Raw genomic sequence first — 53,567 nt, forward strand, 5'->3', positions numbered from 1 at the left:
ATGAGTGAAATTCCAACAACAGTTTTGGGATCCACTTGAATTTGCAGCCAGCACCAATCTATCCTCATAAAACAGAACCCCTAGGAGATACTCAAAACCGGGCCTAGTCGATTCTCTTTTTTGCAGGCACAGGGCTATGTCAAATTGTTAACCTAACAGTTTCACTGCCCAGTTCTATTGGTACATAGTAGTAATTGGCTGCTGCAATAGTTGCCTTAAACTTTTCTGATTAGTACAAACAGTAACTTTTCACCCTGTGAAATATGGACGCCAATGTTGGATGATAAAGCTACTGCGGTTAACTTTTTCTCATAAGCCGCTTTTGTTAAATTTCTGTCCCCGAGTGCTTTGCTGAAATATGCAATTGGCCGCCCTTTCTGCAAAAGAATTGCCCCCAGATCGTTCCCGGATGCATCACTCTCAATGCAGAACTCTTAGCTAAAATAAGAAAGAGCTAAAACAGGTGATGTTGTCCCCTTGTGCTTCAGAACCTCAAATGCTACTTGCTCTTGAGCTCCCCACTTAAATCGTTCCGTTTTTGTGAGGTCTGTTAAAGGCTTGGCTAACTTACCATAGTCTTTCATAAACTTCCTATAATAGCCGGTAAGGCCGAGAAAACCCCTTACTCCCTTTACGTTCTTTGGTACCGGCCATTGTAGAACACATTTGATTGTAGCCGGATCCATAGCCACTCCATGAGAAATGATGTGTCCCAAATATTCCACCAATCGGGCCAAATAGCATTTCTTTCGGTTTGCAACCAACTTGTTATTCAATAGGATTTGAATGACTTGACTCAAGTGCTTCAAAGAAGTAGTAAAACAGAGAAGTTGCTTTACTACTTCTCTATCATTGCATATCTATCATAATGGCCACAAGACAAGACTAAGTATGACTTGTTACTACTTTGGATTAACAAAAAAAATATAATACTCTGTTGGTCCACAAGACAAGGCTAAGTATGACATGTTTTTCACAGCTTTTATTGATTGCTCTTGTTGATCTTTAAAAAAAAACAGAATGCTCTATTTTACTCATTTTGCAATTTTGGTCTATCCAGGTTTTGTTAAGGTAAAAGGCAAAATTGTGAGGGAAGAAAGGTTAGCTAGCTAGATAAGCTTTAAAAATTAGTAATAACTTGACCCCTTAAGTTTGTGATTTAGCTTTACTTGCCATTGCATTGCTCCAAACCCCTTTTTTTTTCCCCAATTGTTACCATATTTACAATGAAACCATATGGTTAGAATGGGTATTCAATCCCTGCTACGCTTACACCATAAGACATACGACACTGTCTGGTATTAGCTTGTTGTTAACGTACATATTTCGAGAAATCCTGTCATAAATATTTCAAGAACACTTCCAACTACCACTTCCAACTAAGGCTCAAACTCTATCTCCACATACTGACATACTTATCAAACTATATAAAGAAAAAAAAAAACATTTTTTGCAGGTGTTCAGACAAAATCTAAAATTGTCACATATATTATCCTTAATCAAAAGAAATGATTTTTCTGCTGCTAAGTTATCGCACATTCACACAGTATGTGAACTTACACAATTAGATTTCACACAAATCACTGATTTCAAGAGAAAGGTGTAACTAAAGGATTAATCTGAAAGTGTAAATTAACTAAATGTGTGGTCTCGTGACTGCTCAGAATCCAAAACTGATATGAGAAAGTGATTAAATGCATTGAGATCTAATTTTCAAAGGTCCTTTTGTTTTAAGGTTATTGAATATGAATTTTCCCTTGTACAATAGCTGACCAACCTAACATTTTGGTTTTGGGCTTCGAGAAAATGGAATAGAAAATTTATAATTAATACTGTCCACAACTTCTTACTGAAGAAACATCGAAAACAATCAAAAGACAATCTCAAAAGCAATATAATTAGGTAATGTAATTGGAGGAGAACAATATATTTTGTTTGGTTTGTTTTCAAGGAAACAAAGTTTATGTATGCAACCATTGATTTCCTTTGGGTCAGTGGGTCTCCATAACAAGTAAAACAGTGTAACAAACAACCTCAAGATCTTCGGTGTTCTCAAAAAACAACACTCTGATCCCAGAGTATAGCTATAACTAAAAACCAACAATGTAACAAGAATTAAAGACATAAATTATATTCAATTCACAACAGTATAAAAAGGGAAGTTTCTTAGTATCTCAGATTGAACAAAACTAAAGCCAGGCTAAGAAATTCCTGATTTTGGTAGTCATATAAGAACATATCAAAAATATGAAATATATAAAATTTGATTCCTTACAATATTCTAGAAATTGCTATTAAGGAAGTTAAAAATCAGGAGAAAAAGAATAGAGGTTGATGATTGTGCGTTTTATATCAAAAAATAAATAAATAAAGTTGGTTCTCAAGAGTTGATATGCCCATGGATACTCAGAAAAAAGTGTTATATAGCAAGAATGCAAAACCCTTGCTGCCACAAAGGGCTACAATAACTATGACACCAGAATCTTATCCAAGTAACACAATTCAAGACAAAGCTAAGAAAACAATACAATTTAACACTGCATATACCATCCAACTGCTTTCATTACATTGTGCGTTATATACAAATTCAAATCTTACATCTATACTTAGCCAATTACCATGAACAGAAGCGAATACACCTGTAAGTTGAAATTTTTCTTAAATGAGAATAATTTACTAGGAGAACATCTAAAAATGAAAAACATCTTACATTTCAGAGCTCAAACTTCAGCGGAAGACTTCAACAATGCTAGCGAACAAGGCATCCAAGACGTAAGAAGTATTTCGTCTTTCTCGCACTAAAGGCACCCGTACGAGATGGAGGAGCTGTTATCTGTCTCAACGACGGCCTTGAAGATACCATCGAAGAAACAACATTAGCATGTACTTTATGACAACCATCCAAACTAATCTTTCTCAGTTGAGTGCAGTTTTCTACCACATGGATCACTCCCTTCTTTGTGACATCATTACAATTTTCAAGTGACAATTTCAAAAGCCCACGACAACTCTTTGAGATCATATAAAGTGCTTCGTCATCAACATTTGTATATGACAAGTTCAACACCTCCAATTTGGGAACTTCAAAGTTCATTTCTAGTTTCACCATTGAACACTGGGATAAGTTCAAATGTCTAATGTTACAGCATATCCCGAAAACTTGAACAATGCCTTCTTCAGATATACGATAACAATTGCTCAAATCAAGCAGCTGCAAATTGGGGAAAATGGAAGCAAACATTCTGATGTTTTCGTCAAATAACCATGGATTGTGAGCCAAATGAAGATACTTTAATTGAGGGTATGCAACAAAATCCATCAACGATCTAGAACTCTCTAGACTCTTTTTACCAATACATGTGGCTTCCATTTTGATATCCCTAAGTGAAGGACAATTCCTAAGAAGCGCAAAGAAGGCTGATTCTGTGAGCATCGAGCAACGAGCCAAGTTTATAGACACCAAATCACGAAGAAACAAAGACATCTCCACAACATGTTCATCTTTGAGAAAAACAGCATTTTCAAGATCCAAATGCTGGAAATGTTGACACTTGGATAGCAAAGAAATGATTCCGGAATAACTATAGCCGATACAATTTTGGAGAACAAGCCTCGTCAAAGGTAGACGTTCGATGGCAATAGAGGAGAGCAACTCATCAGAGATATTCGAAGACAATAAATCAAGAGAAGCTAAGCATTTCAAACTCACCAAGGAGGAAATGAAAAGTGAAGTAACGTAAGTTGACTCATACCTCACCTTTACTGGGCCATTAGTTTTGGAAAATGATAAAGACCTCAAGGTTGGTCGCTCGCGGAGAGCTTTAGCAATTCCATCAAAGGTTATGTCAAAACATTGCAACATGATGGCCTCTTCGAGAACCTTACAACTTTTGAACAAATGGAGAAGCAATTTGTCATTGATGTCGGAATGACCAGAGAAATTAACCTTGCGGAGTTTTTTGAAATGTGAAAGCTCTACCGCACCGTGGTAGCATTGTAAAGGGTAACTGAGGTCGAGGACTTCCAACAAAGGGAAATAATGAGAGATAAGTATGAGGTCGCTGCTACTGACATAATGCAATTTGGAACAAATGAGAGAGGTTAAAGTTGTAATCTTTTTGGAAAAAGCTTGCAACCCAATTATGGGAATGATGTCTTTGTTTGAGAGATTGAGTGATGTGAGTTTCAATGGAAAATTAGAGATTTTAATTAGAAGTTCGGTGAGGTTACCTGGGAAGCGCGAGAGATCGAGGGAGGTTAGGTTGGTGAATCTATGGAAGAGACGTGGAAGAGAAGGTAGGGTTGGATCATAGATTGTGAGAGAGAGTCGAAGACTGTTAGCGATGGAGAGGAACTGTTTCGATACGACAGAGAGAGATTTCAAGCAGCGATTATCGTCATTGAGGAATTTGAAAACACATTCCCAACACTCATCTGGTAAATATGAACCAGCAGCCATTGATTTTCTTCTTCTTCTTTTTGTTTGTGTAGACTTCATAGTTGTTTCTATGGAAGCAACTGATCGTCTGAGAGAGGTTCTCTCCCTTTTCATGGGTGGCTGCCGGTGTTCGTACGGCGATTTGTGAAGCTATTTGAGGGGGTTAGGTTGTTTGATTGTTTCGTTCCATTTGAGGGTTTAGGCACTCAGCTTTTCCCTTTTTAAGAAAAATTAATTTAATTAAATTTTGTTTCAGCATCACACAGGTCCGGTTTGTTAAAACTGTCGGTTCACTGGTTTTCACCGATTTAGACCGAATCGCATCGGTTCACATCCGTTAAGTAACTCGGCCGGTCACCACTTCGGTTCTCGGTCGAATTGGTTCAACCGGTCGGTCCGATCCGATTTTTAAAACTATGGTCTTGGAACAACAGTCGGTACTCTTTAAACAGTTTAAATTAAGCCATTATTCTTTAAAAAGTTAAATATTTTGATTTTCAAGATATTAATTATATGCAATTTTATAAATACTTATTACTTATGGTTAAGAATGTTCGGGGCACTCGTTAACATTTTTATTTTATTTTTACAAATAGTCATTTTCTTTCTAAACTACCGAGAAACGTATTACTTATATAGATATGGAGGAGAACATATTTTAATATGCACGGGATGGGTTCAAACCTTGAACATCTCATTAGGTAAATTTAGGATGCACATTCAGTGCTGTAGAAAACAACACAGTTTTTATTTCAGCCATTGGATGAGTTTGACAAAATTACAATAGTACCATCCAATTAAGATCTAATGGCTATAAATCAAAACTGTGTGTGAAGGTGAGAAAAACACAAGAAGGGGGGTTGAATTGTGTTTTGAAAAATTCTTCTTTTCTCCTAAAAACTGAACACACTGATCAGAAGCTAGGTGAGACAGCTTCTGAAGTGATAATCAGAATCTAAATGCAGCGGAATAAAACAGAGAGAGAAGAAGAACGACACAAAGCAATTATACTGGTTCCTTCCACAATCCGGAAGTAGTCCAGTCCCCCTTGCACTTCCAAGGAGATTTCACTATGAGTAATATCTGATTACAAATGCTCAAGCACACAAGCAAGAGACTTCCAATGCTCAAGCACACAAGCAAGAGACTTCCTTTGCTCAAGAACACAATCAAGAGACTTCCTGCTCAAGCACAACTGCTAGAGACTTCCTAACTAAACAAAATTACACAGAAAATTGTTTAAGGTTGAACACTTGATATACAATCAGAGGTGCTCACAATACAAATCAGATACAGACTCAATGGACTTAAGAATTTCTAAGATATGACTTTGAGACACAGAAATTCTAAGTGAATGCAGAACAATTTCAGCAGAGGTTTGGTACTTGTGAAAATCTTGTGAGTCTTTCGTTTAGCGTTCTTGCATTGCCAAAACTCTAATTCTTCACTCCTTTATATAGAGGTGTGAAAGAGACGTTGTGAAATTGCCAGCACACCAAAGAGTCGTTAGTGAAGCTTGATCTTTCACCAATGATCTTTTGCCTGATTTGGTTGTTGTCCTATGAAGAACCAATTTGAAATCCATTCCTTATCCAAAGGAACATATATGCAGGCGAGACCGTATTCTGGAGCTGTTTTCTTGTCTTGAAGCGTGGACACAAAACAAAGTAGTGGAGAACGTGGTTGTACAATTCGTACAAAGTACAATGTCAACGCTTTCGTCCAAAATGCAAGCACAAGCCTTCAAACACCTTTGAAATGACCGTTGCAAAATTCCACTAATCCTTTGTTTGTGTTTTCGAATCCAATGGACAGCTTTTGCATTGATAATTCTTCAATTCTTGAATCTTTTGCAAATCCAGTTGAGATTCAGCTTCTGGTGAAATAGCTTCTGATGAGGCAGCTTCTGATGATGCAGCTTCTGATGATATGACTTCTGCAGCTTCTGATGACGCAGCTTCTGATGATGTGGCTTCTGGACCTCTTGTCTTCAGAAGCACTATTCTTCAGGAGCAGCTTACTTCAGGAGCGCTATTTCTTCAGGAGCAGCTTGACTTCAGGAGCGCTTTGCCTTCAGAATCATCTAAGCTTCATTTCCTTTGCTCTTTATTTGCTCATTCAGAACCAATGATGATGTAACTTTATAATTATGGTCCTGTACACTTGAACAAATATTAGCTAGTCCAATTTACAATTTTTAATACCTTGTTATCATCAAAACTTTTTAAGGTTCATTGTTAAACACATTTTGTTCCAACAATCTCCCCCTTTTTGATGATGACAAACAAAAGTATTTAAAATTGATCAATTGTTGTTAATCTAATTAACAAGTTGACTTTGGGGTTCTGAGGTTTGTAAGCTCAGAATCTGAGGTTTGTAAGCTCAAACTCCCCCTGAGTCTGATAGTCTTTAAGGTGAGGTTTGTAAGCTCCCCCTAAGTTCTATCCAGGTTAATTAAATTCATTTTTCGCACAATAAAAAATATCAGAGCTTAAAAACAAAATTGAATCATTGAAAGAATTAACTTATAGATAAGAAGAATGGTTCAATTAATTTTACTTGAATTTTGATACTTCTTCGTTCGTTCATAGCTTATACCAATAAGGTAAAAAAAATGATAGAAGTTTTTCAAAAATTTCAAATGCCATTAATGGGGCTCAAGACCAGAGAAGAAATGGGTCTTGAGCCATTTACAGGTATTGAAATCAGGTCAAGTATTTGTGGTATTCCAGTAAGAATTGCGGAATGGCAGATAGAAGCTGTACTCTGTAGAGAGGCCTCTGGAAAATACTCTGGAATTGATCTCTCAAATACAGCTGAAGAACGCCTCTGGAAAGAGAAAGTAAACTTGGCCCTGTACAACTCAACACAAGCAGGAAAGTATGCTGATCTAAGCATGGATAAGAAGCTGCTTCTGAAGATTCAGAATGAGGACTTACTTCCATGTGGTGGAAGTGAGAAACCCAATTTGGCACAAAAGGTCTTTCTTCAACACTTCATTAAGAAGGAGAAAGTGAACGTGCCAAAATATATGTTCAAATACTTGATAGAGTGTCTGAAACAGAGTCAGCTGCAGAATAGAACCTGGGTACCTTATGGAAGACTCTTGTCAGAAATATTCTATCAAGGAGGAGTCTTGGACAAGCTAAGCAGTGCTGAAGCCTTCACAGACGAGTTGCTTGATACTAAAACTGGAAAGTTCATTAATGCACAAACCCTCAAGAATATGAAGTTGATCCCTGCTGTCACCAAGCTTCATACAGAATTGAGTGAATCACTTGTTAAGTCTGATCTTATGAAGGACTTTCCACCCATCTGCAAGAAGGATCCCATTGAAGTGCAGATGTACTATATAAAGGAACATTTTGAGGCAACCAATGAGAGAATCAGATTGGAAGATATTCCAGAGGAAATGTATGGTGGTGCTCTGCCACGAGCCAGAGGCAGAAAGTCAAAAAGAAAAATGACTGCAGAGCAATATCTAGAGGTTGAACAATCTGCTAAAAAGGCGAAAGTTGCTGTTGACAAGCTCAAGATTGGTGGTTCATCAGTACCTTCAATCGAAGAAGCTATTGAAAACATGGATTCCAGGATGATCATGGATGTTGGCATTACTCTTGATCAACCTGCAATACCAAAGAAGAAAAGGAAGCAAGCAGTAAGGAGAACCAAGAACTTCCCTCATGTGTCTAAGAAGACTGAAGCTGCTACTAGTGTGTCAGAAGCTATTGGAAAAGCTATGTAGATTGCTGCTGAGCTACAAGAGTCTGTAGTTTCAGAAGCCAAGCAACTGTTGCTGATGACCAGTGAGTCTGTTAAAGAGGATTCTGATCCTGAACCAGAGAAGGTAATTAATATATCATCAGATTCCGCATCCACACCATTATCAGATTCTGATGATTCTGATGATGATATACCCTTAGCCCAACTCTTTCAAAAACCAGTAAAAAGCAAGTCAACACCAACCAAAACCAACAAAAAGTCCTCTCAGTCAACTACTTATGAACCAGTTGGTCACATAATTAATGAGAAGTTGGCTGAAATGGCTGTGCAGAGAGAAAAAGTCATTGAGACTATCTTTCGCCTTAACCCTCAACCTCTTAACATTCAACCTCTCAACATGATTCCTCCAGAAAATGTTGAGTCTACTTCAGAAAAGGCCTCTGAAGCAACTCCAGAAGCAGCTGCTTCTGAAAATGTTGTTTCAGAAAACCCCCATCAACACACACCTGAACCACATAAACCCACATCACCCCCACAATCACCAACAGCTACCATTAACCCCCAACTCAACACTCAAACATCAACTTCACCACAACAACCACCAACTGAAACTGAATTTCAACCTTTACCTGAACACTCCCCAGAACCAACTCCCATGGATGTTGACATCTCTCTAGTCAATGTTCAAGCCTCAACCACTACCACTCACATTGCCTCTGACCAGCCTTCATCTTCAAACACACAAACACACTTTACCATTCCAGTTCCTAACCCTGTTCAAGATTTGGAAATCAGTGATTCTGATCTTGAAATCCTTGAACAACCACCCTCAAACATCCTGGAATCTGGATATATTACTTCTGAGCTTCTGACAATCCTTAGTCAATTGCATAATCTTGTGGATCAACGAAGGACAATTGATCTCACAAGTGCATATGAAGACTCCTGGGCATCACTTCAGAACCGGGCAACTGAGCTAATTGAAAGCTTAAGGGCTAAGTGCATCAGAAGCAAGGAAGCTTCTGTCAGGAAGTTAATGGAGCATCTGTATCAGAGTCTCAGAGTAAGAAGTTCTACACTGCTCCTGGCAAACCAGCCTTTCTTCTTAGAAACGGATTACTTGACCAGAGAAGCAAGGTTGTGTAAGCTTCTGAAGAAACAGATGGCACAGCAGCAGCAAGAAGCTAAGGAAAGGGAACAGGCTCTTCTCCAGAGGCAACAACAGCTTGAAGAACTGTTGCAGAAGAAGATTGAAGAAATGGAGGAGATGAAGAAACAACAACAAACCAACCCTTAGTTGCACACCCTTGTGTTTTTCTTTTTGTTTGTTGTTTGTTTTAAATTCCTAGTCCTTGCTTCTGAAACCATCGTGTTTTATTTCTCTATGCTTCTGAATGCTTACTGATTCTGACTGTTTAGCTGCTTCTGATTTTTTTTAGATATTCATGTTCTTATATTTTTGATCTGATTTATTTAATTAATTTCTTGTATACTCTCTTTTGTTTGAGTTTTTCTCAAATCTTTTTGTCTTTTATGCTTATTTTTATCTTTTTTGATAATGACAAAAGGGGGAGTATATGTGACAAGTATTTAAAGGCTCTGAGCCCCATTAATGGCATTTGAAATTTTTGAAAAACTTCTATCATTTTTGATTAAGAAATTACTTAGTCTATCATACCAAGCTCTGGGAGCTTGTTTCAAGCCATATAGTGATTTCTTCAGTTTAAAAACATGGTCAGGATATTTAATATCCTCAATTCCAGGAGGTTGCTTGACATACACTTCTTCTTCTATGACACCATTTAGAAAAGCACTCTTGACATCCATTTGATATAATATTATGCCATGATTAACTGCATAGGAAAGAAGTAACCTGATTGCTTCCAATCTTGCAACTGGAGCAAACGTTTCAGTGTAATCAATGCCTTCTTGTTGACTATACCCTTGTGCAACAAGCCTGGCTTTGTTTCTTGTTACTTCACCTTGCTCATTCAGCTTGTTTCTGAATACCCATTTTGTTCCAATAATGTTCTTGTGCTGAGGTTTGGGTACCAGATCCCACACATCATTTCTTTGAAATTGATTCAACTCTTCTTGCATAGCTAGGATCCATCCATCATCTGAAAGTGCTTCATCAACTGTTGTAGGTTCAATCATTGAGATTAGTCCAATCATTGACTCCTCTTGTCTGAAATGTGATCTTGTTCTTCTTGGACTATCTTTGTTTCCAATGATTAGCTCCTCAGGATGTGAAGACTTGTGTTTGAATGTGTTTCTGGGTGGATCTGCTTGATGTGAGCCATCTTGTGCTTCATCAGAAGCAGCTTCATCTTGCGCTTCTGATGTGGGTTCAGCTTCTGGACTATCTTCAGATTCAGCTATCTGATCAGGTTCTGGAGTAGCTTCAGGAACCTGTATCTCTGCAAAACTTTCACCTTGCTTTGAAGTTTTATCTTCAAGCTCCTTGTCATCAAATTTAACGTGCATAGATTCTTCAACACAAAGTGTTTCTGAATTATACACTCTGTATGCCTTTGACCTTTCAGAGTAACCTAAAAAGATTCCTCTTTGGGCCTTGGCATCAAATTTCTTTAGGTAGAGCTTGTTGTTCAGAATGTAACATGTACATCCAAATTGATGAAAGTAAGAGATATTGGGTTTTCTTCCTTTAAAGAGTTCATATGCTGTTTTCTCCAAAATAGGTCTAATATAGATCCTGTTTTGAACATAGCATGTTGTATTCACTGCTTCTGCCCAAAAATGTTTTGGTAAATTGTTTTCATGAATCATGGTTCTGGCCATTTCTTGTAAAGTTCTATTCTTTCTCTCTACAACCCCATTTTGTTGTGGTGTTCTAGGAGAAGAGAATTCATGGAAAATTCCATGTTTTTCACAAAAAGCTTCAAATGGCTCATTTTCAAATTCTCCACCATGATCACTTCTGACTTTCAAAATTTTTGATTCTTTTTCAGATTGAATTTGAGTGCAGAAGCTACTGAATACATCACACGCAACATCTTTACTCTTTATGAATTTCACCCAAGTCCATCTGCTGTAATCATCAACAATGACTAATCCATATCTACTTCCATATAAGGATGCAGTACTCACTGGTCCAAATAAATCAATATGGAGTAATTCTAAAGGTCTTGAGGTTGAAACAATGTCTTTGGTTTTAAAAGATGATTTCACAATTTTCCCTCTCTGACATGCACCACAGAGTGCATCTGAATGATAGTCAATGTCTGGTAGCCTTTTCACAAGTTGTAACTTACTAAGCTTAGAGATTAACCTCCAGTTAGCATGTCCCAACCTTCTGTGCCACATCCATTTCTTATCATTCACTGATAGTAGGCAAACCACCTTCTGATCAGCCAGTTCAGAAAAATTGATTTTATAGACATTGTCAACTCTCTTTCCCTTGAACACAATGGATTTGTCTTCCTTGTTGATTACTGTACAGTTGGGTTTTTCAAAAAGCACATCATAACCATTATCACAGAATTGACTAATGCTCAAAAGGTTATGTTCAAGACCATCTACCAACCATACATTATTAATTGAGGTAGAGGAATTACCAATAGTTCCTGTACCTATGATCTTGCCTGACTGGTTGCCTCCAAATTTCACATTTCCTCCCTCTTTCATTGTTAGGCTGAGGAACATGGACTTGTCTCCTGTCATGTGTCTTGAGCAACCGCTGTCTAGGTACCATGATCTTTGCTTTGGCACTGCTCTTAGACATACCTGCATCATTGACATTTTTAGATTTAGGTACCCATTGTTCTATGGGTCCTGGAAGGTTAGTACTTAAGGCTTTACTCTTCACTTCTTGTATCTTGTGCTGTGAGTTGGGTTGCTTCTGATTAACCATCACCTTAGGTTTTGGTACTTCAGAAGCAGCAACTGTCTTCTTCTGAAACTTAGACTTCAGAACCCCAGATTTTGGTTTCACCAGACTCTGAGGAATAGGTTCTGATCTTTTCAGGATCCTGACCTTTGAAGTCTTGGAATCAGATTTGATCATAGCCTTTGACTTAGAGTTCTTTGGCTTTGAAGTAACCTTAGCCTTAGAACTAGAAGCTTCAGGTTCTGATTGAACAACAGTTTCCAACTCAGCCCCTTCTGGTACAAAGAATGTTTTCAGACCTTCCTTGATGCATTCACAACAAGATTTTAGATTGGTTTTCTCAAGTTTCACTTCTGGAAAACCAATTCCTCTGCCATTGTTCTTGTAAATGCTATAAATCATAGAAGCCACTCTGCTTCTGTCAATGCCAGATATAATAAAATCTTCAAGAGCAATTTCATGGTTACTTAAAGGTTTTTCATTACACTTTTCTTGTAGCTTCTGACATAAGAACCTGAGCTGATCTTCATATGTTTTACACATGAAGTCAAAGCCCCTAAGTCCTTGTTCAGAAGCTTTCAGATCCAATAAAGTTGATTTTTGCTGTTGTACCAAATCAGCATATTTTTCTTTTAAATCCTTCAACTCATTGGTTCTTACTTCAAAATGTGTAAGAAGTTCTTTAAGTGACTCAACAAGTTCATTTCTGGGAATTTTGGAATATACCTCGTTTTCATCTTCTGAGTCTGAATCTGATCCAGCTTCTGAAGTTGCTGTTGCTACCAACCCAACAGCTACCTTTGCATCTTCATCAGCTTCCTCTTTATCAGATCCAGATTCACTACCCAAATCATCCCAGGTTGCCATTAAACTCTGCTTGATCTGCTTCTTGAGTTTGCTTGGTTTGAATGTAGACCTCTTTGACTTGTCCTTTGACTTTTCTCTTTGAAGATCAAGGCATTCAGCAATGAAGTGTCTAGGCTTCTTACAGTTGAAGCATCCCTTCTGATCTTCTTTCTTTGAGCTTCTGGAGTTACCCCTTCTGGAGAGAAACTTTCTGTTCTTCTTGGCCAGATATTGAAGTCTGTTTGAGAGCATGGCCATTTCAGCAGCATCTGGTTCAGAATCTGAACTTGACTGTTCTTCCTCTTCAGATTCAACCACTTTGAGAGCTTTTGATGACTTGCCTTTGGATGGAAGAGCTATTGATTTACTCTTCTTAGTAGACTCATGTTCATTAAGACTTAACTCATGAACTTTGAGAGAACTAACAAGATCTTCGACACTTAAAGTGTTTAAATCTTTAGCTTCCTCAATGGTAGTCACCTTCGGTCTCCATCTGGCAGGTAAGCTTCTGAGAATCTTGCTTACATGATCAGAAGCAACATAGCTCTTCTTTAGAATCTGTAGCCCAGAAACTAAGGTTTGAAACCTTGAGTACATCTCCTCAATAGTTTCATCATCCTTCATCTTGAATAACTCATACTGATGTACAAGCAGAAGAGCCTTTGCTTCTTTGACCTTCTTGTTCCCTTCATAATTTGAACAGAGAGAAGCAAACATAGCTTTAGCAGTGGATTTGTCACTCATCTTCATGTATTCTGCTTTGGGTATGGCAGTGACAAGAGCTCCTCTGATAATATGATGCTTCTTGTAGAGTTTCCTCAGTTCTGGAGTATGTTTCTTTCTATCCACAGCAGCTCCTTCTTCATCAAGGACTAAATCACCAACACCATCTTCCAGAATATCCCATAATTCTTCATCCAGGCTCATGATGTAACTGTAAAAGTTGGTCTTCCACCAAGAGAACTCTTCAGCATCTCCATTGAACTTTGGAACTTTTCCAACACTGGTTTTCTTACTATCACTATAATCATGTGAGACATGTTTATAGCTAGTATCACTAGAACCAGTAGGAGGAGGAGTAGACGTGTTTTTCTCAGATCTTTGACTGTTGCACGGTTAAGTGTTACACAACAGACCAAGGCTCTAGATACCAATTGAAGGTGAGAAAAACACAAGAAGGGGGGTTGAATTGTGTTTTGAAAAATTCTTCTTTTCTCCTAAAAACTGAACACACTGATCAGAAGCTAGGTGAGACAGCTTCTGAAGTGATAATTAGAATCTAAATGCAGCGGAATAAAACAGAGAGAGAGAAGAAGAACGACACAAAGCAATTATACTGGTTCCTTCCACAATCCGGAAGTAGTCCAGTCCCCCTTGCACTTCCAAGGAGATTTCACTATGAGTAATATCTGATTACAAATGCTCAAGCACACAAGCAAGAGACTTCCAATGCTCAAGCACACAAGCAAGAGACTTCCTTTGCTCAAGAACACAATCAAGAGACTTCCTGCTCAAGCACAACTGCTAGAGACTTCCTAACTAAACAAAATTACACAGAAAATTGTTTAAGGTTGAACACTTGATATACAATCAGAGGTGCTCACAATACAAATCAGATACAGACTCAATGGACTTAAGAATTTCTAAGATATGACTTTGAGACACAGAAATTCTAAGTGAATGCAGAACAATTTCAGCAGAGGTTTGGTACTTGTGAAAATCTTGTGAGTCTTTCGTTTAGCGTTCTTGCATTGCCAAAACTCTAATTCTTCACTCCTTTATATAGAGGTGTGAAAGAGACGTTGTGAAATTGCCAGCACACCAAAGAGTCGTTAGTGAAGCTTGATCTTTCACCAATGATCTTTTGCCTGATTTGGTTGTTGTCCTATGAAGAACCAATTTGAAATCCATTCCTTATCCAAAGGAACATATATGCAGGCGAGACCGTATTCTGGAGCTGTTTTCTTGTCTTGAAGCGTGGACACAAAACAAAGTAGTGGAGAACGTGGTTGTACAATTCGTACAAAGTACAATGTCAACGCTTTCGTCCAAAATGCAAGCACAAGCCTTCAAACACCTTTGAAATGACCGTTGCAAAATTCCACTAATCCTTTGTTTGTGTTTTCGAATCCAATGGACAGCTTTTGCATTGATAATTCTTCAATTCTTGAATCTTTTGCAAATCCAGTTGAGATTCAGCTTCTGGTGAAATAGCTTCTGATGAGGCAGCTTCTGATGATGCAGCTTCTGATGATATGACTTCTGCAGCTTCTGATGACGCAGCTTCTGATGATGTGGCTTCTGGACCTCTTGTCTTCAGAAGCACTATTCTTCAGGAGCAGCTTACTTCAGGAGCGCTATTTCTTCAGGAGCAGCTTGACTTCAGGAGCGCTTTGCCTTCAGAATCATCTAAGCTTCATTTCCTTTGCTCTTTATTTGCTCATTCAGAACCAATGATGATGTAACTTTATAATTATGGTCCTGTACACTTGAACAAATATTAGCTAGTCCAATTTACAATTTTTAATACCTTGTTATCATCAAAACTTTTTAAGGTTCATTGTTAAACACATTTTGTTCCAACAGTGTGAAACCGTGTTGTTTCACTACAGCAGGGAATCCCACTTCGTAAATTTATAATAGTATCCAATACGTGTTGTTTCACTACAGCAGGGAATCCCACTTCGTAAATTTATAATAGTATCCAATAAATACTCATTCTCTCCAACCTTCCACAAATTTTTTACAAATTTCTTAAATGAGACCAATTATTATCTATCGATAACTGTATATCATTACATTTCAATATTTTAATCTTTTAAAGGAGTGGAACCATCGGAGAGAGGGTACCTATTTGAGATCTTGTGCTCATTAGGTACCAAAATTATTTTTCTCCTAATGGAGGTACCTAATAGGTACTGTCTTAAACATGAGAGACCTTTCCATTGTGGATGGTTTTAATCTTTAAATATAAAATAATTTGATGTACTAAAATTCATGCATGCAGAGCCTGAGAGGTGTCTCATCATTTTGTGTATTGCATGCACGCAACCCTAGAGCATCCACAATAGTGGCAAATGGTTTTTAAATCACATGTACACATCATTCATTTATATTTTTTTTAATAAAAGTATCTATCAATGACTCAATAACTTTAATGATAGTAGTAAACTAAAATAAGCCTTTAAATATGTTCACTAATACGTACTTTAATACATGGTCCAAACTCCAATTTAAATCTGGACTGCATGGATCATATGACATTCCATGAATGGAATAATAAAAATAAAATAAAATTCAATAGTAAAAATTATTTAAAAATACTCAAACCTAATGAAAGAGGCACAGTTTAGCATATATAAAATGACTAATATATTACATATTTTGTTAAGATAGAAATCAATAATAAAAGGATGTATGTTGGTTAAAGAATGACTATGTTGGTTCAAGCAATAACAAACGACAAGCATGTGTGGCCATATGGATATGGTAATTAATGGAATGCAAAAGTTTTGGGAACAAAAGTGGAGAGAAACATGAGATTTTGTTTTTGTTTTTGGATAATAAGAACCATGAAAAATTTGATATTAAGTTTTACCATAATAATTTATCAAAATCATCCTAAAGCTGATCTTGTCATCTCATATGCCAAGAAGCATGCTGCATTTGCAGGAACACTTCTGCCCATTGCAGGACCAAAACCCTTGTATAGGCCTTTGAATCCCTCAGTGGCTTTAATCTTTCTGAAAGCATCAAATGAACCAGAATACTTAGGGTTCTTATAATCATCTACTTGAAGCACACTTTTAATAACATCAGTTGGGTAAACGATGCCCCAGAAAGAAGCACCAGCCAAGCCTCCAGCAACAATCAGAGAACCTTGGCTTAGGCCAGAGGTATCGGTGCCGCCTGCAAACTGTTGTTTTATTGCTTCATATACACCAAACATTATCGCGTTTCCAGGTATCTCGCGTCCCATTGTGGGAAGTAAGCCTTTGAAAAGACCTCTCACGCCCCCCTCTGATCGGAGAACTTGTCGGGTCACATCCATTGGTCCTCCATATTTAACAGCCACAGCTGCTGTTCCAGTGCCAGCAAGCGCACTTTGTGCTTGCAACCTAATGTTATTCAAAATGAAACCAAAAATTAAGTACAAAGTCGATACATAGTTTGAGTATCAGAGTACCTGTGTTTAAATAATATATGAAAAATCATAAGCAATAGCTAATCATATGACTAATCTGCTGCTGGATTCATTCAGTTTATTCTTATGACCATGGTTATCAAATCAAGTTTTATGTTGTGAATTGGAAGAACTATTTTCTGAAACGTGAATCGAATCTTATTATGAATCATACGATACATTACTGATTAAAATAAGACATTTTACGTAAAAAAACAAGTGACGTAGCAAAATCATGAGCTGATATATCATGTATGAATTTCAAAATAATTCAAGAATTAAGTTTTGAATCAAATGACAAAAGAAAAGTGACTGACTATTCAAAATTAAAATAAAAAAGTGGACGAGTACACTAAGTTTAGGTAAGATTCATTAGGGATTCAAGACGAAATACATGTGCAAAATAGATAGACACTGAGGATTTGTATCGATTGGGGTTCAATTTTTAATCAAATCAAAATACGCCTCATATTTATCGGAAGATACTGATAACCAATCTTATGACAATCTGGTTTATGTCAACTATGAGAGGACGGTTTATAGAGAAACAAATAAAAACTAAAAAGTTCTATTCTTTCCTAAAGAGATCAAAATCAATGAAAATTTAATAAAGGGAGGAGAATAAAGAACGTTAAAAATCTATACAAATTGATTGAAAGAAAAGGAAGAAAATTAGAACAGCTGACCTACCTGCATTTGATTAATTCAGTTGGACAAGCAAGAAAGGAAACAGCGACACCAGCTCCAGCTCCACAAACAAACTGTTGATTCACTGTGAGGTGAGCACCAGGATGGGACCTCACTAATGATTCCATTTGTCCCCTAACTGTAAACAGGACAGCATTGAAGGCTGCAACCGTAGCAAGCGGGGCGCCCATACCTTTGTATAAACCCCTTGGACCTTCGGCCGCTAACGTCTGCCTGACGGCATCAAATGCACCAGAATACCTGGGAGGCTGACCAGGGAGTGGTGTAGGTTGGCTTTGGAGCTTGACCTTGATGGTGTCAAAGGGATGTCCAACTATCAATTGCGCAGCCCCTCCAATGGTACCGGCTGCTAGGTCCTTAGCCACGTCTCCCATCTATAAAATATAATTTCCAAAGAGGGAATCAAAGGATTAGGATAATCAAATATGTGAAGTCAAATCAGTATTGTCAATCGCAGATCGTGCAAAATAGCAGTTTGATTAAATTTTGCTACGTTACAATGCAATAACGTTGTAATAGCCACTATTTGACAACACTTTGTACTAAATCGCATGCGGAACAATACGGATTCGTTAAAATCCTGCCACGTTATACCATGGCTATTTGAAAACAATGAGTCAGATTACTATTACACGAAATGTATGAATTATGATCCTTGAGAAAACTTCCCTTTAAAAATTACACAAGATCAGAACAAACATCTTTAGACTAAGCTTTAGCTCTGACGGAATTCTTACTTTTTCCGAAACTTGGTGTCTTTGTTTTCTTATCGAAAATTTCATTTTTTTTTTTTTTATGTTCAAGACATATCTTTTCAGGGAACAAATAGTGCTAAAAAGAAAGCCAAACTTCACATGGTAAAGTATTGAAACTGAAATTATTAATAACTTAGCAGGGGGCATACTACTGCTTCAGTTTTTCCGTAGCAAAGCTCGATGAAGTTTTAATGACAAGCTAAAGTCTTTTGCTTTATCACATATCCAATTTTGTTGTCTAATACAAATTTAAGAGGGCTCAATCATATACAGTTGATGAAAAGATACAAGATAACAAGTGAAACCGATTAAATCAAAGTTTGTATTACCAGAACATATATTAAGAAGGATAAGATTCTCAGTTTATAGATATACAAGGTACATCATAGTCCATATACAAGTATCACATCGGAAAAGAATCGGCAACAAAAAAGAATTTGAAAGTTTGTTAAGTAATTTCTGGTTCAGATTTTGATACGTCAAACAAGAAAATACTCAACCTTCCACCCTCGTTTGTTTTTTGTAGATTACAAAAACAGTGACAGATTGTTTGACATACAATTGCTCAAGAAAAGCGGGATGTCTTATTTTAGGCACAATCAAAATCAATACCTCTATAACCTATTTACAAAGGAAAAAAACTGAAAAAATAATAGTTGACTTTTAGTTCAATCCAAGGTTTAAAAATGTGTATCCAAAGAAAAGAAAAAAAGAAGTTTAAAATTGTGGTTGCAATCCTTGATATTGCTAGAAATTGCACTCAAATGCAACTATACAGCCTCAACTAGAGTCACATTGCAATTACAGCGACATCAAAAACCTTCTTGTCACGGCCGAGATAGCGAGATAGCAATCATGATCTTTTTAATAACCCTGGATCACTCACAAAGCACCACGCATATACACAGACACGACAAAAGACAACGTCTTAAAAATAATTAAAATCCGTAGACAATGGCGGAGCCAGACCCTAGCTTAGGGGTTCAAACTTTTGAGTTCTTGAGCCTTTCGGATTAAGAAATATTCAGGAGGCTCAAAATGCAAAATATATAGGGGTATATCTGCATTTTTCTAAGTTAAAAGGGTTCTTAAACCCCCTGCCTCCACCATTGTTTACATAGCACCGACACTTCAGATCAAAGCGTTAGTGTCTGACACGTGTCAGAGTTTGATGTCAACACAATACTAACACATGTGATTACATTAATCTTTTTCATGTTTATAAATTACTACGAGTTTCTATGTGGCAGTGTCAGTATGGTGTCTGGCGTTCGTGTCTGCCACCGTGCATCGTACACTAAAACAGTTGCACTACAAAAGTGACACCGAGCAATGATACTGATATGATAGAATATAGCAGGCAATTCTGGTTAAGGGTCACAGTTCAAAATTCAAAACCATGAATGAAACATAAAAACACTAATTTTCAATTAAACAACAACAGAATCAAGAAGAATACACATTATTACATGCTAAGAAGTTATTCCTAATAACTTGGAGGTAAAGCTAGAATCTTACTGAGCTGTAGCAACTGAATCCAAAAGAATGAATCGATCAATGAAAGGTGAAAAATGAGCGAAATCCCAACACTTTGTAGCGTTAAAAGAATCTGAGAGATGGGTTATGGTGACGTGGTAGAATCTAAAGACAATGAAATGAAATGAAATGAAAGAAAAAGGGTAATTGAATATGAGAGAGAGCCACAAGATGATTGAGATGAGGACAAGGGAGAGATGTGGTTGAAATGTAGTAAGAAATGGATTGGTGGGATTGGAAAAGGGAAGATTGGGAATCAGAGGCACATAAGGCAGCTTTAAGCCACGCTCTCTTTTCAGCATGGATCCAAAAGTCACTACTTTTTTTTTTTGTTTGGGTTTGGTTAAGTAATTTGGTGAATTTTTTCTTAGTAATTTACACTCTGTTTGGTACAAGAGAAACAGGTGAGAGAGAAACACAGGCGAGAGAAAGAGGGAAGAAGTGTGGTCTTTCTCCTGTTTGGTGCACAAGAGAAGTAGGGGAGATTGATAAAAACAGCATGGGTCTCACATGTTTTTTCTTCTTCGCTGATATGCGAAGAAAGAAGGAAGAAAAACATTCTTTTTATGTTATTCCTATATTATCCTTGTTTCTATGCTATCTCAAAACTCAGTTGTGCCACATCTCAAAGGTGCAAAGCATTCTTATAAAATACAGTACACTTTTTATAAAAAGAACAAGGAAACTAAACCGTTACAATGGCGAAACTTGACTTTTTTCATTTAATTTTTGTGGATAAACATAGAGTGGAGAAGTGCACAAGCAGCAACACCGTTTGAATGAATACTTTGCTGTGTTTTGTTTTGTTTTGTTGCATAGAGTAGTTTTTGGGATTGATATGGTTGTGGGGTTGGGGTGTGATGAGTTAATTAATTAAATTTAAATGCAAAAGGTTTTTTAATATAAGGGTATTTTAGTATTTTTATACATAGCTAACACTTCTCTCCTTTCTATTTCTCTTCTCTTTTTCTTCTACCAAACAATCTATCAAATCTACTCTATTTCTCATCTCTTTCTCTCTTCCCACACTCTCTCTTACCTATTTCTCTCTTCACAACTTCTCTTCTCAACCAAACACACCCTTAGTGATTAGAAACTGCCTTAATGACCTACAGAAACAATCCGAGTTTGATTATTTTGTGGAATAATTATTGATCGGTTTTAACCGAACTCCGGATTATTAAGACATCTTTTTCCTAGGAACGGAAGGGTTAACAAAAAAAATCTTACGGTGAATAAGTGGAGAATTCATATTCAAATATGACTTTCTACATATTACAATTTCTCTCTCAACCTAACTCAAAAATTAGTGGATATGACCAAATCGGCTCAGTAGTATAACTGATGATTATTTTACTTCGCTCAATCCGAAGTACCTATATGATTCAAGTTTTGGTTTGACCTTTTACTTCGCTCAATCCGAAGTACCTATATGATTCAAGTTTTGGTTTGACCTAATTCAACTTAAACGACGTACACTCATATACTTTACTAAAGTTTGTGTACATTTACAATTTTGTAAAGTTCTGTAGTCTCTTGCCACCAATTTGTTCAATCCCAAATTTGTGACGTACATTATTGAAAGGCAGACTCAATGGTATAACTTGTACTTTTAATGTTTGTCCTTCGTTAAACCACATCACAATACCACGTCATAATTATTTTATCTCAAGTACAAGTTGTTTAAAATATCAAAGTAACCTTTTGTCTATCAAACATCATACAAGTCTTAAAATTGTTCTTTCTCAAAAACAAAAAAAAAGTCTTAAAATTGTTCAACATTTTAAAAATTTGTATGTGTTGTTCTATCATATTATGTCGTGTTGTTTTGTCTTGTGTTGTCCTAATATACTTTACCGGATTAAACCCACTATAGAGTACTCCCTCTGATCACATTTATAAGCAAAAACCAACTTTTTAGATACATTAAATAATCAATGTACCTAAAAAACTATTTTTTGCTTATAAATGTGAGTATTTCGTAGTGTGACCAGATTTTTAAGGGGTGGGTGTGAATAGAAAAAATCTTAAAACATTGTTTTTGAAAATGAGATAACCTAGTTCATTTCCCTGTCTCTCTCCCCTCTCCCTCGCGATACAACACTGTTCCACTCTGTCGTGCGACTCCTCCTGCCACCGCTTCCCCCTCCACCAACGCCCACGCCGTCACAGGTATTCTCTTCAACGCCACTTCTTCTTCTATGTACTCAGTTACTTCATTCTCCGCTCCGGTTTTTAAAACACTGAGCTCAATCAAGATAGTGAATGGTATTTGTACTTTGTAGTGTCTCTTCTCACATATAATAAGCTATTTTGTTATTAATACTTTTTCATATAAAATGCAGAATGGTAAGCATGGAAGAAGACAAGTCAATTTCTGACTTTCAGAAAGAAATTTTCAACAAATTCAAAGATTTCATGACAGGGTAATTGCTAAGTTTTTTTTTTTTAACTATTTCCTGAAATAATTGGTAATATACACTAGTTTTATTTGCTTTTAAGTAAATAAGTTTTATGCTTGTCTTTATTGTATCTTTATAATTGAAATTTCTTTGGAATATGTTGGTTGAAAACACTCACACTTCAGATTAAATGCAATTATATTGGTTATCTGACACTGACGGACTCCGACATGACATTGACACTTTTGATTACATACAATCACTTCTATTTTCTCACATTATTACCGATGTCAACATGTTGATGCTACTGTGTTTGTGTCCGTGTCAGTGCTTCAAGTCATAGTTTTTAGGAAGCTAAGTAGCTACTGACACTATATCCAATTCATCTCTATATGAATAATGAAACAAATTATTTGAAAGTACTATTTTTTGCAAGTACTAACATATTATGCATAGTTATAATTCTTTATATATGTCCCCGTGAGCTTAGCTCAATTGGTAAGGGCAATGCATAATATATGCAAGGTCCAGGGTTCGAACCACGGACACCACCAAAAAACAGAATTCTTGATATATGTTATATTTTTTTAGAAATACATAATAAAGAACTGATTTTTAAGACCTACAAACCATACAAACACTAACCAGTAACCCTCTCCTAGTGGCTTCAAGATAATTAGATCTTGATATTCATTAACTTAAGGCAATCCTTATATAAAATGTTTTATTTTTTCGGAATTATTGCTGCAAAGGCATAATTTTGTACTTGTGTTATCATAGAATATATCTGTATAATTTCATATTTCTGAACAGCTACTCTATGATAGGATTACAAAGATTGATGAATTAGGAACTGCTGGAAGTAAGCTGCTGTCTGGCTTTCAACAAGCATTAGGTATTTTTCAGAATTTTGTTAAACATATGTTAGGAGTTAGTGTAAAATCATAATAATGCTATCTTTTCAATGATGTTTTATCCTTTTGCTTTTGTCGTGCAGAGTTCATTCGCAAGCCTGCTATAGACAAAAATTCTAAATTAGTCAACAGTATCATTAAAGCTAACGAAACTGAAAGACTTAAAGCCTATATCAACTTTGATTGTAAGAATCGCAAAGATGTTGTCCAGAATGCAACCAATTGTAAGTGCAATTCTTATTTTTTGGTAGTTAAGAGGAAGGGGTTACATGTTTCATTACGAAACATGTTATTTCTTATATTGACGTTTAATTAATACTCCTTTTTAATCTTATTTAACTGTTTTGCTATTTCTTTTCCCTAACTATATGATTGTTACAATATGGCAAAAAATGCATATGAAAGTGGGCTCGTGTAAACAAGGACTTCTTCACCTAATAAGAGAAGGTATGACTTTTTTTATATGATTGATTACTTACTGCTATGGATACGTGTACACACACACACACAAACATATTTATGCTACCGGGGGTTGAATATTCATTTCTGTTGTAACCATTTGAACTGTTATGCCTTTATTTATGTTGTCTTAGATCGTTTTTATGGCTTATATTTAACATTTGTGCCTGGAATAAACAACCTGTCAGCTTAATTTCATTTTTCAATTTGCATTACTTTACCCTTAAAGGACATCCTTCCGACGCCTCCATACAATTTCTTTTTTTTACATACTTGAGTTGTGTTTGACAAACTGGCTATTGTTAATGTAAATATTCTTACTAACAAAATCAAGTCCCCTTTCTTACAGTGAGATAAGAGGAATAAGTTGTTTGTCCAGCTTTTTATTGAGTTTTGTGTTATATATATTGTTTGGGTGTAAATCTTATGTCATAACCATCTTGGTGATCTTGCCTTCTTTCTTGTAGTTTGACAATTAAATGGTCGGTTATGTCTTGCAGTGAAGGTAGTACTTGATGAACTTGATGATATAAAGGCCAATGTAACAAATGTTGCACAAAGAATGCATGCAAAGTTATCAGCCCTTTCAGATCCTGATATTGATGTTAAATTGAATGAGCTACGAATCGATAATGATGTGGTAATATTATTAATTCTTGAATTGAGAGTATTTCTTATGCAATTTCTTTCTTTTTTTACATGCACTGTCTGATTTAAAGCTTTATACTGATAGAGACATGTCAAGATTGTCAAAATGTTTTTGAATAAAAATGCATCAATAGATTAGCAATTGGTTGGGAAGTTATACACCTCTACTAGATTTGTGCATCATTTACATGCTTTTTGATATAAATGTAACAGTGGAAGTTATGGATTTCTAGCTCACTAGATTAGCAATTGCTTCTTACTCAGGACAAAAATGCTGCTTGCGGTCATTCTGGAAGTACTGATGTCACAGCTACAAATAGTAAGGAAAAAACTGATTATACAAATTTAGCTTTCCTTATGGTTGGCATATACGAAATGGTCCAACAAGATTATTTGATGCAGGTAAAACTAATGAAAAAATTTGTTTGTAACCTTACTGTCAGTCGAATGAAGAACTCTTAAAATATTCCATTTTGTTACAGGAAAGGATCGTCTCTGCTTTAGATCTTAACATGTCAACGGAAGAACTGGAAAACTACTGCCAAATGTGGTCTTTGCATCCCTTCATAAATGATGAAATCACTCATCAGGCTTGGAAATACATTCGCTGAACAGTCTTTTGTTTTTATTGTATAGAATCAGTTACCATCAGGCTAGATAAAGTTTTTGCCCTATTTAGAAAGAATTCTATTTAAAGGATGGCTCTAAGAGTTATGGTATTCAGATCCTAATGCAATGTTTGGTTCCGCGGTAGAATTGCAATTCTCACATTCCAAGGCTTCTTTTACCGTGATTTTGTGAAGCTGGAAATTCTAGCTTCTCTTTCACCGCACGGCTGCATCAACTCAACCGCTACACCAAACAAGCACAAATCTAATTGGAATATAACACTTCAATCTGAATATTTTTCTTTCTAATAGCAAGGATTGTAGAAGTATTTATATGCGTGAGGGGTATAATCTAAATGCAATTGTGGTCCTATAAAATTTGTTTACAATCAATAACAATATCTCAACATTCTCCTCAAGGTGGAGCATTTATATCATAAGTATCTATCATGTCAACCATATAAATTTTCTGAAGAGACCCTGTATAGATTTAGTAAAGATATCAAGTTTGTTCTTAGAATTGACATAGGAAGTTCTAATATAGTGATATGTTATAGAAGCTAATAAATTAGAGACAAGTGAAGGAACTGGATGAGAAACTCTAGAATCCTAGATCTCATTGAGTGAGATAGGCAAACACTATAATTACCAGAACGAGCCAGTGACTCAAGCACTTTGTAGCAAAGTTGGCAACCACAAAAATTAGGTCTAAGCAATCAGAAATACGCTTAAAAACACAATGAATAAAGTCTATTTTTCGTAATGACAAAACGAACTAACAGCAACTGCAAGTAACAACCAATAACTGGTTGAACATGCACCGACAGAAAGGTGTTTGGGCAAGTGGACGTAAGTTTGTGCTGAAAATGAAGCGGAGGCGACAATGAATATTTTGGAGTTAGAGTTTTCAGGAAAATAGGTATATGTAGTCTCAGGACTGGTTTGGGAACATGTTTTGAAGGTGTAATGCTGCAGGAGTGCTTTTTTTTTCTTCTTCCCATTGCTTTATGAGGTGTGTTGTCACACAAGGTAATCCTCATGTAGATTGAAGACTCGGGTGAGACTTTTTGACTAGTGAGACTAAGGATATAGGAATGGTGTATATGATATGCGTACGGCTGAGAGCATTCTTGTGTAACATAGTACAGCTGACAGGTGCTGATGACAGCACCAGTACATGCTAAATGCTGAAATACTAAACTAGAAGAATATTATGGAACTGGTATTGAGAGGTTGGTGGCTTGTGCTAAAAGAGTATAATACTAAACTATAATACTTGTGGTCGCATAATTCTTATATATGGGCAATTTCCACACACACAAAAATTCTTATATATGGACAAATCAATAGGATCTAAAGGATGCTGAGATCATGAAAGTTTTAATAATTGAGGTGATATTTGCAAGTGCTTGAGGTTATCATTCGGTAAGAGTTTTAGTTGCTAGGCGTGGTTGTAATCGTGTAATAAGCATATGTGCTGAAGTGTTGAAACTTGAAGAAGGTTGACTGTGTTTGATGTGAGGGTGTAAAATGTTGCTTTATCTCATTTGACGCATATAAAAGTTGTAAGATAGTGTCTATCAATCTGATGATCCCGCAACAGACCAACAAACTAGACCAGAATCAAAGAAATACTTGGGACACACCTTAAACTTGGGATCCACAAGTTGAAAGGGTTCCCAACATAATCGGGAAGGGAAAGTGAGTCAGAGGACAAACTTGGCAGCATGAGTAGACACCAAAATGGTGGCACGTGGTGCTTGGTCACCCAAAATCTCGAGGGGTGTTGCCGGCATGTGGAGACATTTCAAATGACAGGGTTCATCCTAATTGCAAGTCAGTGACTTTCGATTTAGATGGTAGGGTACGTGTCATTATCAATTTTGGTGACTAGCTGATGACTACTCTTGGATAAAACAATTGTTTTCTTTAGACAACAAGAAGCAAACTGAAAAAATAATGACTAGGGTTAGCCTTGGTGGCTGCTGAACCCTCATAAGTGAGAGGAAACTTTCGTAGGTTTAAGGTTTAGTGTTTAGCCTTGGTGGCAGCCGAACCCTCTACAATGAACCTGAAATAAACCGTAAAATACATAGAATATATAATTATTTTAAAAACTTATGCAGAAATAAAATCAGTTAGAAATAACAGTCTGAAAAGATAGATAGATAAATAAATATATATTGCTTCCAAACATATTTTATAGCAAGCCTTGACTTTTAATATCCCTCTCAACTTTTCTGCCAAACCAAAAACAAAAAGACAGCAGAAATTCATTTGCAATAGCAACAAAAAGACATAAACTTTCTTCTAAGTTTTCAGGCATGATCGCGATCTTGTACTTAAATATCGCCTTTTCTTCAAATTCAATCAATAAATCAATCAATCAACAAATGCAAAATCAAAAGACATTTGATGCAAGAGAGGAAGAGTGTGGTAGGAAGGAGTGACTCAGTTTCCTAAGCATCAAAAGATTGGACCAGCTGCAAGAATATCTTCTGTCAATTTGTTGTCACCTCCAATCGTATAGTCAGTGAAGGTTTCAAAGTTCTTCTTGAATAATCCAGCCAACTTCAACAGTGTCTCAAAGTATGCGTTTTTGTCTGACCACTGCAATAAAAAAAAATATCCAATGCTTAAAAGACTTTAAAAATGGATATGACTGAATATTGAATAGGTTTAGGGAGCAAGGTTTTAAATAAAGCCCCAAAATCGTGATCTGGTTGGTGACATAACAGTCTGTTATGTAACAGTTTTTGATGTTGTCAAAACCATAACATGAACGCAATTGAGGCAGCATTAGCCACATTTGACTATGATTTTAAATCACACTGGTTGCTATTTAAAACCCTGGTAGAGTTCAAGAGGAACTAACCGTGTTCTGGGGGTCAAGAATTTCTGAGGGGACTCCTTCCACTTCAGTAGGAATCTCAAGCCCGAAAATCTCAGTCTTCTTGTACTGTACATTCAAGAGGCTTCCTGAATGAATAGCATCAATAATTTTTCTTGTATAGGCAAGTTTAATGCGATTTCCGCTACCATAGCTGCAGTTTGACAAAAACATGAACCAAGTTAACTTCAGATTCTATAAGAGAGAGAAAAAAAAATCAACATTTTAATGATCACATTCATAACTAAAAACGCATACCTTCCACCAGACCAACCAGTGTTAACAAGCCATCCATTAGCACCATGATTTTGCATTTTTTCAGCAAGCATGGCTGCATACTTTGTAGGATGTAGCATTATGAATGCTGCACCAAAACAAGCCGAAAATGTTGCTTGTGGCTCCTTTATTCCCTCTTCTGTTCCAGCCACCTTCAGTTATGATCCATAAAAGAATTAATTAGAGACACATAAAGAATCAATATTACCTTATGTAGTGCCGACACTTTAGGTTGAAGACACGTCTGAGTGTCCAACATGTGTTAGTGTACAACACTTAACCTACTGAGCATATGATTATATGCAATCACATTTGTTTTTTCAAATTATAACCAAAGTGTCTACGACTACGTGTCAACGCAGGTGTTGTGACTTATGTTTATGTCGGTGTTTCATACATTATCAAGATAATGTATAGGAGAGGGGTAAGTTAGTATGTTAGACATTACCAAAGCTGTATATCCACTGATGAAATGATACATTGTCTGTGACAGGCTCAGCTTACTAACAGGTGGAAGCACACCAAATGCATCACATGCCAAAAGTATCACATTCTTTGGGTGAGGACCAACACATGGTAACTTCGCATTAGGAATGTACTCAATTGGATAAGCTGCACGAGTATTTTCTGCAATACAAAAATCAATTCAATCAAAATCAATTTTCGCCACCATAGAATCAAACACTCACTTAGACAATAAACAATAAAGTTGACTAAATTCATCATCATATACACATGGCTTACATTTTTATTTTGGTATAAACCACAGCTATTATTCATCTGATTGTAGTTAGTTTTAGGTGAAAAAAAATCATATTTAGATACATACATGTGAAAAGCGAGTTTAACAATAAAACTTAGGGCTTCTCTCAAAAAAAAAAAAAAAAAAAACTTAGGGCTGGAATGTTTTGAGGCAAAATCCGAACTTCAAATTAAAACCATTTTCGGAGGCAAAATCAATTCTAAATAGACCAAAATCAAATTTTTAAGTCTTCAGAAACACTTTTTACTGTCTCAAAAGTGAATCCAAACATGCACTAAGAATATATTTGAAAACACATTACAATAGTGTTTCTCACGTCCCTAGGCAACTTAACCGTGAATCCGTGACTTCTAAGTTGATCACAGTGGAAATTCACTGTGGATCAGAAGCTAGACATTAGAGCTTCTAAAAATCACGGTAGATCTCACACTTATTTATTGAATAACTAAAAATCAAAGTCATTACTTACCAGTAACCGATTTGTCTGTATAATCAACCTCTCGAAAATGCTCATCAAAAACAACATTCTCCACAACTGATAAAGCAAGTGATGAAAAACATCAAAATTCATATTTCTCATAAGAGGTAAATAAAGATGAAGATCGATATTAAAGTAGCCTTAGATTAATAGAGTAATACCTGTACCGAACTTGATTGCATTCCAGATATCAGGTTCTTTCTCCCTAGAGAGATCAATGCACTTTGCATAGCAACCACCTTCAATGTTTGAGACACCATTCTGACTCCAACAGTGCTCATCATCTCCAATCAAGTACCTATTATGATCCGTTGAAAGAGTAGTTTTTCCGGTACCTAACATACATGATTATAAAAGGAAAGGGTAAATAAGAGTCACATGACACTTCCATTTAACTATGATAACGCTTCTAATCGTTATCAACCTATATATCTAATAAAGATACTTATAGGTAACACTTTCAAAGTGTTATCTTAGTTGTATTTCAGATAATGCTCTTTCAAAACTAGTTTACACTGAATGTGCAAATCCATTAGATCCTAATTTAAATGCATGCTTTGGAACATTCAATAACATGCACTCAAATGAAAGGAGAGTATGATTAGTTAGAGGAAGATATAGATAGTATATACCTGAGAGTCCAAAGAAGAGAGCAACATCACCATCTTTGCCCATATTGCAGCCAGAATGTAAGGAGAGGATTTGACGCTTAGGCATGAGATAATGCATGACACTAAAAAGACCCTTTTTCATTTCACCAGCATATTGTGTTCCAAGAATGACCATTTCCTTCCTTGCGAGATTAAGATCAACGCTTGTTGAAGATGTCATGTAATGTGTATAACGATTACATGGAAACCTTCCTGCATTATAAATAGTGAAATCTGGTGTGCCGAAATTCTCAAGCTCTTTAGGAGTTGGTCGAATGCACCTGCGTTGTACATGAAAACTGGTCTGTATACGGATTTAACAATGGAACTAAAAATTGTAGTTTGTCTGAAGAAATTTTTTTTAGCTTAACCTATAATAGCTTACATGTTGTGCATAAAGAGTGAATGATAAGCCCTGGCAGAAACAATCCTGACTTTGATTCTGTTCTCTGGATCCCAGTTCAAGAATTGATCATTCACAAAAACCTGAAAATTCAATTATATAGTTTAAGAATTCTATCTATTTCAAATTCAGTCTCAATTACATTTTTAGTCTATTATGTAATATGATTGTTCAATGTTAGCCTACATGGCACCATAGGTCTTAATTGTTGCAAACTTTGGATCATTTTAGTAATGCTGACATATAACAAGAAATGCATTCTTAAGGTGCAATTCACCAGAGAGACTAATTAATTTTGTTTCCTTGTTTGTCTTAACTTTCTACTAAGAAAAAAATGACTATAATAATCTAGAGTTCGATCGGAAGATAAGTAAAACTTAATTGCACCAATATGAAAATTCATTTTACATAGAAAGGAGTATAGAGAAAGTGAGAAATGACCTTGTCCAAAGAGTTCAAGTAATCAACAGCTCTTTCCCTATTCACCATGAAACTGTGCTCGTCCATCTCAATGTTAGGGGAACCCCTTCAAAGTAAAATAACAATTTTAGCATCGAATAGGGGAAAAACGTAGAAAAATATATAACACGGACTTGTATTAATATTCGATAAAATTGTTTTCGGAGTCTCTTAACTAAATTTCAAGTTAGTCTTTAATATGAAAAAGAATATACATAACATAATTAATTATATATGGTGCACATTAAATAAAAGATACTTACTTTCCCCACCAAAGCTCCTTCTCAGTGAGATCATCCTTGACGACACGCTTATCTCTTGGACACCGTCCGGTCTTGGCTCCCGAAAGTGTAGCCAATGCTCCAGTCGAAGTTATGAACGATCCTTTCTCATACTTTATCGCTTGCTCATACAGTTCTGCAACATCCTTTCACAGTTACTAATAGTTTTGCTAATATACATCATCATTTTTTTCACTAGTTGATAAGTAGATTTTACGCTTAAGGCAAATTCTACGGTACACCATTTTGATAGGTGTCCGCCATAGACCAACACTTAAAATGTACTCAAGGTATATTTTCGAAGAAGAAGTTCACGATCAGCATCATTCTAACGAGTGACGTGGTAACATAATTGTTGTCAATTTAAAAAATAATGAGTGACTCAACTCAAAAAACTCTCATTTTCTTTTGATTTTGTCAAATATCAAGTCACACTGACTCACTTATATAAAGATAAGTATGATTGTGAGCTTCTACTTTTGAAAGATAGTATTATTCCTAGTTGATATTTTTAGTGATTTTCAAATGTCGACATGCATTGTGGACCATCTATCAAGGTGATTCACGGTATAATCCGTTGTTGACTATGCATATTGATCAATTGTTTTGGACATATATTTGTTAGAGAAAACATACTAACACAATAATTATGAAAACGTAGAATGATAAAGTACATATAAAAAATGAATGAAAAGAAAGAGTAAAAGAGAACCTGCAGGAGAGAGATTGTAGAGAACATGAGTAAACTTGAGGGAACTGTCACTAACAGCAATGGTGGGTGTGATACGTTGATGAGGAACATGAGCAACCCTTTGTGTTTCCAAACTGCTAGCTGGATCTCCCTTCACTACTTTTGGTCCAGTTTCTCTTGCAAATGATGCTAGAGATGCACTGTTTCAACAAATTCAATGATTCATTATTATAGACTCAAAATTTAGGGAGACAATATTTTTCCTATAATAACTTATATCATTGAATTTCAGTTTATTATTAACTATATGTTGTTTTTGTGGTCGCCACAGTTTTCAAACTCGCAAACAAACACATGCTATTACTTTTAACTATACTCTAATTAATTTGATATTTTACTATTTCTTTCATGAGAGAATTTTAGTTTTAACACATTATCAATATTTTGAAATACAAAATATAAGATTTTGAAATACCAATCATAAGATTTTTTTTTTATTATTAACCAATCATAAGATTTTTGTTCCTCTAAAAAAAGGCATAAGATTTTTTTATTTTTTTTTGAACGGAAAAGCATAAGATTTTTGTTACTTTGACGATAGGAAATATTAATTAATTCTTAATTGTGTGTACTAACCTTATTAAAAACTAATAGTTTGTTGTACCAAAAAAAAAAAAAACTAATAGTTTGTTTTTTTGACTGGTAATTAAACATTAGTAATACTTATGAAATGAAAGAAAGCTGTAAAATGATTAAATAATATATAGACATATTTACAACTGATGTAGTGAAAATAAATACCAAGAAATAATTATTTTTTAAAAAACTAATCGAATTATTTTTGTCATGAATATTAATTATTACTTTCACGTGTTTTTTCTTCCCATTATTTTGTTATTTTGGACCAAAGAAACATGACTATATTTTTTCCTAATACAGCAAGTAATAATACCTACCAAATATTCCTTCAAAAATAAATAAAATACCTACCAAATATTATAGAAAAATAAAAGACACTAAACTTGTTAAAACACGTTTTCTTTGTGAACAAAAATTACACCTCACATGACCAGATCCTAAAAGCTAGAGGGAAAGGACATGGAGGAAAAGAATAGGAGGAAATGGTTCTATTCATCACATTGTTTACATTTTTTAGGTGATTAATTAAGAAATAAAAAATTTATTGCATAATGTAAATGAAATCCAATCATGTCACCATACTTGTCGTAATTAAAGAAAATACAAATACATGAACATTTGTTAAACACATAAATGCAATGGTCACTTCTAATGTAACAACAATACATATATACTTGGATCCTTCGCAACAGCTGCACTGCATCGTGCAGCTATTACAAAGGATCCAAACAAATAATACCTGATAGATTGGAGCTGTTGTTTTTGACGGTTGTCCTCGGAATGAGTAGATAAATCTACCTGAGATCCAGAGGGAGTAGTATTTTTCTTCTTCTGCAGAGAGTGAAGCTCGTCAATGGTGTTAGCCTTTACTGTTTGAACACTTCCTTCATCATCAGAAAGCTGTTTGTTGTTCACATTATTATCATGTGTCTCATTTTCCATTGCAACGTTGTCACTTGCTGGCATCTAATTATAATTATCTGCCATTAACAAATACACACATCAACAAACAAATTTGTAACATTAACTCATAATATAGTAATATTTTCAAATTCTATCATTGCATGGTTAAAGATCATGACACTAGGACATGTGAGATTTATTATGATCCACAATTACATGAAATTGTGACAATACATGCATGTGTTACATAACTATATAACCTATAAAGCACCGACGCACACAATGATATCGGACATTGTGACACATTCATAGCTATGTTGACGGTAATAATTTAAAAAATGAATTAATTGATACATTTACTCATATACGTCTTTGATCAGAAGTGTCAGTGCTACAGAAACTATAACAATAACTTAGCATGCATATATGCATTTGTATATGTAGATGTATATACATAAATGCGTGTGAGAGAGATTGTTTAATGTAGAGAAATGAGAGAACCAGAATTTGGAGCTTGTTGAGAAATGAGAGAACCAGAAATGAGAGCTAGTTTAAAGAGAGAACGTAGGGAGTAATGAGATGCAAAGAAAGAAAACCGTTACAATGTTTTTATGATGTAGCTTCCAAGTGTGGCTTTTTAAAGGGTAAGAGAAAAAGTAAACATGATTAAACCATATTATCCCTAACCTTAGGGTCAAGGTCTTAAAATAGAATAGTTCCAATTTCCAAATCACATATACGAGAATCTGACTCAGATAAAATGTCTTTGCTTCCCTGCATTTAGTATGCCTCAATTTACTACCCTTTTTTACTCCATAGAAGTATGACATGTGGCAAAAATAAAATGGAGTGGACAGGGATAAATGGAATTATTTTACTTCCATAAACCTCATTTTTGCAAAATGCATTAACATCTGCACATTGTCCAAATTAAATTAGATGTATTTAAAAAAATTGCATATATTAGAGAGAATATTATATGTGTATTTGATTTTTTTTTAATAAAAATTGGCACCTCTTGCAAGTCCACTTATAATTTCGACCATTTGGACTGATTATCAAATTAATACTTACGGAGGCAATTGATTGATTGAACACGATTTTATCGACTCTCAACCTCGAAATTGGTAACTTCTAAGATTTGAACTCGAGTTTTGGGGTCCACTTTCTTATGAGACAATTTGCTTCCGCTTGATTATTGTTAAATTAGTTGTATTTAATTACTTCGATGCAAAACATTACAAGTTTTAAAATATGTATTTTGAATTTTCATTTTTTTTATATGTAGATAGATGAAATGACAATAGTCATTAAAAATTCACACACCTAAATGAATGGACAGGGTTTGAACCTCAAACACGACGTCTGACTTAACAATTTCAGCTCTGCTAGTTGAGCTAACGATTTCGGCATTTATATTTAATATCATAATATACGAAATACATTTATAAAATAAGTTTTTAATAATTTTCTTCATAATATATTTAGTTAATTAAAGTTTCTTAACCTCTGGTACAAAAAAAAATAGTTTCTTAATCTTAAGAATTATGTTTTGCACAACCCATTATATAAATGGAAGACAACAAATTGGTAATAGCGACCCAATAGTGATCGAAAAGACAAACTTATTAACTTGAAAGATTACAACATTAAGACAATTTTTTTAGAAATAGATACACACAGCATCTCAGGGTATAGACTTACAAAAAGTCTCCACATTTTTTTTATACTTAAAAAAAATGTCTCCGCAATTTAAATTTAAAAAACACAACTAAATAAATATGTTCTAAAATTCACATTCAAACATCGTATTATCCACATCCTCAAAAGAAGCTATCCACAAATATCCGCGTACTATTATTAAGGATCTATTGAGTATTGACCAAAGAATGTTGAACAAAATAACTGAAATAAACTATACCGACTAACAAATGAGATTTTCATAATTTAAAAATGGAGTTGAATAAGGAATTAGTCAATCGCAAAAAAAATTCATGTGACAATTTTCTACAAAAAATATTGCAATTCTGTAAAATAAAATAAAATTACAATTCATGAACAAGGCCTCTAACATTGTCTATGTTCATGCTTGCAGGTGTTGACTGATCAAGTTAGCTCCATCCATCACAAACATGTTGGTTGAGCTCAAATTCTATAATCTTTAAATAATTGTGTTGTGTATGATTTCTTGCAAATAATCCCAAACCAGGGTTGCCATGTCTTCACCATTAATTTTTGTGTTCCAAAACATTATCTATACTCTGTAGGAATTTGATTTTATTAATCGGTAGTATTCTTGCTCCCCGTAGAGTTCCCTGAAACATCAAAGAGTACATGTAATAAAGTTCAACATAATGTGAAGATGCTGATAAGCTTCAACGGTACTATTGACCTGTGTAGCATCGACACCGTAGGTCGATGGTGTCTTTGGTATCTGACATATATTGGTGTCAGACACCGATACATATTGCATTCTATTAATTGATTTTCTCAAATTATTACCGACTTCAATGTGTATAAGTATTATGTCCATGTCAAAGTAAGTATTCACTAACTTTTATTATTAAAAAAAAAAAAACTATAACGGAAGACACGAAAGCAAAATCATTAAACTTTAATTCATACAAGACAAAAAACCTTGAAGTTATTTTCACAAAAAGTGTTTTGTTTTAAAAAACATAAATGATTTGGAGTCCACTTGACATATTTTTCCTGTTTATGGGGAAAGTATTGCTTGTTGGAGGAAATCAAATTTATGGCAAGTCTTGGAAGCAATTATGCTTGATTGTGATGGTTTTGACGACTTTTTCAAACGTATCTAGAAAGTTTTGACTATGGACCAGCTACAATGTTTTTCAGTCAAGGCATGGAGCATTTGGAAGAGTGTAATATGGTTTTATGTGAAGACGCGTGTGATACAGCAGACCAAGGGGTGACTCAGGCACAGCAGTTGTTGGCCGAGTGGCAGATTGCTCATGCCCGAGACAGTCTAGGTCCTACAGAGCAGCGCATTGCATCTTAGTAGGCTCCTATGGGCTCCTATGTGAAGTGCAGCCTTCATGCAGCAACTTTCATTGATATTAGGTGCGTTGGAATTGGTTTCTGTTTGAACAATTCAGTCAAAACTGAATGGAAAAATGGAATATGAGCCTATTGAAGGAGAAGCTTGAAGCCTTTCCCAAGCAACTCGACAGATAGCCTCTTTTGGTCTCCCAAATGTCATATTTGAGATGGAATGTAAGCAAGTGATTGAAGATGTACTCAGTTAAATCTAATTATACCAAATATGGGTCTTTAGTGAATGCATGTAGATCCTTGTTGAACATGTACAACAACTATTAAGTTGTTTTTGCTGGACAATCAGCAAGTGATAGTGCTCGTTCTCTAACTAGAGTATCTATCTCATTCATTGCAACTTTTTTCATTACATTTATGATTGCATTTCCTCCATTATTAATGAAATGCCTTGACCTTGTCTGAGTCAAAAAAAAAAAAAAAACACGGGTGAAATACTTTTACATCCAGTTGACAAAGGGATTAACTAGAGTATCTATCTCCTGAAATGAATGTTATGTGTTGCTCCAATCTGGTAAGTCGGGAACCACAAATCATATGTTTCTACTATATCCTAAAGAGTGATGCAACAATTTAGTTCTTGAATTTGAAAATTTCCAATCATGTCATTTCCTGGTAAGCAATCTTAGGGACCAAATTGGGCGGTCCCAAAGAACAGATGTGAGTGAAGATTTTCAATTACAAAGACTATTTTGAAATATTCACAATTTTAGAGATTAAATTGACAGCACCCTACAATTTCGGGAATTAAATTGGTAATTCACTCTAATCCCAAAGTCAGCAGCTAGTTACATGAAGAATATGTGCATCTTGGCACAGCCTCAACAATTAAGAATGTTCTGAAAGGTTTTGACCAAGAACGATCCATTTTCATAGCAACGCCATTTGGTATCCTGAGTTGGAGAGAAATTCTTTTTTTCAAAAGAATTTTTTTTTCTCTAGGTTTACTATAGGTATAGGACAGGCCATATTTTCATGGCTCTTGTTAGTATTCAGACCAAGGATTATTTCAGATCCTCCTCACTTAGTAGACATGCAGTGGGATTGACAACAAATGTCAGATAATGTTATGCGCATCCTATTTTGGACACAAATTATACAGAGGTCTAAGACCTTGTGCGGGGAAGGAGAGGGTGGCTAAAGTAAAATCAAAACAGCCTGACTAGGATTCTACCCCATGATCAACTAGTCCCCCAAGGAACTTACTGATTTTAATTTTATTTTTTTAATCTGTTTACATATGACAGTTTAAAATCACAGAAAAGTGATTGGAAACAATAAGTCTGTGAATATCAAACAAACATTGTTCAAAGTCAACACAACATATATCGCAAGGATAAAGGTAAGCAATAAAGAAATAAACTTACGCTATCTCTGCTGTGGTCTCGGATTTGACCACGGCCCTCCATTCAGGGACTTCAAGAGAGGAATAATGTGACTTCATATCCCTTAATGTATGCTTGGTGCTTCTAATATCATTATCCCACAAGATGCACTGAAATCAAAATTATAAAACAGCAACATCTTTTAGTTAGGACCATGACACCCACAAGCCGATAGTGCATATGATAAAAGATAATATGTTGGAAATTGTGTTTTAGTTAATTTTGATCAAAGAAAAAATGTTACCTTCCTAATATATTCTTTTTGTGTAACCTCATAAGAAACTTCGCCTTCAGGTGAAAATATTGAAGGATTCCACAGTGCCCCTCTTGCAGCCATCACCGACGAAGCACCTTATGCCAAACCATGTCAATTAGAAAATAAATATGAAAAGTGAGTTTCCAGTCTCTATCATGATGAAAAATAAGCACATATATTGTTGTAAATATGCAGATTGCAGATATCTCTAAGGGTAGAATGGTGTCTTTAATTATTAGGAAAATAAAATTTGTAACTATTAGCGTATATTGTATTTCCTTATTTTCCGATTAGCATATCTTTGGCATAGCTCATATATCGTGATTCAAGCTTGTACTTCAGATTATCGAATAATTTTCAGAAGCTCAATTCTCATATGGTATAAACAACTCCTGATCTTGGGGTTTTGCTTCCGAACCCGCCTTCATTGTAGTTCTCTTATCGAATTGGGTCCAGAACTATTGAACTCCAATCTTCACTAAATTGAACCATGAGCTTGTTGTCCCTAGACTTTCTAATAACTCGATCTCTATCCATAAACATAGTAGAGACCAAAATCATCCAGTAGCATTTTTCCTTTTCCATGTGTATACTAGGATCTTGTGGGAGGACGATTGGAGTAGCTAAGGGACAAGAAGGGTTGTGCTACCTTATTAATGAAAGATGAGATGATTGTCCCCGCCAGAAACTATCTTCAGTTCCTTCTCGATACCAGCTACCAAATGTTTTGACAAGGGATTATCAACATAATGATTTAAACAACTACTTGCAAGTTGAGAATGATGGATGACTATTCACCAATTTAAGGGGGAGTGTTGTAAATACGTAGACATCTCCAATTTAAGGTATTTGATCTGTAATTAATAGGAGAATAATATATGATATTGTTAATTTATAAGCATATATTTCCTTATTGATCGATTAGCATTTATTACGAGTGGCCTATATATATCGGATCAGAACAACAAGTTCAATTCTCATTTCATACATATTTAATACAAAAGTAATTGTCCATGTCAAAATGAATTCTCATCAAATGCAATAAAAACTGATAATTTTCTTCACTTAAGGCTTTATGTGACATTCTTCAAATGTGTGCTTGCCTAACTTTCCTTTAAACTAACTTGTGACTTGTGAGTCTTGTAAGTTACCTTTATCGACTCACAAGGGACTTGCAGTAAGCAGCGTGATCAGCCTTGGTAAGCCACGTCATACATGCATAATATTGACAACCTCCTCATCACTGCCACTGTGTCCCCAAAAATACACACAATATCAGTTTAGTCCAATCTCTTTGGTGTTACTTTTGTAACCTTGGATATTCTAAATATTATAAGAACTGCCTTGGAGTTATTGTATTGTTTTTGTTTCCTACATTCAATGTATAGTTTACAAAAATAAGAATGTCTACACCTCCATATTATGAAATCTCTGTTGTCAATAGCGGCCGAACGCGGCGCGATCGCGGCGCGGCCAAAAACAGTAAAACGCGACGCAGCGCTCCAACGCGGAGCGTTTGGAGAAAGCGGCTGAAGCGGGCGCGATTGCAGGTATAAAGCGGGCGCGATGCGGGTCAACGCGGGCGCTTTTCACTTAAAACTGTTTTAAGGGTCATTTTTGTAATTTTCAAACCCTAACTATTACTCTTCTGCATTAGAACCATATACACATCCGCAAACACAACTTCTTCATCGTACAAACAAAAAAAAATCCATCTCCTCTTCTCATCTCATCATCTCTTGATCACAGAACCCATCTCTCCTCTTCTCATCTCATCATCTTTTGATCACAGAACCCATCTCTCCTCCTCATCTCATCATCTCTTGATTTCAGAATTTGTTAATTTGTTAGTTGTTAATTGTTAAATTTTTAATTGGGAGGATGAACTTGTTAATTGTTAATGTTTTTCACTTTTGTTACTTTAAGCTTTAGAGGCTTAAAGTGTTGGTTTCCTTGAATTTTATTAGTATTTTTTGCAAGTATGTTCTATGTTTTGCTTAAGACTTGTGACTTTTATTTCAAATTAGGAATACTTCATGAATTTTGAGTATTGTTTAAGGTATTTTAGTATTTTTTTTCAACAGTATAATATTTTAGTATTAAATATATTAGCATCCGCGTCACCGAAATAGCGCCCGCTACGCGCCCACACCCCGCGCCGCGTCAATTTTTGGGGTCCCGCGCCGCGCCGCATTTCCGCTTTAACAACAGAGTATGAAATCTCTCATCTATCTCTAGCATTGAATGTCAAGTGTTGTCATATGGAGGACGAAATATGACTAGCTTTCCCTGAAAGGGCTGAGTTGAAGTTACACAAATGGGAATGCAAAGATTACCAATAAGATGATGTGGCGGCTTGATCCAAAACGTTTGTTGGGAAGGCTAAGCCTAAGGGATTTGCCCAAACATTCCTGCAGAATTGAGGGGAATCTATCACGGCCTAAGAGGGCAAGGAATATGCAATATATAGATGTCATGGAACAAACAAATTTGTTAGCTTTGGTTCATGTCCTCACTTTCCAAGAGATTGAGTTATTTCTACTCAGATCGTTTATCGCAACTTGTGAAGAACTCATTAACAAGGACAGAGATTAGGTTGCAACAGAACATGAAGTAAGGAAAAGACAACTCATACTTCTGAAATTTTTGTTAAAAAAATGCTCATATAAGTTTGTTTCATGGAATAGTCTCTACAAATCTAATAAATAACTAAAAATCTGTTAAAATCTTGAAAAAAAATTCAGATACCTGTAGCAGATTTAATGCGTTGGAAATCGTCATACTCAAAGACATCACCATTTGCTATAACTGGAATAGATAGTGCTGACACAACATCGGCAATTCCACTCCACTTTGCCGGATCTCTGGGCCTATCTAAGACATATCTGTAAATAGATTAAAACAAAAACGTGAGGCATATTTTAAAGCAACAAAGATAAACGATTAATAAATTCATGATCTAACTTAGCGGTGTATTGTTTGTAAGTGCACATGGGTATGTGGCTGCTACACAGACCCGCCGCGGACTACCACGATTGTGGCCGCCACCACTGCAATTGACTACAGAGCCATTTTATACACCTTTCATTCTTATGCAACTTATTTTTATTTGCATACAGCTTTAATTTTTATATTTGGAAAAGATTTATTTTAACCACTATGCGACTTCTGCTTTTGCCCACAAACCTAACCGCCAAACGACATATTGGATTTTTTTTCTTTGTCATTTTCCACGACACTAACAGCCATATTGATAGTACAAGCTAAGCCAATGTTCTAAAAAGGTAACATAGTTATCCCAATTATGAATATAAATTATATGTGTGTGTGTATGCGCTAATTTATTATGCAGCGTTTTCTTCCCTAAGATTATATAGATATTCTAACAAAAATGTGCCAATAGTTTGGCATCTTGTAGTTATTTGGAATAACTTAGCTGTCCGAAAACAGTTAACATATCTGGAAATTAATAATCCTACTTTGACTGATTTGAGAACAGTTAACTCAGCCGATGTCATGTTCAATAAAATTTGGGTGAATATTTTAAAACATTGATCTACGTAAACCGACTAGTAGGATGATGCTTGTTCATTGGTTTTGTTAATTGATTTGAAAATGAGCTCTTATAAAGTTAAAACAACCATATGGTTGTTTCCCCTTTAATTTGGAAAGGTCCTGAAAAAAGAAACAAAATTTGGAGATTACCTTCCATGGACTGCAAGAGCATCAACACCAGTTTTCTCAATTCGCCTGGCAAGCTCCATTGTATCATGCGGTGATTTTAGAAGTCGAATCTTACATGTTACAGGTAGGCTCAAATTCCTCCGTAATGTTGTTAAGATCTGAATTTTAAAGAGGAAGGATTCAAACATGTTGCAAAATTACAATCTGATAGGAACCCAAGAACAAAATAGTATGAAAGTAAATGTATTACTTCCTTCTCTCCCACCTACTCTCCCTATAATTTCCCTCTTAACAAACAAACTATCCATATCAGCATTCCACTCTAACTTCATTGTTCAGCACAGACGTTGGGCTTAGGCCCAAATCCAGTATCCTATCACAACCAAAGCAACTATAAACTATTAGACTTACATCACTAATAAGCTCTGGTTTGGACAACAGAGCAGCACCCATCCCACCACTCAAAGAAAATGCCTTGGGGCATCCCATGTTAATATCTATTGCAGCAACATCATTACACCTGCAACGTCAATAAAGATAAATTAACATACAACAAAGTAACATAAAGAACACATTTAACACTTCATTACTAAGGAACTCAAAGAAAACAGCTTATACATATTTACTAAATTGCTATTTGCTAGTTTAGTGTTAGAAAAGCCATATGAATCACTCATGTATAGGATCCTCGGTGCATGTGTGGAAACCTGATGGGAACTGGCTATCTTGTTGCAAAGAGTAGAGAAACCCCCTTGATTACTATACTGCAGAACTTCAAGGGCTTGCAACCTTCCTTTCCCTAAAGCCCGCATAAATGACTAGCCATCTCTCCCCCTCAACCCCTCTTCTTCTTTATAAGCAGCATGCCTTATTCTCTAATTATTCCAACTCCAAATAACTTACTAAATGACCATGGGAGTACCTAATCCCCTATTACCTTGTCCTCATGGAAAAGGGTTCTGTAAAATGCTCTGAATTACATATACCCAAGAACTATTTGCTGCTATTTGATCAATGCACTATTTCAAGTAGGTTCCCGAACACTGTCCAAAACAAGGACAGCCATACAACTCCAACTTCGGTCATATTTGTTGGAAGGATAAAAATCCAATCATATTTAAAAGTGTCGGACAAGGGCGGGCACAATCTAGTCCATCTACCATGGTCCCAGTGATAAAAGGACCGTCGTGATCCAGTTACAGATAACTGCCAGATTATAATGAAAAAAAATCCAGAACAGCTATGACAAAAAAATAAAAAATAAATAATCGACAAAAATAATCTCCTTCATTCATATTTAAAAAACGTTAATAAATCCAGATTTCTTGCCCCAGATGAGCTATCACTCTGTTAGCAATTAATAAGCACCAGGTATCTTATCTTATTATAAAAAGTAGGAAAAATCTCATTTATTACAATTCTGCATAAAACTTGAGGGTCTACAACCTTCCTGCCCTAACGCCAAAATTCACTAACAAATGACTACTCATGTCTACCTCTCAGCCCCTTTTATTTATTGGCAGCATGCCTTATATTTCTCTAATCACCCCAGCCCGCAACTACCTGACTGACTAACCAAGGGGTTGCCTACAATACCTATCACCATACATACATCATCGTGGAATTTTATAATAAATCATTGGTGTATTTGGAATTGGAAGAGTAAAAGATCTTCGAGCCCATCGTGACTATAACTAAGATTGTCATGTTTTTAATGTAAACACATGAACGGCCTTTCAATTCTAATAAAGTAAAATCAATAAACAACAACAAAGATCCATCAACAACAATGACAACCAACCTTTATCTATAAGGCATAATTAATGCTAAAAACAACTAATCATGTAAGAAAAGTGTACATTACATCACTACCAATAATAAGTAATTATTTTGGTTCAAATATAAACACAGACACACTATCAAAGAGAAAAAATAAATATACAATTAACTTACACTAACTGAGCAGCAGTTAGGGCCCTCACGGCATCAGATGTGCCTATTTGAAACACAACTCTATCTTTTTCTTGATCACAGGTTCTAAACACGACACTTTCCGTCCCTTTCTCCACAAAATCAGTGGATCCAAGATGTTCTGACCAAGAAATAAGATAATGGATTGTTAAAAAACCAAAACGAAAACATTTAGTCTAGATATTAGTGGCAAGCAGAGAACATTTCTTAGTGTATCAAGTGATGATAAACTGCACAAACACATGGGGCTACCTTAATGAAATATTTCTTTTCCAGTAATGGCTAAAAAGTTTTGTGCTTCCTGAAAACATCTATCTGTAATGATTGACTGGATTTGAAGTCCTAATTTTTGATAAACACAAATATTTATGCTGATGCAAAGAGTAGAAACTTCACCTACATTTACTAAATCACCAATTTGTAATCTTTAGAAGATTAAAAACCATCTTATAATATGTTGATATTATCATAGAGTATTTTACAATATTATGTACTAGATAACATATCAAGGAACAACAGTGATTTGTTCAATTTCCGCTATGCAATCGCACTATAGCGCGCTATCAATATCAATTATCATGATTCTCTCTAAAAGTTGAAACTTCAACACAACAAGTTGATAATAAAGGAAGAGTGTACCGTTGATTCGGCGTTCGCATTTGATAATTTTGTGGTCAACAATTTCTTCACCGTAAGTGATATCTGCACCATATTCAGCAGCTAGTAATCTAAGTGGAAGAGTGCCCTAAACAAAACAGTATATTCAAATAAAAATGATATATAGTATAGTAACAGTGATTTGAGTTGAATTGAATTGAATTTTGGCGTGAAAGAGAAGGGAAATAAAAACTCACAACGCGAACCATAGGAGCAAGAATCTTTTTGTTACGGTAATCCATCTTTGTAGGATGTATGCTTTGTTTGACAACAACTGACTTTGTTTGGAGCCGATACAGAATGAATGAATTGAATATCGAGATGGGGGGATTTTTCTGAGGTTTTGCTGGATCTAAACCACACAAAAAAATTAAAATAAAACAATTTCATTAATTTTTTTAATGTTAAAGAACGTAGTCTAATGGTTAGAATTAATTTTGTGATTTAATGTTAAAGAACGTAGTCTAATGGTTAGAATTAATTTTGTGAATAAGGACTCATTTTTTGGTAGTGGCCGGGATTTGAACCCTGGACCTTGTATATTTTATTCATTGTACAAACCAACTGAGCTAAGCTCACGAGGGCGAATAAGAATAAGGACTCGTTTGTTACGAGTTAAAATAAAATTGATTTTGACATTAATAATTTATAGATCAAATTTTTGAGATTTTATAAAAAATCAGAATCTATTTTGCGTTTGTCAATCATAGTAAAAATCACTTGTTTTAAATAAATAATATAGTTTCTTTGGATACAACTATATAAAAGATATTTTTTGTTACAATTTAAATAAATAATATAGTTTGTTTGGATACAACTATAAAAAGATATTCTTTGTTACTAAACTAGTTCAATCTTTTGATATTTATTTTCTCCCTCCTCTAAAAAAAAAATATTTCTTGAGAAGTCGCTCTTAACATCTTCTCATTTTAAGCTGTTTTTAGATTATTTATTTTTTTAGATTCTGATTTTTTTTTAAAAAAAATTGTAACAAACGCATGCAATACTCTTTTTTTTTTGACAAAAAACGCATGCAATACTTTTAAAAGTTGTTATTTTGTTTAAAAAAATGATTTTTTCTTAAAAAAACTATATCAAATGGGATCTTAGTAAGGTGTTTGGGGTTCAAACCCCGAACAACTGACTTATACCCACGATGACCAATTTCTTTAATTATTAACTAGTGAAATTCATGATTTCAAAAAAATCAAAAAAAATTCTTTTAAAAAAAATTATTATTTTTTTATGAAACAAAGGTTTTTTTAGAATCAAGAACGCTTGTTAAGTAATTAAAAATAAAATAAAAAATTGAAAGAGATTATTTCTTTTTTTAATTTGTTAGATAAAAAAGTTAAGAATTCAGTCTTGAACATATTAGGAAGAGTTTGTCTCTCATTGAGGTCACTCAAGCCTGAAATTAGTCTCCACCGTTGCGTGTGAAGGTTGTCTGATTTTTATATAAAAAAAAACAATTAAAGATAATATTAATGTTTTTATTTCTTAATAAGTTTTTTGTTTTTTTTTTTAAGGAATTTCTTAATAAGTTTTTGGATGCACTTATTATTATATCTCTAAAAGAAAGATTAGGTGAAAATAGATTTAACCAACAACCAATAATAGAAGTTTTTTTCTTAAAGGTCATATAAATATAATGATAAGTTTTTTTTTGCTTTAAGAGCACTCCACTGCCAGCAATCGAACCTGGGTCAAGCAGGTTATGTATTTACACACAATAACCACACCGACAAAGGCGAACCAGCATCCTTCAAAAAAAAAAGGCGAACCAGCAAATAATGATAAGTTAAACATGCAATCAAAGCTAGAGATGGCAATTGGACACAGGCCCTATGGGTATCCGCAAAAAATACCCACAATGGGTAGGGTAAAACCCCGCATTTATGGGTTTGGGCACGGGTCCGGATAATACCCACAAATTTAAATGGGTATGGGCACGGGTAAGGGTACTATACTGCCCAGACCCACAACTCTGCATATACATATCTATATAATATCATAAATAATTTATTTATTTTTGGTGTATAACTAATTAATTTATTTAGCTTTTTAAGCCTAAACCTAAACTTAAACCAAAAAACTTCTTAATACAATAACAATTCCATCATGCCGGTGTACAATTTTTTAGGAATATTTTGGATGTTTTTTATTTGACTAAATACTAAGATTCGTACATGAGTTAATTTTAAAAAATTTGGAATGTAGTTTTATTTCAATTGTGATGTTTTTATTGTCTTTTCATAGTTAAAGTGCGGGGAATGGATGCGCGTATGGGCACTTAGGTACCCATAGGGTATGAGGAAGGGGACTAAAGTTGTTGACCAGGAGGGTACGAGTACGTGTATTTTTTACAAATGCGGGCATGGGGAAGGCACTGCAGTACCCTACCCATAGGGTACCCATTGCCATCCCTAATCAAGCACAAAAGTATTATGATTATGATGAACTGATAAGAGTAATTTTAAGATGCAATACTTCTTATCATTAATTTTGGTGATTGAACACATTGTTTCTTGTCGTCTGAGTATTTCTTTAAGACGTTTTAGTTTAAGCATAAATGTACTCATGAACATTCAACAATTATTCTCTTGAATAAAAAAATTATGTCTTTTGCATAAGCTTTTTTAAAAAATATTTAAAGATCATTCTTGATTCTCCGTATCTTGATAAGCTTTGAGCAGATTTTGAAATCCTCGTAAATGTATGCATAATTCCTTTTGGCGTGTATTGTTGAAGTAAATTTATAAGACATGGAACAAAGCTCAACGTGTGTGTTGTCACATAACTTTAAGCATAATCTTGTGTAGTTCATGATGTAAGTTATTCTACCAAAATTCTTCAACTATGAACTTATTCTTCTTCTTCCTTATATCTTTAAAGTTTGTTGAAAACCTTGGGGTGAGGAGGAATAATCAATTAATCATGAATCACATTTTCTTGTTTTAAATGTCAAACAATCCTCTTATAATTTCAATAATAGTCTTTTGATATCTTCATGAAATTTGTGATGCCATTGTTATAATTTTCTGATGCTACTATGATTCTTTTATTTTTGAATGGATAAAACGCAGTTGTAAATGTGAGTCACTCCTAACTTATTCACTTGTGTGATTCTTGTTTTTTCAACAAAAAATCAAATGCAAACATTAGTAAACCATCAACCATAAAACTTAACATTTAGCTCTAACATGTGACTCACTTTTTCTTCAAACAATTACATTGATGAAGAAATTATGTGTCTCATCTATGAGTTCCATAACTCCTCCAAATAGTATTAAGCACAAAGTTAAGTTTTCTGTGATCTATTAAGGAGCAAAAAGTTTTCTTTCATGACATACACATTAGAGATTGCTCGTGTATTGCTTCTAAGCCAACTAATCTTTTGCATAACAAAGCTTACGGTGGAAATCTCATCATGAAGATAAGGCTTTTGACACATTAGAGTTGTCTTTTCTGCATGAGTTAAAGGCTTTTGGATTCAACAAAACCTTTTGCAATTGGATTGATGTGATCTCAAGTCAGCATTTCTCTTAATCTTTATGAATGGGAAAGCACCGAGAGAGAGAAACACTAGTTGGAGAGAGAGGGGGAAGGAAAGAGAAAAAGGATAAAAGAAAAAAGAAAAAAAAAAGGTAGGATATCGTGGTGTCAATTTTGTGTCTAAAAAAATGTGTCTAGTTATCATAACTCTTCCTAATGATGGGATACTGCATATAAAATCTACATAAACAAAAATACAAAAAAATACTTGATCACTTGATGAAGACAGGTAGCTCTTAATATTATCAACTCTGAATTTAAGGATCTTCAATTTCAATCTCTTTCCTTTAGATTTGATCCACCTCAAATCACGGGTCATTGCTTGTACCATAGCTATTATATCACTCAGGTAATAGGTGGCTCAGAACGGACAAGCTTTCCTCGGTTTTGAAGCGGCCAAATAACCATATACAATATAAAATTAAATTAAACATGATACAATGTTAAAAAAGATTTATTAAAAAAAAATCATAAACTCGCATGCTCTGGGATTCTATTAGTCGGTCACACAGTATTTTCTCTTCTTCGTATAGTAGGAAAGTAACAACTTTCTTCAACAATTATGTACTGAAGTCTGAAGGTTTTTTTTTTATCATAGTACATCCAAAATGAACTGGCAGAAAATCGATAAAGGGATGTTTCGCAAGGGTTTTTCGATCAAGTAGGAACAGTTTTCTAAACTTAACTCCCAAATTCAATACCTCATTCATATCGTTTGACACATAAGCCTGAGAAATGTGTTTAAGAGAAGGTAATATTCTCTCCTCTTGAAATTGTTGAAGAAGCGCTACTACGGTGCTTAGGGAACCATGTGCATCAATTTTTTGTACCATTTCTTCTGTTAATTAAAAAAATGATTAGAGGTTCTTTATGAATTTCACTAACTACACAAACATTAGCATAAATTACTCTGTATAATGCTCTTTCTCAAATGAGACAGATAACTATTAGCTATAGAGTATAGATAATAATCAACATAAGAAGAAACCGTTAAACAAACATACCTGAAGGTAAGCTCAAATTTTCCTCTTTTGTCCGTTAATTTAGTTATGATAGCAATGCATTTGACGTGTTTATTAAAATGCCTAAATAAAAACTATTGATTTGTTTTGTTTTCATTGACCATAGTTATGAATGCCTCTTTGTTTTGCTTGAAATATTAATGATATTTTGAAAATAGCTTCTCTGATTTCATCAAATGATAATGATATTGATGAATTTTATTTTTATTACATGAGTAATTTATATTGACTCTTAACAGGTTTTTCAAGTGTTAGTGTTATTTTAGAAGGGAATCTGTCTATGTTTTGTTAGTGATTTGGATCAGTTTTTGGTTCAGTTTCCGTAGTTATTAGTCCAGTTTTGCTGTAGGATGATACAAATTGTATCTCTTTGTTTGCTTCTTTGTTTTACTTGAACTCATCGTGATTTTTGTTTACCATTTTCACCTCATTAGATAAGTGGTTATTTGAATATAAGTTTGATTCAAATATATTTTTATTTAACCTTGTTGCAAGAATGGCTATACATACCTTTATTAGAAGGAATGCTAATAAGGATGTTGATTTCAATCGGTATGAGGATGAAGGCATAACCCTTGATTATGGTGGTTATCGTAGACCAGTTAATTTGGATTTATCTCAAAATTTAAATATATCTTCCTCATCTGAGATGAATCATGTTTGAGACTCGGTTCGAGATCAAATTATATAGGTCAAGAAAAATCATTAGTATCGTAGTAACGTTTCAAATTTGTATTGCACTTTATATTATATTCTCTATTTGTAATTTTAATTGAGCACTTCATGTTTAATATATATTCCTTACATGTATTTTTATTTGAATATTGTGTGATTAACAATTATGTTAATCTAGTAATTTTATTGTCAAGTAATCAAAAATAAATTAAGGATGGAAAAACTAAATAAATGTAAAATTTGATATATATATATATATATATATATATATATATATATATATATATATATATATATATATATATATTCACACTCACAATCACTAGTTAAAGTCTATTTTGGTCTTTTACACATCTAAAAGCAATTCTGACTAAAAACATCCAAACAACATTTTTCATACAAATCACTATTGTTTTAAAGGTAACCAAACATAAATCACTTTACATTCAACTCACTTTTAACCAAAATCAATTCCACAAAATCAATTTTTTCCACCACACAACCAAACACACGATAGTATTGGGAAAGAAACATACTTTAAATCATGATGGTCCGATCATGGATGTCCATTTAAGACACTTATTAAAAATAGTGATGATCTTCTTTCGAATACTACAATTAATGTTGTATACAAAGAAATATTTGAAAACTTAGTATAGATAAGTAGAATTTGTCTTCAATACATTGGTTAAGTTTTTTTGTTTTTTTTTAGAAATCCAAACTAGCCCACCGAAATTGGTGCCGGAATGAATCGAATATGAGATACTGAGAGGAACACACTCCAAAGTCTTAACCAACACTACGAGATTAACCAAAGTGAGTTTAGTTGGGATTTATTATTTTATTGATAAAAGTATAATTTCTTTCGATATATTACATTATTTTATTTTATTTATGCCTATTATACATGGTATGTTTGTTAATGATTTTTTATTTTTATATTTAAATCCAATATACTTATATATGTACGTGTACACAACCTTATTAATATGTCTTATCCGGGCAACGCCGAATCACTAACCTAGTAATAAAAAATGTAGGATACCGTAGTGTTAATTTTGTGTCTAAAATAATGTGTCTAGTTATCATAACTCTTCCTAATGATGGGTTACTGCACATAAAATCTACATAAACAAAAATACAATAAATATCTGATCACTTGATAAGTACAAATAGCTATTAATATTATAAACTCTGAATTTAAGGATCTTCAATTTCAATCCTTTTCCTCTAAATTTGATCCACTTCAAATCACGGGTCATTGCTTGCATCATAGCTATTATATCACTTACGTAATAGGTGTCTAACAAAAGACAAGCTTTCCTCGGTTTTGATGCGGCCAAATAACTATATACAATATAAATTTAAATTAAACATGATACAATGTTAAAAAGGATTTATTACAAAAATAAAATAAATCATAACCTTACATGGTCAGAGATTCTATTAGTCGGTCACACAATATTTTATCTTCCTTATTTAGTAGGAAAATAACAACTTTCTTCAACAATTCTGTACTAAAGTTTGAAGGTTTTTTTTATCATGGTAAATCCAAAATGAACTGGTAGAAAATTGATAAAGGGATATTTCACAAGGTGATTTCCAATCAAGTAGAAACAGTTTTCTAAACTTAACTCTCAAATCCAATACCTCATTCAGATCGTTTGACACATAAACCTGAGACATGTGTTCAAGAGAATGTAATATTCTCTCGTCTTGAAATTTTTGAAGTGCCACGGTGCTTAGGGAACCCTGAGCATCCATTTTTTTTGTACCATTTCACTGTACGTTATCTGTTAATTAAATAAATGATTAGAGATTAATTATGAATTTTACTAACTACACAAACATTAGCATAAATTACGCTGCATAATGCTCTCTCAAATGAGATACATACATATTAGCTATAGAGTATAGACAATAATCAATATAAGAAGAAACAATTAAACAAACAAAACAGCTTATAAACGTGAACTTAAATACCATATAACATTAACATATCATAAAAATCATTACCTTCATGTAGATTGGACCTTGTCCAGTCATAAACTTGTCAAACTCCTATATGACATCTACATTTTGTGCGAGTGTGGGATGAAGAAAAAGTATGGATGCTATCACAACAACTATGTTGCAGTTTCTCCTTCTCAACTCGGCGAGATTTTTAGTAAAATCTTCATCTCTTGTTATGAAAATCATATTGACAGCGGTGCAGGGGGGAGGGGAAGTCTCTCGGTCTCTTAACATAAAGTCAATTGTAGAACTAACGAGTTCAACATCCGCTGCTTCTTTCTCTAGAGAATTTATCATAATATTATAAAAGTAGTATGGAGCTGCATTTTAGCCCTAATTCAATCCTTTGCAACTCTACAATTTACAACTGAAACGCCACTGGCGGGAAAATCCTAATTTATGAACTTTGCTGCATTAATTACTCTACTACCCCTATGTTTGCATCCTTTCATGTTCCATAGAATGGGCGCCATGTTGGAGAATTGAAATGAGAAGCCTACTGAAGCACGTTATTTTTGCCCTAAAAGTCAATGTCAATTGGTTTTGAAACTGCAAAATGGTCAAGATTACCATCGGCCCACCACACAAATTGCCAATAGAAGATATGTTTCACCTGACACAACAGAATAGCAATTGGAGCCATACAGTTTTAGAATAAAACAACTTCTTCTTCCTCCCTCTTTCCCATACGACCTCTTCTTCCTCCCTCTCTCAATCCATTTTTATTTCTCTCTTCATAAACCCAAACTCTCTCTCCCTGTCTTACCCATATGGCAGTTTCTTCTTCCTCTCCTCCCAGTCAATTTTCTTAAGTTGTTTTAGATTTCAATCTCTTCTAAATTTAGTTTCTTCTTCCTCTCCTCCCAGCAAAGACGGTGGTTGTTCCTCTTCTCTGTGAAGGTGATTGTTTGACTGAGAAGAAAAATCAGAGAGATTTTTAACTTCTCCTCTTCTGTATGACCAAGGTTAACTTCAAATCGGTTTTTCTTTCTTCCCTTTCAATTCCTTCTGTGTTGATTTTGCAGATTATGAATTTTGTAATTGGGGGTTGAAATAAGAGTGAGAAAAATTGTTTATTTGATTTTTAGTTACTTGCTACTATCTCTTATAATTAATATTCATTACTGTTAATGTTTTCATTTAAATGTTAGATGCCATAGGTGTTCATTTCAGACAGTTGAAACCTGGTATAAGTTTACTTGAATGATAATTCTTTGGGTTGTCATATACCATCTGTTCTTTATTTGATTGATGTAATTTATTAAAGTTTGAAGCACATATTTTACTGTAAAAGCATGTGAACATTGTGGAAAAGCAATCAGTTGCAACCATAAAAATAAAATCACTTGAATATGCTTTGTATAACATGTACACACATGGCACTATATAAGTATTTCAGTGACAATTCAATTTCAATTGGGGTGAGGCTTAGATCTACTGCTCTTATGGTATCAGATAATTTGTTGTGTAATTGAGAGCATCTGAATTGTTTAGTTTTGTTTAATTTTGACATCGTGAAATTATTTGATATCAAATTTCGAAAGAGAGTATATATCAGATAGGGAACGACTGTTGTGCGGTATGCTATAGTGATATGGTTGTTAGGAATGAGTAAAATTGAGCTACTCCTATGCATCAAGTATTTTCTTTACATTGAGATTGTTACTTACAAAAGCATATACATTTCAGATATTTGATTGTATTATGTAGTTATAACATTGATGATTTCCTACTTCTGGAACTGAAAATGCAGGAGACATGGTTGTTCTCC

General features: G+C 34.7%; 5 protein-coding genes across 8 annotated transcripts in view; 1 reads left to right on the forward strand and 4 right to left on the reverse strand.

Moving 5' to 3' along the window:
• Positions 1–4,627, reverse strand: part of LOC146900131 (F-box protein At1g47056-like) — a 5,060-nt gene extending 433 nt beyond the window's left edge. The window contains exons 1-2 of one of the 2 annotated variants that reach the window (XM_085734300.1): positions 2,711–4,627; positions 1–860 (exon numbers count right to left, since the gene is read on the reverse strand). The exon at positions 1–860 is cut by the window's left edge and continues 433 nt beyond it. In XM_085734300.1, the coding sequence (XP_085590426.1) occupies positions 2,750–4,552 (1,803 nt within the window). In that variant the 5' untranslated portion in view covers positions 4,553–4,627 and the 3' untranslated portion in view covers positions 1–860; positions 2,711–2,749. Of the gene's footprint in view, positions 861–2,514 lie in introns of those variants that run through there. The other variant, XM_085734301.1, reaches the window with a different exon arrangement.
• Positions 4,628–16,188: 11,561 nt separating this feature from the next.
• LOC146900132 (mitochondrial carnitine/acylcarnitine carrier-like protein) lies at positions 16,189–20,155 on the reverse strand. The gene is made up of 3 exons (XM_085733419.1): positions 20,022–20,155; positions 17,731–18,122; positions 16,189–16,975 (listed from the first exon to the last, which is right to left on the reverse strand). Exons 2-3 carry the CDS (start codon positions 18,120–18,122, stop codon positions 16,474–16,476), a joined length of 894 nt encoding a protein of 297 aa, XP_085589545.1. The 5' UTR covers positions 20,022–20,155; the 3' UTR covers positions 16,189–16,473.
• Positions 20,156–22,014: 1,859 nt separating this feature from the next.
• LOC146900133 (FAD-binding protein) lies at positions 22,015–25,218 on the forward strand. Its single transcript, XM_085735055.1, has 8 exons — positions 22,015–22,211; positions 22,385–22,465; positions 23,269–23,336; positions 23,439–23,579; positions 23,761–23,802; positions 24,315–24,454; positions 24,727–24,864; positions 24,945–25,218. The coding sequence occupies exons 2-8, from the start codon at positions 22,386–22,388 to the stop codon at positions 25,071–25,073; spliced, it is 738 nt and encodes a 245-aa protein (XP_085591181.1). The 5' UTR covers positions 22,015–22,211; position 22,385; the 3' UTR covers positions 25,074–25,218.
• A 2,017-nt stretch (positions 25,219–27,235) lies between these two features.
• On the reverse strand, positions 27,236–34,116 carry LOC146900134 (phosphoenolpyruvate carboxykinase (ATP) 1-like). Of its 3 annotated transcripts, none has more exons than XM_085732987.1 (13): positions 34,005–34,116; positions 33,340–33,580; positions 31,983–32,161; positions 31,253–31,406; positions 30,972–31,056; positions 30,513–30,613; positions 30,110–30,408; positions 29,639–29,812; positions 29,469–29,534; positions 28,685–28,863; positions 28,219–28,388; positions 27,946–28,114; positions 27,236–27,680 (listed from the first exon to the last, which is right to left on the reverse strand). In XM_085732987.1, the coding sequence occupies exons 2-13, from the start codon at positions 33,564–33,566 to the stop codon at positions 27,537–27,539; spliced, it is 1,947 nt and encodes a 648-aa protein (XP_085589113.1). In that variant the 5' UTR covers positions 33,567–33,580; positions 34,005–34,116; the 3' UTR covers positions 27,236–27,536. The 3 variants fall into 3 exon arrangements, with proteins under 3 accessions (XP_085589113.1, XP_085589114.1, XP_085589115.1); XM_085732988.1 differs by having other exon boundaries at positions 33,958–34,116; XM_085732989.1 differs by having other exon boundaries at positions 33,858–34,116.
• A 1,282-nt stretch (positions 34,117–35,398) lies between these two features.
• On the reverse strand, positions 35,399–44,854 carry LOC146900135 (Aldolase-type TIM barrel family protein). The gene is made up of 9 exons (XM_085732749.1): positions 44,729–44,854; positions 44,514–44,619; positions 43,857–43,995; positions 42,315–42,423; positions 41,925–42,061; positions 40,968–41,104; positions 38,208–38,314; positions 37,946–38,073; positions 35,399–35,818 (listed from the first exon to the last, which is right to left on the reverse strand). The coding sequence occupies exons 1-9, from the start codon at positions 44,771–44,773 to the stop codon at positions 35,758–35,760; spliced, it is 969 nt and encodes a 322-aa protein (XP_085588875.1). The 5' UTR covers positions 44,774–44,854; the 3' UTR covers positions 35,399–35,757.
• Positions 44,855–53,567: the final 8,713 nt, after the last annotated feature.

The sequence above is a fragment of the Medicago sativa genome, chromosome 8 (genome assembly GCF_051527215.1).
Source record: "Medicago sativa cultivar Bolivia chromosome 8, Bolivia_mono, whole genome shotgun sequence".
In the NCBI taxonomy this organism is placed as follows: domain Eukaryota; kingdom Viridiplantae; phylum Streptophyta; class Magnoliopsida; order Fabales; family Fabaceae; genus Medicago; species Medicago sativa.

What these genes read in the sequence shown, in the direction of transcription:
- LOC146900132 (XM_085733419.1), bottom strand. Translation starts at nt 18,122, where the DNA reads ATGGGAGACGTGGCTAAGGACCTAGCAGCCGGTACCATTGGAGGGGCT. An exon ending in ACTGAATTAATCAAATGCAG is followed by an intron (nt 16,976 to 17,730) that starts GTAGGTCAGCTG and finishes GAATAACATTAG; the next exon opens with GTTGCAAGCACAAAGTGCGC.
- LOC146900133 (XM_085735055.1), top strand. Translation starts at nt 22,386, where the DNA reads ATGGTAAGCATGGAAGAAGACAAGTCAATTTCTGACTTTCAGAAAGAA. An exon ending in TTCAAAGATTTCATGACAGG is followed by an intron (nt 22,466 to 23,268) that starts GTAATTGCTAAG and finishes ACTCTATGATAG; the next exon opens with GATTACAAAGATTGATGAAT. An exon ending in TGGCTTTCAACAAGCATTAG is followed by an intron (nt 23,337 to 23,438) that starts GTATTTTTCAGA and finishes TTTGTCGTGCAG; the next exon opens with AGTTCATTCGCAAGCCTGCT.
- LOC146900134 (XM_085732987.1), bottom strand. Translation starts at nt 33,566, where the DNA reads ATGCCAGCAAGTGACAACGTTGCAATGGAAAATGAGACACATGATAAT. An exon ending in CTACAATCTCTCTCCTGCAG is followed by an intron (nt 31,407 to 31,982) that starts GTTCTCTTTTAC and finishes AGGATGTTGCAG; the next exon opens with AACTGTATGAGCAAGCGATA. An exon ending in ACTGGTTGGTCTGGTGGAAG is followed by an intron (nt 28,115 to 28,218) that starts GTATGCGTTTTT and finishes GTCAAACTGCAG; the next exon opens with CTATGGTAGCGGAAATCGCA.
- LOC146900135 (XM_085732749.1), bottom strand. Translation starts at nt 44,773, where the DNA reads ATGGATTACCGTAACAAAAAGATTCTTGCTCCTATGGTTCGCGTT. An exon ending in TTGCTCCTATGGTTCGCGTT is followed by an intron (nt 44,620 to 44,728) that starts GTGAGTTTTTAT and finishes TGTTTTGTTTAG; the next exon opens with GGCACTCTTCCACTTAGATT. An exon ending in ACGCATTAAATCTGCTACAG is followed by an intron (nt 38,315 to 40,967) that starts GTATCTGAATTT and finishes GTTTGGCATAAG; the next exon opens with GTGCTTCGTCGGTGATGGCT.